Below are 71,876 nucleotides of genomic sequence, written 5' to 3'. Positions count from 1 at the left end.
TCACACTATACAACTGCTAGGACTATACCCATCCCTTATTATTGTCCCATTTACAAAGGAACAACAGGCTTGGTTATGGCGTACTGATACCATGTGGCAAAATGCATTGGCAAACTTTACAAGACAACTTGGAGAACATTTGACTTCCTCTAAACGTCTTAACTTTGCTTCTCAACATGCTTTTATATTTTTCCTCACAATATCTGAGAGGATCCCATGCCTCAGGCTCTTGTGATTTTTACTGATGCTTCAGGTTCTGGAAACGCTGCTTACTTTTCCTCTCAAGGACAAAAGGTTGTACAAACAGGTTTTTCCACTGCTCAGTGTGCTGAGCTTCAGGCAGTTATATTGGCTTGTCAGGACTTTGCTCATGTTCCTTTTAATTTGTATACAGATAGTTCATATGTTTATGGTGTACTTAAGACTACTGAAACTGCTTAATAGGACCTACTAATGATGAACAGCTTTTTCTTTTTTTTTTATTTTATTATTCATATGTGCATACAAGGCTTGGGTCATTTCTCCCCCCTGCCCCCACCCCCTCCCTTACCACCCACTCTGCCCCCTCCCTCTCCCCCCCACCCCCTCAATACCCAGCAGAAACTATTTTGCCCTTATTTCTAATTTTGTTGTAGAGAGAGTATAAGCAATAATAGAAAGGAACAAGGGTTTTTGCTGGTTGAGATAAGGATAGCTATACAGGGAGTTGACTCACATTAATTTCCTGTGCATGTGTGTTACCTTCTAGGTTAATTCTTTTTGATCTACCCTTTTCTCTAGTTTCTGGTCCCCTTTTCCTATTGGCCTCAGTTGCTTTTAAGGTATCTGCTTTAGTTTCTCTGCATTAAGGGCAACAAATGCTAGCTAATATTTTTAGGTGTCTTACCTATCCTCACCCCTCCCTTGTGTGCTCTCGCTTTTACCATGTGCTCAAAGTCCAATCCCTACTGCAAGTCTACCCACAGGAGTTCTTTGGCAGACTCGGAGTACTAGAGTGGCTACATTTGCCCTTGATCTAACGTCCACATGTGAGGGAGAACATAAGATTTTTGGTCTTTTGGGCCAGGCTAACCTCACTCTGAATGATGTTCTCCAATTCCATCCATTTACCAGCGAATGATAACATTTCGTTCTTCTTCATGGCTGCATAAAATTCCATTGTGTATAAATACCACATTTTCTTAATCCATTCATCAGTAGTGGGGCATCTTGGCTGTTTCCATAACTTGGCTATTGTGAATAGTGCTGCAATAAACATGGGTGGGCAGGTGCCTCTGGAGTAACCTGTGTCACAGTCTTTTGGGTATATCCCCAAGAGTGGTATTGCTGGATCATATGGTAGATCAATGTTTAGCTGTTTAAGTAGCCACCAAATTTTTTCCAGAGTGGTTGTACTAGTTTACATTCCCACCAGCAGTGTAAGAGGGTTCCTTTTCCCCGCATCCTCGCCAACACCTGTTGTTCATGGTGTTGTTAATGATGGCTATTCTAACAGGGGTGAGGTGGAATCTTAGTGTGATTTTAATTTGCATTTCCTTTATTGCAAGAGATGGTGAGCATTTTTTCATGTGTTTTTTGGCCATTTGAATTTCTTCTTTTGAGAAAGTTCTGTTTAGTTCACTTGCCCATTTCTTTATTGGTTCATTAGTTTTGGGAGAATTTAGTTTTGTAAGTTCCCTATATATTCTGGTTATCAGTCCTTTGTCTGATGTGTAGCTGGCAAATATTTTCTCCCACTCTGTGGGTGTCCTCTTCAGTGTATAGACCATTTCTTTTGTTGAGCAGAAGCTTTTTAGTTTTATGAAGTCCCATTTATCTATGCTATCTCTTAGTTGCTGTGCTGCTGGGGTTCCATTGAGAAAGTTCTTGCCTATACCTACTAACTCCGGAGTATTTCCTACTCTTTCTTGTATCAACTTTAGAGTTTGTGGTCTGATATTAAGATCCTTGACCCATTTTGAGTTAATATTGGTATAGGGTGATATACATGGATCTAGTTTCAGTTTTTTGCAGACAGCTAACCAGTTTTCCCACCAGTTTTTGTTGAAGAGGCTATTTCTCCATCATATATTTTTAGCTCCTTTGTCAAAGACAAGTTGGTTATAGTTGTCTGGCTTCATATCTGGGTCCTCTATTCTGTTCCACTGGTTTTCATATCTGTTTTTGTGCCAGTACCATGCTGTTTTTGTTGCTATTGCTTTGTAATATAGTTTGAAGTCAGGTATTGTGATACCTCCAGCATTGTTCTTTTGACTGAGTATTGTCTTGGCTATTCGTGGCCTCTTGTGTTTCCATATAAATTTAACAGTAGATTTTTCAATCTCTTTAATGAATGTCATTGGAATTTTGATGGGAATTGCATTAAACATGTGGATTACTTTGGGAGTATAAACATTTTTACTATGTTGATTCTACCAATCCATGAGCATGGGAGATCTCTCCACTTTCTATAGTCTTCCTCAATCTCTTTCTTCAGAAGTTTATAGTTTTCCTTGAAGAGGTTGTTCACATCTTTTGTTAGGTTTACCCCTAGGTATTTGATTTTTTTTTTTGAGGCTATTGTAAATGGAATTGTTTTCATACATTCTTTTTCAGTTTGCTCATTGTTAGTGTATAGAAATGCTAATGATTTTTCTATGTTGATTTTATACCCTGCTACCTTGCTATAGCTATTGATGATGTCCAGAAGCTTCTGAGTAGAGTTTTTTGGGTCTTTAAGGTATAGGATCATGTCATCTGCAAATAGGGATATTTTGACAGTTTCTTTACCTTTTTGTATTCCTTTTATTCCTTCTTCTTGTCTAATTGCTCTGGCTAGGAATTCCAGTACTATGTTGAATAGGAGTGGAGATAGCGGGCATCCTTGTCTGGTTCCGAACAGCTTTTTCATCTCATCCATGAGTTAAGGGCTTTATTACAACAATGCCAACATCCCTATTTTGTGGGCCATCTCCGGTCTGACACTGGCCTTCCTGGGCCATTGGCAGAGGGCAATTGCCTGGCCAATGCCTTGGTTTATCCATTAATTTTACAGGTGGATAACTCATCACCAGTAAACCAGGCCATACAAAGTCATTCTCAATTCCACCATAACTCCAGAACTCTTCGTAAACATTTTCATATCACCCGAGAACAAGCTCATCAGATTGATAAGTCATGTTCAAAATGTGCACCTCATTTGCCTGTGCCTGCTGAGGGAGTTAACACTTGTCTTCATTCTCTAACATTATGGCAGATGGGTGTTACTCACATTCCATCTTTTGGACAACAGCGTATGTCCATGTTTTTATTTATACTTACTCTGGTTTTGTTTTTGCCTCTCCAAGATCAGCAGCCCAGGGATGCTAAACCAGTGACAAGGAGATGAAAATACTGCCCTCTGAATCCTGGACGAGCCCCGAGAAATATTGCAGGTCATCTCAGACAGAGAGATGGGGCACCAAAGCTTTCAGGAAGCAAGTTTATTAAGCAGGCTGGTAGCAACTCAGTAGATTCATATCCAAAGGTTGAGCCCCAAGAACAAAGGGGTTTTCCTTATATACCATTTAGAGCAGGTTACAGAAATGGGGGTACAGCTTGTCCCATACATGGTCACACACTATTTCATTGGCTATTTTAACCTCTGGGATGAGGTGACCCTTCTCAGGTCTTGCCCCAGGTGCTACGTGACATTCTTCAAATCCTTTTTTTTTTCTTTTGTTTCACTGTTGCACTCATTATCTCTCATTATCTCCCTTCCCCGCCCTGCTTTTCTGCCACAGATATTCATATTTGTTATCTTGAAAACTGAAGTCACTGGCCTCAGTGTTTCGTGATTGGCATAGGTCACACTCTAATCATGTTTAATTACACCAGGAAACCATTACCTAAAAGCAATTTATCATTTTTATTTTGATGATTACTGTCCTGCCTCTTTTCCTTTGGTTGCACAAACTTACTCACACTTGGAAGAGTTCAGGTTTTTGACCATCAGTAATAAAGAAGTGTGTGGTTTGGGTGTAGTGATGTCATTCTTAGGAAAGAAATTGCCCAAGGTGTGTCTGTGCACTCAGCTATGTGGCAGAAGTTTGAATCTATAGGAACAGAGAGAAAAAGATCAAGATTACCTAACCAGCATCTCTTACTAAGAAAATTCTCCACCCACTTGCAAGAGAAATTGTCAGTGCTAGTTATTTCAACAACTCCCTAAACTCCTTCAAGTCCTTTCAGGTTTATTAATGTACTAAGGATTCTTGCCCTCTAAATTGTCACCTCATTGGCCAAGGTTGGTGCCCTATGGTCCAGGTTCCAGGATCAAGCCAATATCTCTAGCATATGGAATAAAGACTGATACAAGCAGAAGCTGCAATTTTGCATTTACCAATAGCCACTGTTGAGTCAGGCTAAGAAATAGGGAAAGAAGCCATGGGACTTTCAGGTACCATGTCACTTTTCCCAGTGCATTTCATGTTAAAGCCCTCCTCTCAACTCAATGCTATCATTCACAGTTGTAAATTTCTTTTTAATTGTAAAAATTTAGCAGTTGCAGAGCTCTTTTCTTTTATTTTTAAAAAATTTTTATTTTATTCATATGTGCATACAACGTTTGGGTCATTTCTCCTCCCCTTCCCCCAGCCCCTCTATTACCCCCCACCCCCTCCCTCTCCCCCTCTACCCCCTCGCTACCCAGCAGAAACTATTTTGCCCTTATCTCTAATTTTGTTGAAGAGACAGTATAAGCAATAATAGGAAGGAACAAGGGTTTTTGCCGGTTGAGATAAGGATAGCTATACAGGGAGTAGACTCACATTGATTTCCTGTGCGTGTGTGTTACCTTCTAAGTTAATTCTTCTTGAACTAACCTTTTCTCTAGTTCCTGGTCCCCTTCTCCTTTTGGCCTCAGTTGCTTTAAAGTATCTGCTTTAGTTTCTCTGCGTTGAGGGTAACAAATGTTATCTAGTTTTTTAGGTGTCTTACCTATCCCCATACCTCCCTAGTGTGCTCTGCTTTATCATGTGCTCAAAGTCCAATCCCTTTGTTGTGTTTGCCCTTGATCTAATGTCCACATATGAGGGAGAACTTATGATTTTTGGTCTTTTGGGCCAGGCTAACCTCACTCTGAATGATGTTCTCCAATTCCATCCATTTACCAGCAAATGATAACGTTTCATTCTTCTTCATGGCTGCATAAAATTCCATTGTGTATAAATACCACATTTTCTTAATCCATTCATCAGTAGTGGGGTATCTTGGCTGTTTCCATAACTTGGCTATTGTGAATAGTGCTGCAATAAACATGGGTGGGCAGGTGCCTCTGGAGTAACCTGTGTCACAGTCTTTTGGGTATATCCCCAAGAGTGGTATTGCTGGATCATATGGTAGATCAATGTTTAGCTTTTTAAGTAGCCTCTAAATTTTTTTCCAGAGTGGTTGTACTAGTTTACATTCCAACCAGCAGTGTAAGAGGGTTCCTTTTTCCTTGCATCCTCACCAACACCTGTTGTTAGTGGTGTTGCTAATGATGGCTATTCTAACAGGGGTGAGGTGGAATCTTAGTGTGATTTTAATTTGCATTTCCTTTATTGCAAGAGATGGTGAGCATTTTTTCATGTGTTTTTTGGCCATTTGAATTTCTTCTTTTGAGAAAGTTCTGTTTAGTTCACTTGCCCATTTCTTTATTGGTTCATTAGTTTTGGGAGAATTTAGTTTTGTAAGTTCCCTATATATTCTGGTTATCAGTCCTTTGTCTGATGTATAGCTGGCAAATATTTTCTCCCACTCTGTGGGTGTCCTCTTCAGTTTAGAGACCATTTCTTTTGATGAACAGAAGCTTTTTAGTTTTATGAGGTCCCATTTATCTATGCTATCTCTTAGTTGCTACGCTGCTGGGATTTTGTTGAGAAAGTTCTTACCTATACCTACTAACTCCAGAGTATTTCCTACTCTTTCCTGTATCAACTTTAGAGTTTGTGGACTGATATTAAGATCCTTGATCCATTTTGAGTTAATCTTGGTATAGGGTGATATACATGGATCTAGTTTCAGTTTTTTGCAGACTGCTAACCAGTTTTCCCAGCAGTTTTTGTTAAAGAGGCTGTCTTTTCTCCATCGTATATTTTTAGCTCCTTTGTCAAAGACAAGTTGGTTTTAGTTGTGTGGCTTCATATCCGAGTCCTCATGTCTGTTTTTGTGCCAGTACCATGCTGTTTTTATTGTTATTGCTTTGTAATATAGTTTGAAGTCAGGTATTGTGATACCTCCTGCATTGTTCTTTTGACTGAGTATTGCCTTGGCTATTCGTGGCCTCTTGTGTTTCCATATAAGTTTAATGGTAGATTTTTCAATCTCTTTGTTGAATGTCATTGGAATTTTGATGGGAATTGCATTAAACATGTAGATTACTTTTGGGAGTATAAACATTTTTACTATGTTGATTCTACCAATTCATGAGCATGGGAGATCTCTCCATTTTCTATAGTCTTCCTCAATCTCTTTCTTCAGAAGTTTATAGTTTTCCTTGTAGAGATCATTCACATCCTTTGTTAGGTTTACCCCTAGGTATTTGATTTTTTTTTGAGGCTATTGTAAATGGAATTGTTTTCATATATTCTTTCTCAGTTTGCTCATTATTAGTGTATAGAAATGCTAAGGATTTTTCTATGTTGATTTTATATCCTGCTACCTTGCTATAGCTGTTGATGGTGTCTAGGAGCTTCTGAGTAGAGTTTTTTGGGGCTTTAAGGTATAGGATCATATCGTCTGCAAATATGCAGAGCCCTTTTCAATTGTAAATCCCCTGTGGTTGCAAGACAGGAGCCTAGAAGAAATCCTGCCCTGCCCTCAATCAACTCTCAGGTAAAAGCCCTTTGCTAAAACTTGAATGTTGATCACACTTTATACATGTAATTAATATCTGAGAGCTAGCTTAAGTGCATGCACAGAGTGCTCCATGTTGTATGACAAGACCTTGTCAATCAAACCCATCAACTACCCTAGCCCATCCTGCAAAGACTGCCCAGATTTTTTCCCACTGTTTGCCCTTTCAATTTATAAAGGTCCTTTGAACAAAGACTGGCTCATGTACTTCTATCCACTTGGTCAGGGGCCACCACTGCTGTGGGTGGTAACCTTCCCTCATTTTCAATAAACTTTATTAGATTTTCATGTCTTGCCTGGATTCTTCTCACACAAAAAGAAAGTGCTGAGGAGTCTTCTGACCAGAACGTTTAGAGATCACCCATCCGGCAACACTATGATTCAGATACCTGCACGTGGCTGGTGTGGAGGGTATTAGCATCTCTCTAGCTAGTGTGGTAGGGAAACAGATAGCGGTATCCCCAACTCTCCCAGGATCCTTAATAAAGGGAGAAGAGGACGCTGGAAAAAAACAAGCAGAAGATTTTCTACATCTACTCCAGATGTATAAATGGGGCTTCTCTGTTTCCTCCCTCTCATTACTCTCCAGAGACAAAATGATTCTCCACTCTGCTACTTATAGACAGATTCAGGAGGCAGAAGGACTTTTGTGTCACAGAGGTAGCCACAGGGCTTTGGTCCAAATTATTGTGCTCGTCACAGTTCTACTCTATCCTTTCACAGGGTCTCCTTCCCTCATGATGCCTTATAATTCCTGTCTCTGAGCAGTGCCTTTCTCTACCACACAGTCCAAAGCCCCAATTTTTAAAAAAAATTTTGGTGGGACTGAGGTTTGAACTCAGGGCTTCTTGCTTACAAAGCATGTGCTCTGCCACATGAGCCACACTTCCAGTCCATTTTTCTCTGGTTATTTTGGAGATGGAGTCTCGAGAACTATTTGCCCTGGCTAACCTCAAATCATGATCCTCCTGATATCAGCCTCTCCAAGTAGCTAGGATTACAGGCATGAGGCACAGATGCCTGGCCAAAGCCCCATTCTTTACACACCTTGGCTTGGCAAATGTGATTTGTTTATTCATTCATTCAACAATGCAGGGAAGTCCAAGAGCATGTCTGGCAAGGTTCTTCAGCACTATGTCATCCTATGGCAGAAGGCAGAGGGAAGGGAAAACAAGGGGTGGGGTTGCTGAACTTGCTCTTGTAACAACACACTATCAAAATAAACAACCCACTCTTATGATGTGACAGGAAGGCAGGGAAGGGGAAGGGAGATAATGAGAAATAATGAGTGAAACAGTGAAACAATAAAACAAAAAACAGATGAGGAATGTCAAATAGCACCTGGGGTGAGACCAGAGAAAGGTCACCTTGCCCCAGAGGTTATAATGACCAATGAAATAGTATGTGACTGTGTATGGAACAAGCTATACCCCCATTTCTGTAACCTGCTCTACATGGTATATAAATAAAGCCCCCTTTGTTCTTGGGTTTCAGCCTTTGGACTTGAGTTTAGGACTTAAGTTCACTGAGTCTGTGCCAGCACAATAAAATGTTGCTTCCTGCTGAATTGCCTCTGTGTCCCATGTCTCTGTCCAAGATTCCCACAGCAGTGATACCAACATTAATCCATTTATGAATATGAGTCTTAATCTAATTACCTCATTAGGCCCCAGCTTCTGGGGATTAAGCTTCCAACACATGAACTTTGGAGGATACACTCAAACCATAGCTACCACCTAATGCAAAATAAAAGCCCCCCAAACTTCCCCTCTTACCCTATTTGTGAAGTGTGTGTGCATTTACTATTTGTCTTTCTCACTTGAGGGTAAGCTCCTTGAGTGCAAAACTCACCTTCCAGTACCCAATGCTTACAATTGGTGCCTGATGCACAGTGAATGCTCAGGACCAGAAGCATGAACCAAGTAAGTTTCTGTTCATTATAAGTGATCTGGTCTCAGATATCTTATTATGGCAGCAGAAAATGGACTTAGACAGGTGGTAAAGGTAGAAGCAACCGACACTCAGATATTAACAGACTGAGCAGCACAGGCTGTTAACAACCCAGGGAGGCCTGAGGTGGGAGAGTAATTTATAGCAGGCTATTTGTTGGTGGTGTTTGCATTGCTTATCAGCAGGTGCCTGCAAGCTCCTAACAGCCTCACCATTCCTGGAGGTGACTGCTGAGCTCCTAAGTCCTTACAGGAAAGCAAGTGTGGAGCACAAGTATTTATAAACTCACAGAAGCAAGTCCTGTTGAATTCATTGACTGATTTCTAATAGTTGTGTTTTCTCAAAGGCACAGTTTCCTGTCCTCTCTGCTTAACATTCTCACCCAGCAAGATAGCACTAAGTAAACAAGAGCCTTCTACTCCCTGCACTCTGTTCTTCTTTTCCAGTTTGCTTCTTCTGGAGTCCCCTGTGCCTCAAGGGCCATCAAATATTATGCTGTGTAATAAGAGGCCTGTGGCCTTGGCAGTTAGCACTACTGGGAAGAGAAAGGGAAATGAGTGTGTCAGGCAGCAGTGGCAAATGATTCCACTAGAAACTGTAACCCATAGCTGTGGTTGATTGTGTCATCCTAAAGAACTAAACTTTGAAACAGTGCTTAACTTTAGATGTCCTTTGGAATCATCTGGAAAGCCTATGCCCCACCCCCAAATTGCAATATCATTGATCTGACATGTGGCTTGAGCATTGAGAAATTTAAAAGTTTCCCAGATACTTCAAGAGCAATTTTACATAGCATCTAATACACAACATAGATGTTGACAGGTATATAAATAATTGTTACATAAATATATAAATAAATACGCATAGTTTCAAAGCAAAACAAGGACACAACTGGAAGGAGACACACCCATACTCAGGGTAGGAGATTGTAACATGCTTCACCAGATGCGTGCAGGTAAAAGTAAGAAAAGGCATAGACTTGAACAAAATGGTCAGCAAACATCATCTAGCACATGTGTAGAGAATATTCTACCCAGTGACTGCAGATCCCATCTCAGATGGGCTCATTATAAAAGTTGAAAATAGAAGTCAGAATGTGGTAGCATGTTCCTGGAGTCCCAGTTACTTGGGAGGCTGAAGTAAGAAAATGGCTTGAGACCAGGAGTTCCTGGATAGCTTGGCAAACATAGCAAGATCCCGTCTCAAAAAAAAATGGTGAACGGCTAAGCATGAAGCAAGCCTCAACCAATTTCAGAGGACTGAAACCACAGCAGTATGTTCTCTAACCCATGTACCAATGAACTAAACACCAGTAACAAAAACTGGAAAATAGCTGGGCTTGACATTTCATACCTATAATCCCAACACTTGGGAGACTGAGGCAGGAAGGTCTTAAGTTCAAAGCCAGTCTGAGCTAGATATGGAGACAGTCTCAAAAAGCCAAAATCAAACAAAACTGGAAAATACCCATGTGTTTGTAAATTTTTTAAATGTCCTTTTAAACAACCCATGGGGTAAAGAAATCACACTGCTAAGTAGGACATCCAGAACTGCACTCCGGAAAGGTCAGAGTAACTCTGCTGACAAAACCATGCCATGGGGGCTGCTAGATGGCCAGTCCATTTGTACTGCAGCAATTTCTCTGTGGAAAGGAGCAGCGGTGTTACATCAATACCAAATAAACACAGAAGAGGAATCCTGGAAGTAGGCAAAGATAGTCTTTCCTAGAACCCCCAGAACCACTGTGTTTGTTAATGATTTCTGAGCTATGTTGCAGTCCACACAGAATATAAGTAAGCATCAAAGTAGGTAAGTAGATGGCCTGGTAGTTTTCACGGTGTGTTCATTTTACAGCCCACATATGTGGTTAGAGGGAGGCAGCTTACCCCCCAGACTCTGTTAGTAATGTATCTGGCAATAGAGTTCAGAATCCCACTCCCCTTTTTTTCAGTACAATATGAAATAGGAAAGGTGTCTTCATTTGGGTTGCTATAACAAAATACCATAGAATGGGAGGCTTAAACAATAAACATTTGTTTCTCCAGTTCTGGAGACTAGAAGTCTAAGACCAAGGCACAAGTAGATGTGGTATCTGGTAAAGACTTACATCCTAGTTTGCAGATGTCCATCTTCCTGTTGTGCCCTCACATGTCAGGGAGCAGAGTGTGGAAGCAAGCTCTTTGGTGTCTTTTTATAAGGGCACTAATTCCATTCAGGGTTCCACCCTCATGACCTGATGACCTCCCACATGCTGTACTTCCTAATACCATCATTTTGGGGGCTAGGATTTCAACACAGGAATTTGGGTAGGGGACAAGACACAAACATTCAGTCCATAGCAAAAGTTGTTTCTACCTGTGTTTGATAACATGGAAAAAATGGTGGGGCCGAGGTGCAGCTCAATGGTGGAACAATGCTAAACATATGTGAGGACTTGGGCTCAATCCCTAGCGTTAAAAGAAAAAAAACCCTCATATTTAGACTCAAGAATACTATCTTTATTTGGCTTAATGCTGTTATACAGGAAGTTCCTAAACAAGATGGGGGGTGAATTATATAATTCATATTAGCAGTCACAAAACTCATCGGCATATCTTCTACCAAAAAAAGAAATCATTAAACTCATTGGCATATCTTCTACCAAAAAAAGAAATCACTGTCTCAGGAAGGCATCATCTTGTCTAGATTTAGGCTTTTTTACTCCAAAATAACCAATTTCATAGAGAGCTCCTCAAAGTTTAACAGTAAGATGGGGGCGGGGGGCTGCCATGGTCTCGCCAAAGCTCCCCAGGAAGAGACTGTACATGTGGTTGAGTGTGAGGGTCAAGAGAGCAAAGGTCAGACACACTCCAGCCAAAACCAGCTCTTCTGGGAAGTGGGGAGAACAGTGTCTGCCTGAGGAGGCGGCATGAGGGTGAGACAGGGTCATGAGATCTACAGCCTGTCACAGGGCCTCCTTTGCACACTGTGCTCAATGAAGTTTCTGTCATTGTTCTGATATGGGGTATTGTGAGGATGGGTGTCGCAGCAAATCAGCTCTGGAGAACTCCCACACCTCCAGCTAATCTCTTTATGTTCCATGGCCAATCTGCATCTTCAGAGAGAGAGAGAGAAAACAGTGGGAGCAGAGGGTGGGAAGGAAAAAAGGGAAGGGAAGGGAAGGGGGAAGGGAGGGAAGGGAAGGGGAAAAGAAAGAAGAAGGGAGCCCAGGGAGAGGCAGTCCAGGCAGCTTGTGGGTCCTTCGTTTACCCTCCAGGCCCCATTCCTTCTGGGTGTGTGTCTCTCTCAAGCAGTCCCTCCCTGAGGTGGCCACATCTCAGTGGCCAGCAAGTAGTAGACAGTAGTCCCCTTACCCATGGTGTCTGTGTGTTTCTCAGTGGTCCTAACAATGTCACATGGCCATGCCTTGACCTGTCACTTATACCAGGGAATGTGATGAGCGGGAATGACCATGATAAACCAAGCCTTGCTGCCGGGGTTGGGTCACTAACAAAGTTGAAGGGAATAATAGTCCCCCATAGAAATTAGGGCACCTTTACCAAAAGAGGGGTATAGCTTAACTTCTTGAAATTGCATGTAACCGTCTCATGATGTCTTGCCCAGGAAAAGATGTGTGTCTAGACTATTTATTCTTTTAAGCACAAATTCTACTAAAAACTCCCACAGGATCCAGATGTGCAAAAATGTTTTCTCCCAGTGATTTGCCCTTCTGTGCACTCAACAGTGTACCTCAAATAAGTCTCCCTGAGCCCCATCTCTGAGCCAACTCAGCTCGGCAGCATAAGAAAATATCTCCCTTGGGAGCATCATCCCTAGTTCTTGCTTTGGAGGCAGCAGGTGGTCCAGGCCTTATAGGAGCTGTCTCAGGCCTTCCACATTCCATCTCTTATGGCACCAATTCAGATCAAAAAGATCTACTGTCACATTCAGTATAGGAGGTAGAAAGCCTCACCCACCTACACCTAGAGCTGGACAACACTGAGTGTGGGCTGTGCTTCTCACCTTTGTAGTCTGACACTGTTCCTGGACACCCACAATCTTGCTTGCTTCCTTGTGTCCATCTACTCCCTAGACCAGAACTGCCCACAGCCCCTTGTTGTGACCGAACATTCATGTCTGTGTTCCCCAGTGTGGTAGCTCCTGGTCATGTGTGGCTATTGAACATTTGAAATGAGACTACAATGTATGAGGAAGTGAATTTTTATTCAATTTCATTTAATTTACAGCTAAATAGCCACATGTAGCTAGTGCAATGGACAGCTCAGTAGTCCAGATACAGGTAAATCTGTCAAATAACAGTCTAAGATGAGTGAGGGGTTAGTGTGTATTTCCTCCCTGTAAGAGGATTAGGTTTTTTGAGTTACCTCTTAAATGGACAGGCTCCTTCCAGTTCTGTTATTAGGATTTCATTCAGCAAAAAAGACAAGCATTGAGGGCTGGGGTGTGGTTCAGTGGTAGAGTACCTGCCTCGCATGTGTAAGGTCCTGGTTTCCACCCCCAGCACTAGGGGAGGGGAGAGAATAGCATCAACCAAAAACATCTCCATGAACAGAGAATGAACAAAATAAAGCTTTATTTGAACACTCCTATAGATCATTCTGAGAATTTCTATCAGCAATGAGGAAACCTAAGCCATTTCATAAATGGCGCCATAACTACAGTCCACCAAGTCCAGTGCATAGTCCTTTATTTCTAGTGGTAACAAAAGACTATTACTCAGTATGTGCACATGCCACAGCCGCTGACACCCCCTGGGGACCATGGCATACTCACCTGATCACCTAAGAGGTCAGCATAGCTAAGGCCCATAGTAAGTATGCAGTACCCCAAACACCCCTTGAACACCTACACAGCTACAAGGCACTGAGCGTCAGACAGAGTGACCGTTCCCTGCCCTCAAGAACCCTGCTAAGGGGGCTACCTTCACATGTCACCACACCCTTAGCCCGTACATGCTTCAAACACTTAGCTATGAAATAAGCACTTAGTGACTTCGCGATTTACAACATCTTGCTAACATTCAGAGGACTTAAGGCACATTGAAAAAGAGAGACTTGACTTGGAGCTCCAGGTCTCATCACTAGGCAATAGTGATTCTTATTACCACAGTCACAGAGGAAAGGGTAGGCAGAGTCTCCAGGAACCAAGTACAGACTGAACTAGACCTCTAACAAATCACCTGAGTTTTCACTGGCTTCCAGAAACAACCCCACATATCTGGAGTATGTTGACATCCTACCAAGAGGCATGTAAGGAGAAAGAACATCTTTTCAGATCACATTTTGGTGAAACAAACCCAACTGGAGTAGCTTCATAACTAAAGGTGGGCATAGTCACCTGTTACTTTGGAGTTAGGAGTTAGTTCCATCATAACACAAACCAAGTGCAAGAGAAGCAGCAGGAAAATGGGCCATACTGCAGGCTGGCAAGTTCTCAGGACAGCTATGTTCACAAAGAGGTACAAATATCTCTGATTCAAACTTTCAAAATATGCTGAACAATAATGAAAAGCGTACCCTCTGGTCATCAAATTTCCCTGTCAGTGGAGGCAAAAAGGGAGATTTTTATAGCTGTAAGTTTTACAAAGTGTGTGTACAAGTAAATTATCACATTACATTTGAACATTGTTCTCCCAAATATAAAAGTATAAAAAATAAAATATCTACCTTTAGTATCTAGAAATATCTGGAGAGAACATGATTGCTTCCAGCCCTAATTTGATTAAGCAGACCCCTCTATCAGGCTTCTGACCTCCCTGTCAAGAGGACACAGAGCTCAGAGGACAGTGACTTCAATCCTGGAAACCAAATCCAGGACAATTGGAACAGCCCTATCCACGTGTCCATGTGTAACAGAACCTCTCCACAGGTTACACTTCTGGGTCCCCCCCCCCAGAAGGTTGGAAGGGCTTCAGCCCGACTTCACATTGGGATGGTGTGTGTGGGTGTGTGCAGGGACAGGAGTAAGCCACCTTTGGGGCTCCATGCTGAGAGAACAAGTCAGGGTTCTGAGCGCTCGGTCTTAGTACAAGTGCCCAGGCAGAGGCTGCAGCTTCTCACTTAGCAGCAGCCTGCTTGTCTTTGTGCTTTTGGAAGGCACTCAGGATTTCCGTGACGACACTGGGGTCTTCCAGGGTGGTGGTATCTCCCAGGTCCTGGGCTCTGCTGGTAATGATCCTCTTCAGGAGCCGCCGCATGACTTTTCCAGACCGAGTTTTTGGAAGACGCTTCACCACCTAGCAAGAACAGGTGCAGCATAAGGACCTGGAGTGGCACTCAGCACCCACACCACCATCTGACTGCACTGAGATGAGGGCTTTGCTCAGGGTTGACGCCATCACTGGGACTCAGCAGTGGCTGACTGATGTGTAGGGCCCTCCCCAGAGAACGGGGTCCACATGGGGTCTCTGGCTTTATCCTCCTACTGAAGGTAAAATCAACCCAAAGGGCAGGACCCACTGTGAGTCAGGGCTTTACTGAAGCTTCCACAGGCAGGGCCTGTTGTGCCTGGTTTACCTCACATGACACCTTTGTTTTTGTCCTGTCAGCTACCCACATGAGGGCTCTCAGAAAGCAACAGAGCCAACCACATGCCTGGCACCTCATCCCTGGCTGTAACTTAGTTGCCTTTGTCTTATATAAGAGGCAAAAGCCACTTAACAAAAGAATAGCAATAACCATAGCCATCAATACATTAAGAGCTGTGTTTGGGAATTTGTTTGTTTGGTGCTGAGGATTGAACCCAGGGCCTTCCAAGTGTGAGATCTTTAATAGTGACTCTGTCTTTGGAAATAGTTCACTTCACCTAAACACTCCAGTCACTAAGTAATGCGAATAGATCCTAAGAATCGCTGTGGGGGAAATGTTAATGAAAGAAGGAATAAAAAACCAAAATGGGCTGAAGAGGTGGCCCAGTATCCCCAACTGCATCAGGTGGGCAATCTCTCTGGCTGGCAACCAGAAATGGGTTCAGAATCCCCATGAGGCTGCAGAACTCTGGTACTTCCCACATGTCTATTTAAAATCCATAATTTAGTGTAGTTCAGTGGTAGAGTACTTGCCTAGCATATGCAAGACCCTGAGTCTGATACTACTATAATTTGGATTTTAAATGCTCCCCACAGCCCACGTGCTGAAGGCTTGATTTCCAGCCTGTAGTGCTACTGGGAGGTGGTCAAACCTTTAGGAGGTGGAACTAGTGGGAGGAAGTTAGGTCATTAGGGGCGTGCCTTTAAAGAGGATATTGGGACCCCAGCCCCTTCCTCTCTCTCTCTTTGCTTCCTAACCACAACGAAGTGAGCAGCTTTGTACTCCATGCCATGATGTACTGTGCTGCCACAGGTTTCAAAACAGTAGTCAACCAATTATGGACTGAAACCTCTGAAACTATGAGCCAAAAGAACACTTTTCCTCCTTTTAAGGAGGAACAGAAAGCTAATTCACATAGATTCCCACCACCACAAAAGAAAATTAAAAATAAAACCCCTAGTTCTCTCACCACCCAGTCCTATGCCAGTAGCCAGCCTCCATAAGCCAGAATACAAGAGCACCTAATCAGGAGAGCTATCTCCTACCAGGTGAGTGTGGCAAACTTTAGGTCCCTTATCCCACCATCCTCACCCACTACCCAGGAAAACCATACAGCTAATATTAGTTCTGATAGTGATCAGAAAGAAGCAACATATTTATAAAATATCATCATGGCTTGATAACTAAAGAAGGCAGAGAAGGAGGCTTTAAAAGAATGGTACAATCCCAACTAGAAGGGTCTACTCACAAGAATCTGGTCAGGCACAGCGTATTTGGCAATCTTGGTGGCCACTGCTGACTTGAGTTCATTTACCACCACATCTGCGTCACCTGTGTCATCTTTCAACACGATGAAGGCAAATGCAGCTGGAAGGAAAGCAAAGGGTTAGGAATATTGGTCCAACATTCGTTGTCAGTCACTGCCCAAGGCAGTGTTGTCCACAAAGTGCCATAAATCCAAAGAATTTTTAAATACTATGTTGGTTACACAGTGGCAGTTTGTTCCTTTTATTGCAGCCCTAAAGATACATTTCCACTGAAGGTCAAGTGGCAGCAGTCCCAATGTCTACACAAGCATCCTGGGTGGGGAGTCATGTGGTTGAGAGCTTGGCACCACAGCTCCAGTGCTGATAGCTGTGTGTGATCCAGGACATGTGACTTACACTCTGTTTCCTTAGCTATAAAAGAGCCCATGACGTGGGCTAACAGTTGGTGCACACACCCATCTAATGATCGTCTCTTAGGTGGATGGCCAGCATAACATGGCAGTCATTGACACTGTGGCTATTTAAGTTAAATTAAAAATCCATTTCTTTGTTGCACAGGCCACATTTCAAGTACTAGTCAACACCATGTATGTTAGAGGCTGCTGTGTTAGACAGCACAGACAGGGAACAGTTCTATCAGGGCAGAAAGTTCCACAGGCCAGCCCTGGCCAATCCTTACACCAGCAAACAGTATATGTGTCTATAGCATGGCAAGGTCCAGAAAGGATGCACACTGGATGCCACTGTCATACAAGGATCTAATCTTACTGTTTGCCCTATGAGAAATCATGTCTGACAACCCATCTCTCCCCTTCCCTCACACACTCAGTTTCTTTTATTTGGTAGGACTGAAGTCTGAACTCAGGGCTTCACACTTGCAATGTAGGCAGTCTACTGCTTGAGTCAAACATCTGGCCTGGTTATTTTGGAGATGGGGTCTTGTGAACTATTTGCCTGGGCTGGTCTCAACTGCGATCCTCCTGATCTCAGCCTCCCAAATAGCTAGGACTATGGGCATGAGCTACCAGGCCCCTGCTAAGTTTCTTTATACATATGTGCATTTATTATTCATTTGCCTGTTTACCCCTAAACCAACTCCCTTCATCTAATTCCTTCTTCTCCTAACACATCTTACCTACCTCATGTCTGTTCATGTCTGTCTCTCCCCCTCTATCCCCTGATACAGCATGGTAGCTCCATGAGAAGACAGACTTTGTGTATTTCACAACCACTGCTGTGTTCCTAACATCTAAAACTATGCCTGGAGTATAGAAGGTGCTCAACCAAAGCTTATTAGGATCAATGAATGGTTGTCTCCTGAATAAGCAACGGTCTATAGCGCCCTACAGCTTTTGCCTCAAAATGCCCACCTACACTATAGCCACCTGGCAGACTCCTATTAATCTCTCAGGACCCAGTTCAGTCACTTTACAATCTGTGAAGCCTTTTCTGACTCTGTCCATGAATCTAGTGTGGTCTGTTGGTCCCATCACCCCCACCCCACCAGACTGTGAGTTCTTTGATGGAAAAAAACATATTTTTGGGGTTTTTTGGTGGTTGAGGTAACATTGGAAGTAGGCTGGGACCATTGGTTTCTAAGGCAGAGATAAAAGAAGGAAACCACATGGAATGAGAGTAAGTTAAGAGCCAGACAAATGTGTTCAAGGTCCAGGATGTCAGAGACCAGAAGGACAAGAGCCTGTCAGAGGCTACAAGGGCCGGGTCCTAATCAAACTAGACTCAGGCCTTCTTTCTCTGCTTCCACCCTGAGGTAAGCAGCCTCCTCCTCCACATACTCCTGCCACCATGATGTTCTGCCTTAATACAGGCCCAGAATTAACACAGCCAAGGATTGTAGACTGAGATCTCTGCAACCATGAGTCAGAGGAACTTTGTCACAGTGACAAGAAAAGAAACTAACACAGAAAACTGGCACCATAGAGGGGGTCATTGTCATTGCTGTGGCTAACCCTGACCAGGTGGTTATTAAGCCTTTGGCACAGGTTTCCAGGAGGAACTTGGAAGTTTGGAGATGATGGCTAGAGAAGCCAGCCCTAGGAATGTTATAAGCAGAGCTTAATGAGTCATTCTTGTGGGAGCTTAGAAGACCAGAATGCCAATAGAAATGTGGACAGTAAAGATGGTGTTCATATTTCAGATGGGAACAAGTACTCTGGTGGGAATTGGACTAGGGGCCATTCCTGTTACATTCTGGCAAAGAACCTTGGCTACAATTTGTCTGTGTCCTAAGACTTTGAGAGAGGCTGAGTTTAGAGGTGATGGACTAATCTTGCAAAGGAAATTCCAAGGCATTCTAGCATTCAGGCTGTGGCATGGTTATTGCTAGCTGCTTTTATCCAGGTTACAGTAAGAATTGGGAGCAAAAAAGCAGAGCAGAAAGACTTAAAAATTTCTGCAGTTTGTTCAGAAAAGCCAGTTAAAAGTTGGGGCTCAGGAAGGAAGGGTTTCTGAAGACATTAGCACAATTGAAAAGAAGCCAAGAACTTTGCACAGAGACATTAGGAGATACGTCTTGAGAGCATCTCAGGAATTGGCCAGATCACACTGAAGGGTATGAAAAAGTAAACTCATTTGAAATACCCTTGAGAACAGAGCACCTTCAGGGCACCCTGCTTCTAAGTGGCTTCCTAGGATGTCGTTCCCCCAGGATTCAATTCAACATGCTCACTCAAGCCCTCTGAGGCCAACAGAGATATAGTTCAACAAGGCCCAGCTACTGCTCGAGCAGGCAACAGACCTTGATGTCATCCATCTAATGCTGGTTTTGCAGGCATGTAAAGTGCAAGAGTTACAAGGTCATGGAAGCTTCCACCCTTATGTCAAAGGAAGGGCTGGTAGGTTAGACAATGTGTGACCAGGTCCAAATTCTTGCAGGTAATGCAGAAAGCTGTGACAGTGAAGCCTAAGTTGCAGTGGAAACCCCAAGATGTTGGAATTGCCAGGAATGTGGAACATTGCAGGCAATGAATGGAACTAGCCCTACAGAGAGGCCATGTGGGCTACAAATGGCAGGCCATAGCAGCGGTGGCTGTCCATGCATGTTGGAACTCACATCATAACACCATGTGACCCAAATGTAATACATGGAGCTACAAGGATTTAATGTCCGCTGGGTTTTGTTCTTGCTTTGGTCCCATTCCTCTTTTCTGTGCTCCTATTCCTTCCTTTTGGAATGGGAATGTGCATTCCACCATTGTATCTTGGAAGTATGCATTTGTTTTTGATTCTACAGAGTTCACAGCTAAGCCTCTGAGAAGACTTCTAACTTGGGCTTTTGAACAATGTTGGAACTGGTAAGACTCTAGGTCTTCTTAGAGATGGATTATATGCATTTTGCATTATAAGACATCTATAGCCTTTGGAGGCCAGGGTTAGAATGTTATGGTTTGAATATGAACTGTCCCCCACAGGCTCATGTGTTACACACTTATTCCCCACTTAGTAACACTATTTTGGGAGGTTCTGGAAACTTTAGAGGCAGGGCCAAATTGGAAGAAGATCACGGGTGGGGGTGGTGTTCTTTGGAGATACATCTTGCCCTGACCTCTTCCTGTATTTCATTTCTCTCTGGTTCCTATCTGCCATGAGGGGAATAATCTCCTCATCCTCTACATGCCTGTGCCACCATCATGTTCTGCCTCAACACAGGCCCAGACTCAGTGGAGCTAAGGACTACAGGGTGAAATCTCTGAAACATGAGCCAAAATAAAATCTTACTCCTTTTAAAAAAAAAAAAAAACCCAGACCCACAGGCTCCCCTCACTTAGATCAAGTGCAAAATGGAATGGGGGCAAACACATAAGTTTCAGATAGCTTTAGGACTAACCAAGAACTGTTAATGGGTTACTAATGAATTACAAGTAGACACTCAATTTTGTTAGAAACCAGGAATATGTCTATCACCATATCCATGACATGTAAATTCTCGCCCACAAGCTTCTAGGCATTAAAGGTCTGGCAATACAGACTTGCTTAAGATGAAGAAAATTGTTGAGAGCTGCCAATGGATCAGAAAATGGTCCAAGGGCCCTGAGAGAACCAGGTGCCTAAGTGTTACACAGAAGAGCCCAAAGAAGCTCACACACAGGCAGAACATCCTGGGCAGCATAGCTCCTAGCAAAGCACAACATGATCTACCATACCTAAAGCTGCTCTGCGAAAGGCAGTGACTGTCACTCCCCCTATTTGTTGAAAGTTCACTTTACAGTGGGCCTCAGTTGATCTTGGTCATATTTTTTGGGATTCATCCAGGTACTAGTGGGCCCCCAAGACAGAGTAGAAGATATCTGTGGTTGTAAATCTCTTTTAGCAGTCCCTTGACCTCTCAAAGACCCAGGTTCTGAGCCAGAAGCACTGGCTCAGCCGCAGGACTCAGATGCACTAAGCTCCCATGGATTCCAAACCCTGGGAACACACTAACCACCCCATGAACCCTCAAACTACAGCGTTGTAAAATGCAAGGTTCCCCAAAAGTGGGGTCCAGATGGGACAAAAAGTTACCCCGAGTCATCCATGAGGAATGGTTCCTGTCTCCATCCACTTCCCATACCAGTTATATCCAGACAACCCTTCTGCTGGGTGCTACCCCTAACAGCTCTCTCCTACCCCCCATCTCCATTCACAAAGTCAAAGCTGCCTTATTAAGATATCTGTTTCATGGCAACTGAAAATACTATCTCACCATGTAGCCCAGGCTGTCCTTGAACTTGAGATCTTCCTGCCTCAGCCTCCCAAGGGCTGAGATTACAGGCATGTGACACTACACCTGGCTCCCTATTTTTATGGGAGAGGGAGCAATACTGGGGTTTTGAACTCAGTGCTTGCTAGGCAAGTCCTCTACCACTTGATCCACACCTCCAGTCCTAAAAAATACTGTTTTTAAATGAATTTTAAATTTTACCATGGGTCAATTAAAAGAAAGTATTTGAGGGGCTGGGGCTGTAGCTCACTAGTACAGTGCATGCTTAGTATGCACAAGGCCCTGGCTTCAATCCCCAGCATCCAAAAAATTAAAGAAAGTGTTTGAGTAAATAATGAAAGGGTGGCATACAAATGTGGCACAGACAGGCAGGTGACATTTGAGCAAGTTATCACACAGTTGCGAGAGAGAACACTCAATCCCAGGCCATTGGGCAGGACAGAAGAGTGACCTCCCACAGGGTCAAGGTGTGTCTGGTCACACCAGGCCAAGCCTCTGTGGCAGCTGTGAACCTGATATTACAACACTCAGTGCTCTTGCTCCTTCCCAGACATAGTCACTTATTAGTTGGCTGGCTTTGGAACAAAGTATGTCCTTGGTTAAGAAGACTATTCTAATCATTCATTCTGCCTTCCCCCTGCATGCCACTGTGCAGTGAGAATCGCAGGTCATATTTCTTCAGAGTCCCAGTGCAGCAAACAGTCTGCTCCAGGGCATATCCTGACATGCAGTATTGGTGGCTACAGAGCTGGCACAAGTGCTATAACTGAGCAAGTGAGTGGGGGAGGACATGTGTGGCTGGATGTTTCTTATAAACTGTAATGGGGACTGGACAGTGCCCCAGTCAGATGCTCCAAGGACAGAGGAGAAAACCAACCATGCTCAGCCAGGGGCCAAATAGGTCATGGCTTCTTGTGGATGAAAGTCCTAAGAACAGTGAAGCCTGGACATTTGAGAACTGACCCTAACCTGACATACATGTTATCTGGCTTCCTCACCCAAAATCTCTACTTGAGGGAGAAAAAAAGCAATAGTTTGGCCCATAAGAACCCATATCACCACACTTCCTGAGACTATCCCTTCTATGGAGACACCATGCTGGGCATAAGCCAGGAATCAGAGATGAGGGCCTCCTGTGGACGCTCACCTTCTCCCTTGATGGCATGGGGGTAGCCAATGACAGCAGTTTCCGGCACTGAAGGGTGGTCAGCCTGTGCACAGCAGAGAACAAAAAGGACCCTGAGGTGACTCAGGGTGCACATTCCCACCCCAACTCTAAGGTCAACAGAGGCACTGTGGAGGTGTGGGGCAAAGGAGAGGCCCAGGCTAAGCTCACCATCGCATCCTCAATCTCCGCAGTCCCTAGGCGGTGGCCACTGATGTTGATGACATCGTCCATACGCCCTGTGATCTGATAATAGCCATGTTCAGTTCGGTAAGCCCCATCTCCAGTGAAGTAGTAGCCTGCACCATGTAAGGAGCAAGAGGAATTTAGTATGAGTAAGTTTGAATCGGGCCCCAGCAGGGCTCCTAGCCTTCTATGAGGGACACCATCGGTGCCATGTCCTAACCTCAGTCTACAGACTAACTCTGAAGCTGGCTGGCTGTGTTGCTAGCCTGCTGGCTCTCCCTGAAGCTCCTAAAGCAGACTCTGCTCTAAATGGCGCCCCTGCACTGCGTTCTGGTCGATGAATAGGTAGGGCCAAACCAGCAAAACACTGCTGACATCAAGGCTGCAAATATCCAGGGAGCAGAGCACAGACAAGCAGCACATTCAAGAAGCCTTCACAAAATGAGTCTCAGCTCCAAACTTCAGACTAAAAATTACTGGTTCCAACACACTAGAGTAGATGGCATTCATACAAACTTCCAACTCAATGAGACAAAAGCAAACCAGGAAAGGAAAAAAAAAATCAATGTAAACTGCGAGAAAACTTCTGGTCTTCATGACAGTTTTCCAAGGTGGTTTCTACACGTTTCTTTCCTAATAGAGAACAGGACAGCCACCACAGGCTGGTGCTGTGCTATGGCTGCACCTGTGTGTCCACCCAGCCCCACAGCGGCCCCTGTAGTGGGACTGGCTCTCAGTCAAGATAAGGAAAGTCAGGGCAGAAGAGGAAAGGGGCTGGAGTAAAAACCGAGCCTCCAAAGTGCCTGTTCTACATCACTATGTTGCACTGCACTCAGTTACCATTAACTTTCCCCAGTCTCCAGAAACACGATTCCAGTAATCTATGGGAAAGGCAGAAGGGACCACTAAAGCAACTCACCTGGATACACCCTGAAGTAGGCATCTATGAACCTCTGGTGATCTCCATAGATGGTCCTGGCCATGCCCGGCCAGGCCTGGGAGATGCACAGGGCCCCGGAGACATCGCTGCCCTCCACAATGTTGCCCTGCAGACACAGGGAGGCACACGTGAGAGTGGGCAGGTTCTAGGTGAGAGGCAAAGAGCTGTCAAGCAGCATCGTCCTCCTAACTGCTTGGACTGAGGAATAAAGTGACAAGTAGGGCCCTAATGGACCTGTCCAGAGCTGTCCTCCCAAGAGAAGGAGAGCACAAGCTTGTCCCACACAGTGATGCCATCAGCTGTGTCTCTCTGAGAGGAGGCTGCTGTGAGTGTCTGAAGACCTGGTCTTTCCTCTGACACCAGGCCCTGCATGTACATGATGAGGGAGTGGGCAGGGATGGTGGGAGACTTGCCAAGTGAGCACAGCAAGGCACATGTGCAAGGGACAGCCTCTACAGGGCACCACACACCTTCTCATCCATGAGAGCAGGGACAATGCCAAAAAAGGGCCTCATTGCCATGCCGGGGAGGATCTCCGCTCCTTCTTCTGAGGGCCGAGGTGCAATGCAGATACCACCTGTTTCTGTGGAGAGTACAAGAAGAAAAGCATGGGAGCCAGTGACAGATGTGTCCAGACTGTGTACTCACCCATTGCATCTACCAGAGCGGGGCGTGGGTGGGACCATCCCTGTCTGGGACAAGGAAACAGCCCCTGTGGCATGGCATGGGATCACTTATCCAAGGCCAACTGGGCATGGGTTCTGGTCTTCTCCACTTTGGACACCAAAGGGACCCTAAGGCAGGTTCCAGAAGCTCTGCATTTGGCAGCTGGGTGTAGGTGCCTCCCTTCACTCAGTGTGGTCCTCCTTGTTTGAGGTAGGAAAGGGCAGAGTCCACGCACTCATACAGGATGATGAAGGAAAAGAATTGCTCTGGGCCAGTGCCCACTCAGTGCAGATCCAACAATGAAAGAGATGACCATGAGGACCTGTCTCCCTGTCATTTCTCTGGTACTCACTCTGTCAATCTGTATAGAAATGTGTCATGAGACTCAGCTGTAAAAGTTTCTCTATCCAGTGCCTTCCTGCATGGATAAAGGTGTGCTATTTGGAACATCTTGCTTGCTGGCAACTTGAAGGATAAAACCTTAGATAGCTATATTATTCTATCAGTGATGGTCTCTTACCCCAAATATTCCAGTAACTCAAATACTCAAGAGGGGAAGGGACAAATAAAAACAAGATGCCACAGAAAAACTCCCTTTTCCCCTCTAAAATTCAAATTTTGACTCATTGTCCCTTGACCTATCTTATCAGATACAGCTGTGTTCAGAAAGGGGCTGGAGATTTAACTCAGTGGTAAAGCACTTGCCCAACATGCAGAGGACCTAGGGCTTGATCCCCAGCACTACAAAAAAGTAAATGAAAAACGAAAGAAAGGGGAGGAAAGTTTAGAGGGAAGGAGGGAGAGAGGAGGAAAAGGAGGAAGGGAGGGAGGAAGGAAGGAAGGAAGGAAGGAAGGAAGGGAGGGAGGGAGGGAGGGAGGGAGGGAGGGAGGGAGGGAGGGAGGGAGGAAGGAAGGAAGGAAGGCAGGCTACAGAGAAAAGTGTACCCTGAGAATTTTTACTATACACCAGACCTTGACCACTTGCCTTAGTTGGTGTTACCTTATTTGATCTTTACCCAAGGTTGGAGGGGGTGCCCTCACTTTACAAGCAAGGAAACCAAGAAGTCATTACACATCTTTGTCCAGTTGAAAAATGATGGCCAGGTTGTACCTCTGAGCTCTCTCACTCAGCACCAATGTCCAAAGGTTTGCTGAGAGTTCAAATCTTGGCCTCAGTCTTACATGAGCCCCTCCAGTCTCAGCATTAGGCTAGACACCAGTTCCCAGGCTTGTCCTGACTCCTCCTCAGGGACACGCTCACCTGTCTGCCACCAGGTGTCCACCAGTGTGCATCTGCTGTCCCCCACTACACGGTGGAGCCACTCCCAGGCCTCGTGGTTAATAGGCTCTCCCACTGAAACCACACAAAGAGGAAAAAGAAATTAATAGACCTCAAATAAACCTAAAGCCAAAAGGAACAGATTGTTAGCAGGAAACAACTCCATCATTTCTCTAAAGGACATATGAGGAAAACTGCAGAGGCTGTCAGCTCATCATGCATGGGAGAAATGCAAATTACAACAAGGTACTTTCAACATTGGGAGGTCAAAAGACAAAGCGCTGGCAAGAATGTGGGCAAACAGGATGTCACCACACATTGTAGAAGTATAATTTGGCACAGAAATTTTGAGGGGCAACTGGGACATTTCTCTTAATGTCCCAGTTAATTTAAGAGTGCAGGCTGCAGCCAGGTGCCAGTGGCTCATGCCTGTAATCCTAGCTACTCCGGAGGCAGAGATCAGGAAGATAGCAGATCAAAGCCAGCCCAGGCAAAAGTTCTCAAGACCCTATCTTGGAAAAGAAAAAAAAAAAAAAGCAACCCATAACAAAAAAGGACTGGTGGAGTGGTTCAAGTTGTAGGCCCTGAGTTCAAGCCCGAATATGGCAAAAAAAAAAAAAAAAAAAAAGAAGAGTGTAGGCCAGATGCCAGTGGCTCACATCCATAATCCTAGATACTTGGGAGGCTGAGATCAAGAGGATTGCAGTTCAAGGCCAATCCATGCAAACAGTTCATGAGACTCCATCTCCAAAATAACCAAAGCAAAATAGACTGAAGATGAGGCTCAATTGGTAGGGCACCTGGTTTTCGAGCATGAAGCTCTGAGTTCAAACCTTAGTCCCACAAAAAAAAAAAAGTGCAAAAACTGCATATAACTATTAGAGGCAAAATCCATTAAAGCCAAAGATATGTTTACTCTACCACCTCAAAATTTGACTCCTGACATATGCTCTACAGAACTGATAAAGATGCTTCCCAAAAATGGCCATGAAAAATATGGACCCAAGCAGCTCTGTTCCTAACAGCCAGAAACTACAAACTGCTCCTCAAGAATGAAATGGGTAAGTGATAGGACATTCATGCAATGGAATACCATATTACTACAAAAATAAACCAAAACCACTGCTACCCCAACATGCTGTGCGATCCCATCTACACAAAGTTCAAAACATGCAAATTAACCCACAGTGAGAGGGGTCAAATAGTGATCTCGGCTAGGGACTACTGAAGGAAGCCTTCTATGTTGTAGTCTACATCCATATTCTTTCATTTCTACAGCCTGATCTGGATGGTGGTCATCTCTCTATTACTGAAGAAAGCACTCATGAAACTGAGCACCAACATCTGTGCATTTTACCCTTAACAGAAAGGAAAAGAAGTGCTTTTGCTCTGGGATCCCACCTCTCAGTGTCTATCCTAACAAGAATGCCCCCAAAGCTGGTATGTGACTTGTGCTCACCAGTTTAGACCCACTATGGCTGAAGCAATGAAAACCTCACCTGCTGGCTGCCTCCTGCTCAGAACCACCCCATCAACACTCATCCTGGCAGAGCCCCCAGGTCCACCTGCACAAGCACACCCTCTCCTGCCACAGCGCCGTGCTCACCTGACCCCAGAGTGCGCAGAGAGGAGCGGTCATACTTCTTCACCCAGTCATCACCATACTTCAGCAGCAGCCGGATGGCTGTTGGGGCACCGTAGAACTGACTGATCTTTAACCTCTGCACTGTCTCCCAGTACCGACCTACAACAGGGCCCAAGCCTGTGGTCAGTAAGAGAGCCCACCAAACACCATCTGCTTCACACACATTTGGAGGCAAGCTTAGAGTTACTGAGGGCTGGGTATGTGTATCCATCTGCACGTCATCATAGAAAAGGAGCCCATACTAGTCCTTGATTCAGAAGGGAGCCCCAAGAGGATGGAGTCCCAAAGGCAGCCTTTTCCCAGCGTCCCCCAAATCCAAGTGGGCATGTGTGGGAACAGTCTGCACCTGGCCTTGGATGACTACATCTACACAGGGTACCCCACATGAGCTAGCCAGGAATTAGTTCAAAGGGTATCACTGCAAATTTTTTTTAATGACATAGAACTTTGGCTCAGTCATGATTGAATAGCTTCTAAAGGGATGACTGGTCTTCCCCTGGTAATAGTGCAGCTACTGCTTGTGTGTGGGACAAAGGCCACATGCCCAGCACACACACACACACACACACACACACATCCTTAACTCTGCAAAGTCCCCTAAGTCACCCCATTCACACTTATTAGTGAAGTGACACAAATAAGACCACACCTGAACCTAGCCATCCATCCCTTGCATTGCCCTTACACCCTCTCCCTTGAGTGTACACAGCCTCATTTGGCAGTTGAGAAGAGCAAGGAGGCAGGTAAGGAAGAAGCCTACACACCTGACAGTCAGCACTGTGGAATTCTCAGTCAAGAGCAGGCGGGAAGAGCCACCACTATTTAATTGCATTAAAGCAAATACTTGGGGACACTGTATTGTATAATAGAAGCCAAAGGACCTGACCATGTCCTCAAACTGACCTCAATTTAATAGAGGTGACTCCAGGCCTCACAAGACTCTGGCAGCAGGGCTGGAGTAGGTAGGGAAGGTAGACAGCTGGCCTGGACTTTGATGAAAGGCCAGATCTGGTCAGGTGAGGTGGCTACAGAGGTGAAAGGGCAATGCTAAAGTGATGACCTAAGGAGGCAGCTCAGGTTAGAGGGACAGGAATGCTGGAATGGGTCACTTGGAAGTGAGATGTCTTCTGGCTCCTAATCAACTCCCTCCTACTGCTCATGAGATCATCCTCACACAGCACTGGCTCAATGCCTGGTCTACCCAGCAGGGCTCAATGCCCAGAAGCTCTGGTGTCTAGCTGGCATCTTATCAATAGGACCACAAGAACCACAGCCTCACCAGAGCCTAGTGGCTTGTCCTGCACTCAAGCAGTAGCTGCACTATTACTACGGGAAGACCAATCATCCCTTTAGAGGCTATTCAATCATGACTGAGCCAAAGTCATTAAAAAAAATTTTCAGTGATACCCTTTGAACTAATTCCTGGTTTGCTCATGTGGGGTACCCCATGTAGATGTAGTCATCCAAGGCTATCCTCTACCCTACTGAGGATCTTTTCTCCAGCCTCAAACTCCCTCCTCTGCCACCCCAGTGCAGGTCCCAAACAAGGTCCTCCATTCTCACCAGCATCAGGATAAACTGGGGTGCTCTCAAAAAGAACACTAGTGGCTCCATTGCAGAGGGGACCATATACCACATAGCTGTGACCAGTGATCCAGCCGATATCAGCCACACAGCCAAAGACATCACCAGGCTGGTAGTCAAACACGAGCTGCAGACAAGGAGGGGACAATCAGGAGCTTGTCCTCTCCACACCACCAAGTTCCTGCATATCACTAAGACATGGCCATGTGTGAATAGTGAGCCACAGCCACCATGGCCACCAGCAGCAGGATGAGTGAGTACACTACAGAGACCTCACGCAGCACACAGCAGGGAAGAGGCAGAATTCCTGATTCAGGTAACAGCACTCTGACCCTTGCAGATATAAGTGGGCAAAAGAAGCCAGGTACAAATGAGTGCACACTGCGTAAGTCCCTAGAGAGAAACTCAAAGCCAGACAAAACTGATCTAGGTGATCTGGAGATCACCTGTAGGAACACATGGGAGCCTTCCAAAGCTGGAGATGTCCCATGTCCTGAAACAAATGTGCACCCAGAGGCAAACTCTATCTGGTTGTATACCTGAATTGTTGGTATGACTCAGTGGTAGAGCACATGCTTAGCATGCATGAGGCCCAGGGTTCACTCTCCAGCACCAAAAAGAAGAGGGGAAAATATGGGCACCTTTCTGAATTACTTTATGCGCTACTTTTAATCCTTCAAAAACTTTAAAAAAATAAAAGCCAAAAATTGCATTAAGCATCATCAGCTGCTAAAAGCATAAGAGGAGACATTTCCCTCTTCTTCCTTCTTGCCAAAGGGTCCAACCAAAGCCTGATCTATCTCAGGATCAGACTGCCCATCTGCAGGAGACACAGAACAGAGACCCCAGGGCAAATGGCCAGATACTACAACAAACAAAGTCTAAGGAAATGTAAGGGATGGAGAGGAACTCATAAGTTTAAAAAAAATGTAGTAGACAAAAAACTTGCAATGGGCAAGAGTAAGCTATAGTATCCAGGAATGCACTTTTGGCTCAGATGCAGAACCCAGACTCTTTGCACATGTATGTACACCTGCTCTGCACTCACAGCAGCCTGCTCCTGAATACACCATAAGTAAACATAGGCACTGCACCCCAACGGGCATTATTCTGCCACAGGAAGAGTTCTGGTCCTAACTGTAGCCCCTCCCCATACTTCTCAGAGCCTGCCAGGGGCACACCACCACCCAATCCCTGCCCCTCCGCAGACCCTACCTTGTGTGTCAGGGCAGCATAGAGCAGGTAGCCCGCCTGGGTGTGGACGAGTCCCTTGGGAGACCCAGTGCTCCCTGAGGTATACAGCATGAAGAGCATATCCTCGCTGCCCATGCTCTCTGGGGCGCACACAGGGGCTTCCTTGTCCATCTCCTGAAAGGGAGAAGCATACAGGCTATTCAGAGCATGTAGCCTCTCCCTTTGGCCTCCCTGAGAACATCACTGTCCCAGCTGCTGCAGGACTGTACAGACTAGATTCAGAGTTCACCTTCTCTGGCCTGCCCAGGTTCAACTTCAAATGCAGAAAGCACACAAAATAAAAATATAGATCAGGCTGGCACATAGCCCAGTGGTAGAGCTTGTGCTTAGCATGTGAAAGGTTAAATCCCCAGGGAGAAAAAAAGTGGTAACTACTACCAGGGAACCCTGGACACTCTAAGGAACCCAGATTGAGAACCATAACCCAACAAGACCAGGCCCAGTTAACCTCCTCGAGCTACAGAAAGTGAAGCAAACCCACCTGCTCAAGGTGGACGTCCAGATCCCCCATGTGGACCTTGTTGTCCGTCCTGTGAGCCACCAGGACGTGCTGGATGGTTGGGCAATTCTTTACAGCCTCGTCCACTATTTTCTTCAGCTCCACCACACGCCCTCCCCGGAGTCCTTGGTTGAAGGTGATAACCACCTTGCACTTGGCTGAGGGAGACAACATGGACAAGTCTGATCAGTTTCCTTCCCTCTCTGACTCTCACAGCTGCATTTGCAGCCATTAATTCCAAGCTTAACAGTGAGATAGAGAAAGTCCAATCTTGAGTAAAAGTGAAAAAACAAGAGCTGGTGAAGTGGCTCAAGTGGCAGAGCACCTGCCTAGCAAGCACGAGGCCCTGAGTTCAAATCCCAGTACCACTAAAAAAAAAAAAAAAAAGAGTGCAGGTCTCCCTGCTTTTCGACCTCAGTGTGCCATTCAGAAGTACCAGGACTCTCCCTAACTCTGAGGATGAGCAGAAAGAACCAGGGACAAATCTCCTTGAAGTTCAACTCTTCTGCCTCCGGTGGGTACATGAAGACAGTTTCCTAACTTGACCTTCACTCCTCTCTCTTATCTGTCCCAGGAGCTCTCCACAGATAAACGGCTATTGCAGCATTTGCACCAACTATGATACCAAAGCAACAGCAAAAGACAGACACCAAGCCCCAAAGAGTCCCTCCAGGGTGATAAGTGTAGGCCAAAACACTTCACTGTCCAGCGAATAGAGCCCTCACCCAGGAGGGTGCCCTCACCTTCAGGAACACTCTCCCAGCTCCATACCTGCTCTTCAGTGACCCACCCAGGCTTGGCCAGGCCTGAGACTTTGCTGGGGAACCTGAGCTTCACAACCAAACCAGAGTGAGGGCCAGCACCAGGCATAAGGAACACACACACACACATACACGGCCTGAGCACCACAGGGCAAAGGAATTACCCTCCACACTGTGCCTAGATGTGGGATCACCCAGAAAGTCTCAGCTGTGGTGGGTTATCCAGTCAGCCCCTAAGGAAGAACCTGCAGCACTTGTAGTATTGCCTAGCAGGTCTCACCTACATCCTTGAGGCCTTTTAATCACTCTCTATCAAAGGCCTCTACCAGCACCGGGAGCAAAAGTGCTGGGGACTTGCTCCCACCCCCAGCTGTCCTCAACCAGTGGCTCTCGAGACAATAAATACCTCAACTCCCTGCCTGGCATGTGGGTTCATTCTGATACACAGAGGCTACATTATCATCCACTCTTCTCTATGGATGAAACTGGCCACCCAGTGAATTCCTCATCCTGACCCCACTTTCCACTGCCTGTGCTGCTTCCTAGAATCACTTCACCCACAAGCTGAAGGGAGAGGTTCCTGCTGCAGCCTCAGAGCTGGCCTGAATCTCTAGTTATTCCGAAGTCCTAGGGTTCTGGGAGCTGCCCCCGCACCCGGTTACTAAGTCCCTACATGCTGCAGCCATCTAGATTTACTACTATTGCTTGTCTCAGAGAATCTTAGCAGACACACTTGGTAACTATGGCCACACCAGCAAGAGAGGAAAGGCACAGCCTGTGTGATGCTAAAAGCATGAATACTGGTAGAAAATCTTTTGTTTTCCCACTTACCAGCTGTGTGGCTCTGGGTAAGTCACTTAACCTATCTGTGTCTTATCATTAAAAATGGAATGGTACTCCAAATAAAAGACCAGGACCGGACAGCTTCACTGGTGAGTGAAAAATTAGCATTTATAGAATTAACACAAACCCTTCTCACACTCTTCCAAAAAAAACTGAGGCAGAGGATATTTCCAAACTCATTCTATGAGGTCATCATCACTCTGATACCAAAGCCAGGCAAAGACACTAAAGGAAAAGAAAACTACAGACCAATATCCCTAATAAACAATGATGCAAAAATTCTCAACACAACACTATTAACAGAATTATATCCTAGGACCAAGTGGAATTTTTTCCCAAGAAAGCAAGGTTGGTTGAATATGCAAAACTCAACAATGTAATACTAACAGAGCCATAGAAAAGCCCATATCTCAATTAATGCAGTGTTTGACAAAATTCTACACCTTTCATGATAAAAAACAAAAACACAGTTAACAAACCAGGAACTCCCTCAATCTGATAAAGGGCATCCCTGAAAATCCACAGCCAACATACTCAACAGTGAAAGACCAAAGCCTTCCCTTTAGGATCAGGAAACAGACAAGGATGCCTGCTTACATCACTGCCATTCAGCATTGTAACAGAAGTTCTAGCCAGAGCAATCAGTCAGGAAAAAGAAGTAAAACAACATCCAAAGTGAAAAGGAAGAAATAAAACTATCTCTTCACAGATGGGACAGTTCTACAGGTAAATCTACAAAAACTATTAAAGTTATCAGCAAAGTTAAAGGATACAAGATCAACATGCAAAAATTAGTTGTATTTTCCAGAATTGGTGGGGCATACCTATAATCCCAGCACTCAGAGATGGAAGCAGGAGGAGCAAAAGTTAGAGGGCAGCTTGGACTACACAGTGAGACCCTGTTTCAAAAAACCAGTGGCTGTGGATGTAGCTCAGTGGCCAAACCCTTACCTAATATGCATAAGGCCCTGGGTTAGATTCCTGAGGATCCCCAAAAAAATAAGCTATATTTCTATCTAGCAATGAATAACCTGCAAAGGAAATAAAGAGAACATGAAACATAAGAACTCTTAGGGGATCTCAGAAGCTGGTATCTTCCTTGGGGAGGCAGTTCAAGGGACTGTGAAGGAGAGGGCAGAGATCAGATTGCACAGGCACCAGGCCACCATCCAGACTTTGGGCCACCAGCTAGACAGCAAGAGCAAGGAGACACTGCTGTTCTGATCTTTCCAGAGACTCTGACCCACCTGCAGTCAGAAAGCCTTTAATATACACCACATGCCCCTTCCCCTGCATCCAAGCTTCCAGACACATCCAGCTTTGCTCCTTACACCTGTGGCACCTTCAATACATCTCCAGCCTCATCTGGCCTCCATGCTCTCTCCCGGCCTTGTAGCCCTGCCAGCTCCCTCCTGCACCTCACACAGAATGTGCTCCTCCCACTGTCTAGCCGGTGCCTCTGCTGTTTTCTCTACTTGGAGCTATCTTCCTCATCTGGTCAAATGCAACACACTCAGATTTCAGCTCATGAAACAAATGCTCATTTTGGTCCATGTGCATGTCCCTGGTAGTATCCGTTACTTGTCTATATGACTTTTTATTCGTATCTAGCTCCACTCTAATGTCTCCATCCTGATGGCCAGATCTCCAGGAACAAGAACCTGGAGACTCCCAAGGCCCTCCCCTCCGACTTCTCCTGTGCTCACCATCATTGATTCTCCCAGCCAAGGACTCTGCACTGAATCCAGCAAAGACAACGGTGTGTACAGCTCCAATTCTTGCACAGGCCAGCATTGCTGCCACAGCAAGTGGGGACACGGGCATGTAGATGGCCACACGGTCCCCTCGGTGGACTCCATGCCTCTTCAGCGTGTTGGCCAGGCGACATGTGGTCTCCAGCAATTCCCTGCATCACAGGAAAGAGAAGGACATGAGAACTAGGGAAGGGCTAATGTGCAAAATAGTTTCATAAACTGTAAGTACTGCACACCCAGCTTACTGCAGAAAGGACAGCAGGCACTTGAGAACACGTTACATGGCAAATTGTTTTCCAGAAAGAAATTATTTTAATATTTGTTCATTCACCGCCACATCGCCAAGGCGATAAGACCGTCTCTGCAGATTTCAAGTAATTTCTCAGAGAATACACGTATCTGAAGTATAGATGATATTCCTCAAACTTCTGAAAACATTTGCCTCCAAAAGAAATATTTAATAGGGCATTCAGTGGGGGAAAGGGAGATCCAGTTTTCTGAATTAATACAGGCCGGGGCACCAAGAAACCTTCTTGCCAGCGAAGGACCCAGATCCTGGTAGGACTGACCCCAACTCTGCAGAGACACAGGGATTCAGGAGAGGGAAGGCAACATGCAGATGGCCACTTTGCTTGCAGCCCCAAGGCAGAGTTGGCAGGCAGTGACTGTGCTAGGCCCTGAATGGACACAGGGGACAGAGATGGGCTGTCCTTTCCCTTCATCCATCGTGGTAGGAGTACCCCCCCTCCTTGCTTTATAGCAAGGTTTCATCAGCTAATCAGAACACAGCATTCCAGGACAAGCTGGATTAGCTTTATTGACAAGTGATCCAGCCCAGCCCAGCCCAATCGAAGTCCATGACACCCAACTCTGAGAAAACCAAGAGTGAGTAATCACTGCCCAAGAGTGGGTGGTCAGGCTTAGTGGAGGCTTAGTAGTCAGGCTTAATGGAGAAAAGCTAAGCCGGGAGCAGAAGCAAGCCCATCCATCTCTTCATTATTGTTCCACATCTTATCTTGCTGAACTTGGACTTGGCTATTGCATTAATCAATCATTCTCCCACTTTTACTGTACATTGTTTGATTTAAATTATTTGCAGTAAAAAGAAGTAACACCGGATAGATAGAATAAGAAGGGGAAAACCAAGGTCCCTTCTCTTTGGATTGTGGCTACATTGCCCTATGCATTGCAGCAAGAGGCCACTAGTGGGGCAGCACCAGCTCTGCACAGTTCTCTGTTCAAAAGGATGTCATGGAAAGGGCTCCCAAGAAAGGAGAAGCCCAGGCAACCACAGCAGAATGAAAACAAACAGTCCCCATCTCAGGCAGGAACCTCAAGTAGCCCTTTGTTTCTTCCCAAAACTATCCTGCAAAGGAGACCAGATGAGAACTGATCCCAAGCCCAGACTGCAGTTGGTCCAGCTGGGGCAACTCCTGCCCAAGCTGGCTCCAACGCCTCTGAAGGGATTTTATCTTTTCTCCTTAAAGCTTTCAGAAAGAGAACAAAGGCACCATTCAGCAGCACTCAGCCCACCCCTTGCCTAAATGACAATAAAAGAACACTCCCAATAGCCCCCGACCAAAATCCACAGACTCTAGGGCCCAGAAACACTCCTACTACTGAGAAGAAGGCTGCGAAGGCCCCCTACAGTGCTAAAGAAGCAACTATGGTTGGTAACACAAAAGAGTAAATGGGACCCTTACCACAGGCTCCATTTTCATAGCTTCAGAGCAGTGTTGGGGGAGATGAAGGCTTGAGTGCCCACCAATCAGAGGTATTGAAATTCAGCACTTATTCTGCAACCTGAGTCAGCAGTTTGAAATCAAGGAAGGACCAAGGAAAGTCCATATAGAAAGACCTGGGTTAGCTTTCTTTAGTGGTATATTGGCATGGAAGCTTACAAACGTCAACTTACATGTGATTGTCAGAAAAAGTAAGCTCTATCCATTTTGTGTAACTGTCACAAGTATTAATGAGAAGCAGGACCCTGATGAATGTTCAGGAGGCATTCTCTTTCCCAACAGATGGAAACTCCCAGATTTCTAAATCATTTTCTAAAATGATTTCCTAAGGTGTTAAAAATCCCATTCTAGGCACCCTGAGGATGGTTGAGGGTGTTGGCACTGGACAAAGGAAACAAGAGGGACAGTGTCCCCAGAAGCACAGTTCTGACTCAGGAAATGAAAGCATACCTCTAACATGTGCAGGGCACTCAGCTTCTCAGCTTGGTGGTATAGTCACAGAAGGCAGAGATAGCTTTCAGAACAGTTTGGCTGTAGGGAGGAGGATTGAACCAGAAAGGAATGAGTGGGTTCTCCCTACAGGGGCAAAAGTGGCCCAACCATTAGAGCTGAGCAGCTGAAGTGAAACCCAAGGGAGGGTGTACAGACCAGCTGACGCTGATCGTGTGTTGTCTGGAGGATGGAGAGCCTCAGCATGCACTCAGAGGCTAAGGAAGGATCTAGTGAGGACCTCAACATGGGTGTTCCTGGAAAGACCAAGGCCCTTGATATGTGCCCAGGACCCGACTGGGTCTGATGAGTGCCATAATCTTGCTGCTGCATCCAGAGAATGGGCTTCTCATAAATAAATAGATCTAGGTAAATCTCAGATCTCTTCCACTTCCTGTTCATTCCGCCAAGGCCATAAATCTTGGGGTGGAAGGGACCCTTGAAGTTCAGATGTAAGGTAGCAGCCTCCAGCCCACAACAATACAGACTCTAGTGAAACATCAGTCTATCAGAGGTCACTTCACAGGGCTGCCTCTTTCTGTGTCACTTTCACAGGAAATAATCCACCTAAAATTAGACCAAGATTTGCAACTTTTCAAACTCCACTCCTTAGTCCTAGCTCAGCCCTTTAAAGTTGCTCAAAATAAAGCTACATCTGTCATTCAATGACAGTCATTCAAATTCTTAAATACTCCCCACCCCTCAGCCTCCTGAAAGCCTTTCCTCGCCCAGGTTCTCTCCTCCAGTCCTCCATGACCCAGCTTACTCTTTCTGGACACCCAGATTGCCAAATGTACCTTCATGTTTCCATAGTTTCGGCTCAGAGCCGAATATGGTTACCCAGACCCTTGACCTCAACTCTGTATCTAATCATGTAAATTAAGAACACATTAATTTTTGCTATACTAGGGATAGAATCCAGGGCCTCATGTACGCTAAGCACATGCTGTGCCACTGAGTTATACTCCCAGCTCAAAACAATGATTTTTTACTCTCTGACACATAAAGTCACCAACCTGCACCCTCCCACTCCTAACATACATGGCAGATACTCTTTAACCAGGACTTCTTTTTGCAGCAGACCTTTAATTTATCTCTATCTAATTCTACCTCAGTTTCTACTTATGTTTACATCTTTTTAAACCAGAACTTTTCATTTTCAACTTGCATTTTTCATCAGCAATCTTCTCCAACTTATATGACTGGAAAATACGGTCAGCAAACCTAGGTCTTGAAATCATTGAAAAATGAATGTTGTCCAAGCAATCTTCTCATTCTAAGTACTCAGAAACTGCTCAAAAGCATGAAGTTGGATATTCGTGATTTCTCAAGACTTGACCATGCTGTTCCTTCTATATTAAAAGATAATGTAGGGAGTCAGGCACACAGGCTCATGCCTGTAATCCTAGCTACTTGGGAGATCACAGCTCCAGGCCAGCCTGGGCAAATACTTCATAAGAACCTATCTCCAAAATAGTCAAAGCAACATGGATTGGAGGTATGGCTCAAAGAGTGCCTGCCTTGCAAGTGCAAAGCCCTGAATTCAAACTCCACTCCCACCAAAAAAAAAAAATGATAGTACAGGAGCAGGCCATGGCTCATGCCTATAACCCCAGCACTCAGGAGGCAGAGGCAAGAGGATTGTGAGTTCAAGGTCAGCCTGGGCTACATAGCAAGACCCTGTCTCAAAAATAACGTTAGAGAAACTAAAATAAAACAACAAAATGATAATGAAGGGCTGAGACTGTAGCTCAGTGGTAGAGTATTTGATCACCAGTAAGGAAAAAAGTAAAAAAAGATAATGCAGCTACACGGCTGCATTTGGGCCACAGCTACAGGAAACATTGGGCTTCCTCACTGCTTGCCAGATACTCTATTTTGTACCCAGGGCACATTCCAAGGCATAGCAACATGCAACTTTCTAAGAAATGATTCCAGTAAATGAGTTAGAATTTAAGTACAGACAGCAATATAACAGTTGTTCCGGTACTGAGCAGGATATATAAGTTTGTTTGCAACATAGGTTATTCATGGTTCAGTCTTCAGTGTAGACATAGGCAAATGATGCTGCATGAATACAGAAATTTGGCCTTGAGGTACTGGTGGACTTGAGTTCACAGTCACTTCTGTCTAGTGACAGAAACATGTTGCTGACTGGCCTTGGGGAAAGGAAGAAGACCTTTTTCAGACAACTCAGAACATCTCCAGGAATAACTTGTGTTCAGTGCTAAAGACATAATCTAACAGACTCCTGCTTGAAGTCAGACAGTACAAATGCACTCCTGCCCCCAGCCTCAGAATCTAAGATTAGCCCAAAACAGGAAACAGCTGGAAAAAGAGTTCAGCGGAAAGAGAAGAAACACACTGGTATTTATGTATTCATCTATCTTCCAGTCAAAGCTGGGTTTTTTTTTCACAGTTAATATTTGTAAGTGTCTTTCTCTCCTGGCCACTTCCTGATGCCAGCCCAGGGAAGAAAGATGTCTGTGTGTTTTGTATTTAAGAAATAAACAAATTGAGCAAGGCGATAGTGACTCACCCCTGCAATCCTAGCTACTCAGTAGCAGGAGGAACATGGTTCGAAGCCAACCCAGGCAAAGAGTTCTTGTGACCCTATCTCAAAAAAATACCCAACCAAGAAATGGCTGGCAGAATGACCCATGTGGTAGAGCACCTGCCTAGCAAGCATGAAGCCCTGAGTTCAAACCCTGGTACTACCTCAAAAAAAATTTTTTTAAAGAAAAGAACAAATTGAGAATGCATGGTTTGTTCATTTCCTACAATTACTCTGGCTCGTGAAATAAACACTAGCTGCAGACTTATCTTCTTTATTGTCCATCTGTCCCACCACAGTACAAGGTCTACTTGTACGGAGTTTCATTCATTGCCTTTTTCCCAGTATTTAGAACAAAGCCTAGCTCATAAAAGATGCTTGATAAATATTTGTTAAACAAAAGGGCACAGGTGAGCACGACACAAGAGCCCAGCAGGCCCAAGCTGAGCTCACCTGTATCTTCTTGCACTTACACTAAGCAGGAAGCACTTTCATGGTCACAGCCACTTCTGTCCTCTAAGTCACAAGAAGACCAACTCCATAGTCTAGATGCAGAACTTGAAAGGATTCTCCTACGCTGTCTGTCTCTAATTTAACTTTTTTTCAGTGTGCTGCTTCTGGAAGATATTGGTGACAAGAGAAGATAGGATGGGCTTTTGGGGAATGGGAACATGGCGAAACAGTCCTCTTCTCTTCCAGTGAGGAGCTGGTAACTACTGAATTGTGTCTCACAGAACCAGCTCTAGGGAGAAAACACCTTCCCTCCTGGTAGACTCCTCTGTTACTGGAGCCACAAAGTCTGATATAATGGTGATGAAATTTGCTCACTCTGAGAGAAAAGAAGCTCAGGAAATTGACTGAATAGGCTCACAAACCAAGTCTGAAACATCTAGCATGTCATTATTTGATTTTGCAGAGAGAAGCTGCCCTGAAAATATAAAGCAGGAGCCACACTTAAACGTGAAAAGATTCCCAAAGCTGCTGTTTGTCAAGGAAGTCCAAGACAGTTGGGTTTCCCAGGAGACAAGAGCTAAGTTGCTAATGGTGACGCCAGATCAACCAGTCAACTTGTGATCGCTAAGCTGTGTTTCCTAAATTTCTCACAGAAAATAGATATGTTTTCCTTGAGGTTTTGCAACACTCTGTGGAAAGTACTGAATTCAGAAAGTTCATCCCCTAAGAAGGTGTCTCACTGGAAGCTAAGAAATGCCTCAACACATACCCCAGCTCCCCACAGCCCTGGGGCCTCAACTGTTCTCATCTGTAAAATGCCTGATAATAGAACCCACTACACCAAGGGGATTGTGAGGTCCAAATATGAAGTCTCAGACACCTTTAAAGGCACCTCATATACAGCAGCTATAATCACTGCAGAGAATGACAGGCTAAGAATGAGAGTTGGGAGCTCTACAGCAGAGATGGCAGGTTATATGCCTCTGCCCCAGGAAAATGTTTGTTTTACATAAGTCACAGCACAGAGTGTGACACAATGTGTGCAGAGGCCTTGCATGCAGCAATCACCTGCACAGCCTGCCTGCTCTGTGCCTGGTGGCCAGTGCCAACAACAGGAATGGATATGAGGAGGACATAGGGTCCCCACAGGCAGAGCTGCTGCCAGCCTGGGGGAGCCTGGGGTTCAGAGAGCCAAGGGGAAGGCAGCTCCACTCTGAACACTGGTCACATGTAATGTGCCACCCGACCTTCTTTGCACTTGCCTCTCACTGGGAGCACAAGGAACCTTCTCTCTACAATAGCCAAGGCCACCTTTGACCCATTATATCTGATCTCCTCAGCCCCAAGGGTCTGATTCTCTCCCAAGGTCTCTCCTCCTGCTTTCCTTCACTCCATCCCCAGTTTCCAGTTCCCTCCCCTGGCATGACAACGGTAACAGAGCAAGTATCCTGTACCCAGGACTATTACAGATCCTTCACATGGAAAAAGCCATTTGTGTCAGCCAGCTTTCTATAGCTATGACAAAATACCTTAGATAATCAACTTAACAAAGGAAAAGTGTTTATTCTGGCTCATAGTTTCAGAAGTTTCAGTCCATGGTTGCTTGGTCCTACTGTTTGGGGCCTGTGGTGGCCAAAAACACTATGAGTACCTCACAGTGGGAGTATGTGGTAGAGGAGTCTGCTTACCTCATGGTAGCCAAGATTCAAGAGACATACACCATGAGAAAGAACCAGAGTCCCAATATCTCCTTCAGGGGCATGCCCCCAATACCCTAAAGAACTTAGCTCTTAAAAGTACCATAACCTCCCACAGGCTGGTCACCAAGCCTCAAACTCATGGGCCTTTGGGGAACACTCCACACAATAGCACCATTCAACTATTAAGCAGCCTATGGGATCTGAGCTTCCTTTCCTCTCCTTTTTTTTCATGTGAGGAAACTGAGGCACAGAAAAATTAAGCCACTTTCTCAAACCTATTCAACTGAATGAGTTAAGGCAAGATTCAAATCCAGATATATTAAAAAGACTGAAAGATCCCAAATCAATGACCTAATGATACATCTCAAACTCCTAGAAAAACAAGAACAAGCAAATCCCAAAACAAAGAGAAGGAGAGAAATAATAAAAATAAGGGCTGAAATCAATGAAATAGAAACCAAAAAAAACCATACAAAGAATTAATGAAACAAAAAGTTGGTTCTTTGAAAAAATAAACAAGATCAACAGACCCCTGGCAAACCTGACTAAAATGAGGAGAGAAAGAACCCAAATTAGTAGAATCAGGAATGCAAAAAGGGGAGATAACAACAAACACCATGGAAGTCCAGGAAATCATCAGAGACTACTTTGAGAACATATATTCAAATAAATTTGAAAATCTTAAAGAAATGGACAGATTTCTAGATACATATGATCATCCAAAATTGAACCAAGAGGATATTAATCACCTGAATAGATCTATAACACAAAATGAAATTGAAGCAGCAATCAAGAGTCTCCCCAAAAAAAGGAACCCTCTTACACTGTTGGTGGGAATGTAAGCTAGTACAACCACTCTGGAAAAAAATATGGAGGCTACTTAAAAAGCTAAGCATTGATCTACCATTTGATCCAGCAGTACCACTCTTGGGGATATACCCAAAAGACTGTGACACAGGTTACTCCAGAGGCACCTGCACACCCATGTTTATTGCAGCACTATTCACAGTAGCCAAGTTATGGAAACAGCCAAGATGCACCACTACTGATGAATGGATCAAGAAAATGTGGTATCTATACACAATGGAATTTTATGCAGCTATGAAGAAGAACGAAATGTTATCATTCACTGGTAAATGGATGGAATTGGAGAACATCATTCTGAGTGAGGTTAGCCTGGCCCAAAAGACCAAAAATCATATGTTCTCCCTCATATGCGGACATTAGATCAAGGGCAAACACAACAAGGGGATTGGACTTTGAGCACATGATAAAGCGAGAGCACACAAGGGAGGGGTGAGGCTAGGTAAGACACCTAAAAAACTAGATAGCATTTGTTGCCCTCAACACAGAGAAACTAAAGCAGATACCTTAAAAGCAACTGAGGCCAATAGGAAAAGGGGACCAGGAACTAGAGAAAAGGTTAGATCAAAAAGAATTAACCTAGAAGGTAACACACACGCATAGGAAATCAATGTGAGTCAACTCCCTGTATAGCTATCCTTAGCTCAACTAGCAAAAACCCTTGGTCCCTCCTATTATTGCTTATATTCTCTCTTCAACAAATTTAGAGATAAGGGAAGAATAGTAGCGAGGGGGGGACGGGGTAAGGGGAACGGGGGAGAAATTACCCAAACATTGTATGCACATATGAATAAAAAAAAAAGATTCAAATCCAGGCCTGGGCTCCAAGGACCTTGCTCTTACCCAGTTATCATAAACCTCAATGTTGGGACAACTTGCTTTCCATTGTCAAGCTTCTCAGACTTTCTGATTTTTGCCATCTGCAAATGCTTTTGCTATTTATTAGCATTTGTCCTTGGGTTGGTTACTTTTTGTTTGTTTGTTTTGCTTTGTTTTCCACTCACCTCACCCCGTGGTGTACTTTTTGCTATAAATTTTAAGGATGAACTACACTAAGAGTATATTTCCGTGATAGCACATGCACAAGGTTCTGGGTTCAATCCTCAGCACCAAAAAAAAAAAGATTTTTTTTTTTAAAGAGCCTAAGGCTGACCCTTGTTCAAAAAAGGAAATTAGCAAAAGAATTACTAAAAGCCCACTTATTTATGAGGGTTAAGTTGAGCCTTTCTTCTTGTCATCAGAATGTGTGTGTGGTGGGGGGTGACCATGGGGCTCCACACTCAAGACCCCATGCTCCAGAGTGTCTTCCAGATATGCACAGGTCAAATCTCACATCCTACATTTTTCTGTTCTCTAACCAGAGCCCAGCATGCCTTCAGCCACTAAAGACACCCTGTGGAATGGAAGTAACCAGCAGACTCAGAAAGAGCTCTGTGCTCATTAATGCCTGATTTCCTTTTAGAACTGAGCACTTGGCTTTGGCTGGAGTCTTGCCTCCAGAAAAGAACTTCTTTTCCTTCCAGTCACAAAGTGCAGCTCCCATCACTGCGAGAGCCAGGTGCCAACACATTAAGAACTCCAGAGCCTAGAAGCCAGCCCTGAAAGCAGCTGGGCCCTGGCAGAACATTCACCCCTGGCTGAACAGACTTGTTTATCTCCCAAAAGCCACACAAGCCAAGTTCTCTCCTTGGTGGGATTTGGAAATGGATGTAGTTTTGAACTTTCTAAAAGCATTCACTTTTCCCTGTGGTTGAAAATAAATAAGCCACAGTATGTTTGCCAAGCCCTACTCCAGGTTTCTGTGTCCCCTGTGCCACCAGTTTGGTGTCTCTAAGGTCATTCTGAGTAAATCCATTAGGCTGCAACAGCAAGGGCAAAACATGGGGAAATTCATGCAGGAAGTTCTGACCAAGGCGTAAGTCAGGAGTCATTCTGTGTCTAGGTTTTACTGTGAGTCCACAGGACATTCCAAATTAACACCTGCAGGAAAATGGGCAGGGAAAGGTTTGCTCTAGAAGACACAGTCACCCAGGTGACATCCAGAGGACATCAAAGGCTGGTGCAACTGCTCTCCTTGCGTCAATAGCAGCTTGGAGAAGCATGTGATTATTTTCAAAAGCAGGAGGTTCAGGTAACCCAGCGTGATGTTGGCAAATATTCAACAGTTTTCTCAGGGGAAATGGGTATGTTTACTCCTGGTGCAAATGAGGAGGCTTTGTGGAATTGCAGTTAGAAGGGTACATGGCCTGGTGTGGGTCCCAGTGTTCTTTGGTTAGTGTCTCTGTGCAAGAATGAGTTGCGTGACCACGCAGTAGCTTTGGTGATACCCAAGGAGAATAGGTGAGTATGCTTTCTGCCCTCAACCCTGTGCCCAGGAGTGCAGAAGAGCCTGGAAGTCCTACATCTGAGCTCATGCAGAACAGTGCCATCAGAGACTCATGGCAGAGGAACTGCGGCCTGGATGTGAACTGCAATAAAAAAAGGATTGCAGTTGCTTTTCCTCTTCCTTTCAAATTCACAATTTAAATTTGTATTAGCAATATTTATTAAATGAGTAAATTAGTAAGTAAAAGGAGTGAATTAAAAATTATTAACTCTCATTGTTATTATTATTATTATTACCATTGCTATTTTTCAGACAGGGAATTGAACCCAGGGCTTCACAAGCACTCTACAACTTGAATCACACTTCCAGCCCCCCTTTTTTTTGAGATAAGGTCTTGCTAATTTTGTCTAGACTTTCCTTGAACTTCCTCCTTTCTCGGACTCCCAAGTTGCTATGTGGCACCACCATGCTTGGCTATGAATACTGTCTTTATGAAGAAAAAATTAGTTTAAGTGAACTTTAAGGATAGTTTCAGGGGGATCTAAGGGGAGGGCCTCAGGCATTCTTTGTGGTATGGCTGTTAGGAGAAGGCAGAAGAGGGGAGGTGGTTCCTGAGGCTCATGGGGTCAGTGGCATTGAGTGGGCTCCTCAGTCATACTATCTTCCCAGCACCTCCTTCAGTGAGTTGCAGTAGTAGTTCAAAGTCAGCCATGGTGGAAGTATTTATACCATAATTGGCAAGTGCTACAATTTAGGGCTTTTTTTTTCTTTTTTTCCCCTGAGAAAACTGTTGAATATTTGCCAACATCACACTGGGTTACCTGAACCTACTGCTTTTGAAAATAATCACATGCTTCTCCAAGCTGCTATTGACGCAAGGAGAGCAGTTGCACCAGCCTTTGATGTCCTCTGGATGTCACCTGGGTGACTGTGTCTGCTAGAGCAAACCTTTCCCTGCCCATTTTCCTGCAGGTGTTAATTTGGAATGTCCTGTGGACTCACAGTAAAACCTAGACACAGAATGACTCCTGACTTACACCTTGGTCAGAACTTCCTGCATGAATTTCCCCATGTTTTGCCCTTGCTGTTGCAGCCTAATGGATTTACTCAGAATGACCTTAGAGACACCAAACTGGTGGCACAGGGGATACAGAAACCTGGAGTAGGGCTTGACAAACATACTGTGGCTTATTTATTTTCAACCACAGGGAAAAGTGAATGCTTTTAGAAAGTTCAAAACTACATCCATTTCCAAATCCCACCAAGTCAGACAAGTTACTCATAAAGCCCAGAAAACTAATTAGTTTGTGATGTCAAAATAGAAGACTATCATTTTTGAAAACAGGCAGCATGACATGGCTGGCCTGCCATGAATCCATGTCTGAGGAGCCCATACTGGATGGAATTTGGAAGTTCTAAAGATCAGAGCCTATTAACTACAGCCAACTTCAACAGCTTGTGGTGGCAGAAGGTCTTTGCACAGAGGAATGATTCTGAGTGGCCTGGGACCAGGAAAGCCACAGATGGGGTCCTCACTCTCTACCAGTCACCCATACAGGCATCAACAAGGATCAGGTTCCACAATCCCTCATCCTCCCCTGCCTGCTAGACTCTACCTGCCCATGGTCACCATGGCATTTTTGTCTCAGCATCCATTCCAGCTTTCCCAGGACACATCCTCTTATGAAGCCCTTGCATCAGGAGCTCTGCAACTAAACCAAGCTGAGGCAGGTAGCTGCACTTAGAGGGCTGCAAGTTGTACTGCTTTTCTGGAGTCTCATGGACTCTGAGGGTGCCAAGAGGCAGCAGAAGCTGCAGCAACAGTGGCTTTCTGGCCCTTGGACCAAACACAGCAGCACCTATGGGGTTTCCTGAGTTCCTTCAGATTTACCAGAAGTAGGGGCTGAATATCTGTCTGGAGTCTACTCCTTCCCTTCCCAGTGACTTGGTGAGCACCCTGTGGAGACTCCCTTTCTGCTTAAAAGAGCTGCAGTGATTCCTCCTTCTGCAGCTAATTATGACAGATACAAATCCCAAGGGACACTCAGCAGCACTACTTCCTCAGTTCCACTGATTTCACAGGGCCTAAGAAAACTTCTAGGGGCCTCTGAGACAGCTTGTGTCTGTCTTTTTTTTTTTTTCTGTCAGTATTGGGGTTTGAACTCAGGGCCTCATACTTGCTAGGCAGGTCCTCCACCACTTGAGCCACCCCACCAGCCCTCAGCCTATATCTGAAAACCACTGCTTTGTATTTTGTGAGGCTGGGAGGGGCAGGGTGGAGTTTTTCACTGTTTTGTTTTTGTGCAATGCTCAGGACCCAACTCCGGACCTCAGGCATGCTGGGCAAGTGCTCTACCACTGAGTCACACGCCACCCTGACATCACTACTTTAATCCCTACTAGAGTGAGTGTCACTAAATCCCAAGCCCACATTACCTCCTACCTTGGTCAAGGCTTTTATCACTCAAAGCCTGTTCAAGCAGAATGAGAAGGGACGATGGAACTGTGTTGATCCAAACAGGAAGCAAATGAATCCTCTACCACATTTGCCAGCTCCCCAGAAACCCTTCTCCAGGCTTCTCAGAGAGAACTTGATGAGGAATTCTCAAGCCCCTTACCCATCCCAACCCACTCTAGCCACCAAGTTCAGATGGGGTGTAGACAGCGATGGGAGAGTGAAGAAAAGGAACAAAGGTGAGGCAGTGCCAGGAGGTAGCCCATTTTGAGGAGCCAGCACCTGAACCCGAGCCCTCCCCTGGCACCACCAGCTCTCTGATCCTCCCAGACAGCAAGCAACCCTGTCACACTCTCCCACAACTCCACAGCCTTTGGCCCAACTTCTCCTACAGCTAGCTCTCTGTCCCTTCACAGTGGGCCCAGAGCTCCCTGGCACCAGCTCCTCCCCAGCTGGTGGCAGTGCCTCCTGTGTGCTGCCAGTCCTCCAGGGCCCACAACCATCTGAAGATGTCCTTTCGGTGAGAAGACGCATTGTCTGCACGCATCACTAAGACCCATGTTCCCTGAAAGGTCTGTGGAGATAAGGAAGGCCTGGATACAGAGCTATACTGGCCACATGTAGCTTTACCTGACTGCACAGGACCTGAGACTCCAATTTCTCCACGCATCTGCCAGAGCCAAAACTGAGCTCAAATCCCAATTCTGAACTTTCCAGCTATATGAACACCTCACCCCAGTTCCTGATGCTCTCTGGGAGTCAGGGCAGTAAACAGGAATATGAACCAAATTCATCCATGTCAGCTCCTGCTCACATGAAGCAGGGAGCATGGCTCTGATGGGGTACAAGGCAGCAGAATGAGGGTGACAAAGCCAGAGATGTAACACACAGAAGATGCCAACTGATTTCAGGAGGTCAGAGGTCTGGAGGGGGCAGAGACCCTTATGATCCATATTTACCTTCCCAAGGGACTGCAATGGGTACCTCACTGCACTGGGCATGTTGTGTCCCCCTAGAGAGAAGACATGGAGGGGAGCAAGGGCAAGGGAATAAAAATGTGGCCCCTGACAGGAGACAGGGCCATGAGCCAGGGGGAGGGTGTGCATTTCCAGGCAGGAAAGAAGGTTCAACCTTCTGACCTCTGTGTGCCTGCCACTCTGTCTTAATGAGGACTGGATTCCTCACAGGGCTGCAGGTAGCCACAGCACAGCCTATAGAAAAGTTGAGTCAGGCAAACCCCAAACTCTGCAGACTAGAGCCCACGGAAGCAGGAAGAGAAACAAAACAGGAACAATGAGGCTCTGACCTTCTCACAAGTTCATAGAGCAGCCCAGTCAGAGGCGGTGCCCCTCCCCTAGGGAGCCCAAGCTCCACCTTTTCCTCATTCCCTGCCTGGGTCAGCACCCCTTCACTTCCCACAATCTGGATACCCAAACAGCCCCTGCATGGCAGGAGGAGGTTCACAAAGGCGGGCATCCAGCTATAAGGAAGGCGTTTGCTTGTGTGTGCACTCCTCAAATTGAATCTCTGCCAGGATCTGCCCAGAGAATTCTCAGGAAGGCCCCCCTCAGTGGTTTCCTGTGACATAAAAACACTGTCACTCATTATTGCTGCATTCCAAAGATCCGTCCACTCTAAAATAGAAAATTCCAAAAACTGCAGTTATAAATGAGAAAATTCAAAACATTTCTCAGCTTCAACATCTGGATCCAAACTCTTAAGAAAAAGTGTTAGAGTCATGTGTTCCAAGTAACACGGGTTTCTATTAGATTGAAGAAATGGATTCCAGAACAAGTTTCTCAACCGAAGTTACTCAGAGGTAACTCTGAGTGCCCAGGATACCACCTCCCGCAGATGGAGAAGCCAGGTCTGTGCATCGCATGCAAGGCAGGAGCTGCCAGCCCCTCATCCCCGCCTGGGGTTCTCTGGACACACCAGCTCTGCCCTGCAGGACAGCAGACTCTTGTATTACTCATGGGTCATCACGCACAGCACTCCACTCACCAACCTCAGTCAGTTAATGAGCCTCCTTCAACTGCCCCATGTCTTAATAGGGGAGTTCCCTCACTAAAGTAATCACAGTGGGGGGTGGGGGGGCAAGGTGCATGGGTCAGGATAGTGAGACAGGTGCTGCCTTTTAGATGACACACTGGTTCTCATGAGGCAAAGTCCCACTACATGTCCTCACCCCTGAAAATAGCCCCCCACCCCACAGGCCCTACCATTCCTGGACTCTGGAATCCGCTGCTGACCTGCTTTCAACTGACCTGTCTTTCAATGACCTTTCCTTTCCCAGACACCAATCTGGATGTCCTACTCAATAGTCAAAGAAGTGTGATTCCATTTTGCAAATGAGAAAACTGAGGGTCAGAGAGATGACTGGCTCTGGGTCACACACAGCCAGGGGAGAGTGGACATGGAGCACAAGCTCTATCGTCTGGTTCTTACCCTGGCCACATGCTCACCTTTCCTGGCCCCTTCACCCTTCCTAGCCTTCACCCTCATGCTACCTTCCTCTGCCTCTCAAAACTCAAGCTTCCCCAAAAGCCTTCTCCAGCCAGATGTTGTCCTAAGTGTGACTTCCTGCTTCCTACCACTTGAACCCAAAGGAACATGCCCCTTGTGCAACCTTCCTAAGTGGCCACATTTGAAGACACCCAGGACCCAGGATAGAAGAAAGGTCTCAGAGACATAGTTCCAAGCTGTAGGTCCCCCTACCCCTATCTCCACCCCAGCTGCAGCAAGTGGTGTATGGCAGCCCCCTCTCCCCCCACAGGCCAGACCCCATCTTGTACTTCCCCTAAGACCCTCCATGTTAACACCCAATGCCCAGCCCATCACGCCAGGGTGAAAGCCATCCCTCTAGATTCCCACTGAGGATTTTCAGGCAGGCACAGTTGGGGATCCTGATGTCCCTTCTGCTCCTCTGGACAGAGCTTTTCACTGTGCATAACTCCCCACCTGATAGGAAAAAAAAAGCCCAGATGGAACAACCATAGAAATTATTAGTAAAAGCTACTCAGCCCATGGCACAGGCACTCTATGCCACTTTGCTTCATGATGCTGGGCCACGTCCACCACAGTTGAATGCACTGGTGTCATCTAAACCCTCATTTTACAGATGAGAACGCTGAGGTCCAGAGGGATGGGCCCCAAGGCCACAGAGCTAGCCAGAGAGGGATAAAATCTGGTCTAATGGCTTAAAATGCTTTCTTTGGACTCAAGCTGAGACCTTCCTGAGTGAGCCTCAGAGGAGACATGTGCTGGTTCAGAGGCTTGGTAAACACCCTCAGCCTGGCATCTACAACCTGCTCTCTCCTGTTTCAGGGAACACCACACAGGCTGAGAGGACCTGAGAGCAGCTGCAGGGCCTGGGTCAGCTATCCAGACCCCAAGTCCATTCCAGCTTGGAAATTCCAGGCCCAGATTTCCAGGCTCAACAGTGAGAGTGAACACCAGTCAAGCAGGCAGTGATCTTGAAAGCTGATCAAGATACCAGACCCACATAACCTTCCTACATGGAAGGCACTGGGGTTTCTCCACAAGTGCAGCCCCAAGGGTCTCTAGGATCTGCCCTCCTGAGGTAAGATATGAAGGACTGTCTTCCGAAAGAGGGACATGAAGATCCTGGGAAGGAGCAGCTGTTCCTGGCCACCCTGCCTGGGGAGCAGCTGCTGCCCTGGGATGTGGGGCTCTGGCAGAGAAAAGCTACAAAGGGGTTGGTTCAAGCTCAGGTCACATAGTCCTCTTCCTGGGAGGTGGGCACAGACAATCCAGGCTGAGCCCCAGCCTCACAGTGCCCTTGGGCACGGTGTGCTTGGGAGCAGCAGCTACTAATGCTGTGGATTTACAACTGCAGAGGCAAGGCCAAGTGAAGCGGTTTTAGATGCCAGGACACAGAATAGCTCGCACCTGAAAGCCACAGGAATGTCTGCCCACAGGCAATGGTTTAGAAACTCAGTGCGCAGCTATCACAGGAGGTGACACAGTCCTCATAGAGCAGGAGAAGAGCTGTACCCATACTGTGGGAGCAAGTTTTAAAGGTGTGTGGGTCGGGGAGGTGGGGGACAGGGTGCATGTCCATGTCTGCCTACACATATGGCAAATGGCGGTGATTCTTGTGGGTTTCCAGGATAGAGGTGTTTTTAAGAGCCAGGCCCTATAGTATTGGGCAAAGGAATTGTCGTTTCACCACACAAAATTCTTCAGAAATGTTTAGCAGACCCAGGAGTGAGAGGCCCTGAGCACCTGAGGAAGGACACACATTAGTGACCATCCCTAATGAGCTAAATCCCAGAAGATGCGGATGTGGCCCATTTTGAAGGGCTCTACCCCAGAATCCATCAATCCCAGCACTGCCTGCTGAGGTGGCCCATTCATGTGATGATTCCATAACATGTGATGTGGGTTCATGGCTCTGATCTTACTGACGTAGCGCTAAGCCATGGCTCCCCCTGACACCAAGCATTTGTCCCTGGACAAACCATTCCACCTCTCTGAGTCTGTCTTCTTATCTGTAAGACCGGATTAAAAACAATACATATTCAGAAAAAAGTTAGATCAGCAGTTGCTTGGAGGGAGTGGTGATTAAATGAGAAGGACCACAGAACTTTCTGGTGCAATGATGGATTGTATTATACACACAGGTGTACGTATTGGTCAAAACCCAGCAAAGGCACATTTGTGCACTTCATGCAGGTAAATAAACACATACTAGTCTCCGGTTAAGCACGTGCAATGCTCTAGTACTTAGGAGAAGTGAACTGGTATCTGCAACTTACTTTGAGATGCACCAAAACCTTGGTGGGATAGATAGACAGATGGATTGAAACACCACACAGTAAAACCAGCACTGTTAAGTGTAGGTGATGGATAGATGGAACAGGCACTGTTTCAATTTTTTCATTAAAAAATGTTGGAAATAATAATAATTAACAATATTATTCTTACCTAACCAAATTATAGTCCTTCAATTAAAAAGTTCAGTCATGGTACTTAAACAGTACTGGACCATTGTAAGTGCTCACTGAAGAATACTATCATAATCCTCACTAATTACTTGATAGTATTTGTGCTTCAACACATTCACTCATCTCCTTGTATGACATGGAAGAGTCATTTCAGTTGTAATTCCTGCCCCCACTTTACAAATGCAAATGTCATGGCCAGAGAGGAGCCATCAGCCAGCAGACATGGCTCTGGAACAAAAGGTGCGTCTTTTTGCTGTTCCCAACCCATGAGGACTGGAGAAAACACAGGCTCCAAATTCCTCTATAATTCAGCTGCAACGAAGAATGAAATGATGTCATTGGCAGGAAAATGGATGGAATTGAAGATCATCAGGTTGAACGAGGTAAGTCAAGCTCAAAAAGCCAAATATTGAGTTGACAGAGTGGCTCAAGTGTTAGGGCACCTGCCTAGCAAGTGTTAGGCCCTGAGTTCAAACCCCAGTGCCAATAACAACAAAAATATGCCAAATAGCACATGTTTTTGCTCATATGTAGAATCTAGACAAATGATAGTAATTATAATAATAATAATAATAATAATAATAATAATAATAATAATGGGACATGAGTGATCCAGTGGTGAGGGGGAAAAGAGAAAGTGCTTGATAAAGAGAACTTTATCAAGTACATTTTACATACATATTTGTAGATAGTATAACAAAACATAAAACCCACTAAATGCTGTTTGAAGAGGAGGAGAGAGGTAAGGAACGCTAAGAGTATAATAGAGGTTACAAACTTAATCTAAGTACATTGTACACATCTGTGGAAATCACAGCGAAATCTCCTTGTACAATTAATCATACTAATAAAAATTTAAAAATTAAAAATAAATTCCTCCAGGGCAAAGGTTACTGGTGTTTGTCCCAGGGTGTCTGTAGGTGCTGAAGGTCTGTGCCTGAGGTCACAGCAAAGAGGTGGGGGATTATTTCTCTAGGTCACCTGGGACTCTCCCTGGGGCCTTTAAGCATGGCAGATTTCCAGGCCACCTGCAAGCTTCCTGATACCAGGAAACTAACTGCACTACTGACATCCTAGCCCATGAAAGCCAAAGCACAATGGAATTTGACTGATTTTTGGTGTGTGTGTGTGTGTGTGTATGTGTGTGTGTGTGTGTGTGTGTGTGTGTGTGTGTGTGTTGTGTGTGTGTGTGTGTGTGTTTGTGTGTGTATGGTGCTGGGGATCCAATCCAGCACCTGGTACATGCTAGGCTCTACTTCTAAGCTACAGCCCCAGCTTCCCCCCCCGCCACAGGGTCTTGCAGACTCCCTTGAACTTAAGATCCTCTTGCTTCTGCAGAATGCAGGCATATACCTGGCTTCTCAGGGTTTCTTTAAAAGGCCAGTAGGCTAGGGGTATAGGCTCAGTGGTAGAGTACTTGCCTGACATGAACAAGTTCAATCCCCAGCACACAAAAAAATAAATAAATTTAAAAGGCCAGGCTGAGAGCTTGGAACTTGATTTTAAACACATAAGAACTGTGACCATCCTGAGGCAATTTGGGTGCCACCACACAAGGCATTCTTCATTTTGGTGGCTCTATGTGTGTGTGTGTGTGTGTGTGTATTGACAGGACAACCAGCAGCAAGTGAGGGTGAGGGGGCCAGAGACAGGAGAAAGAAAATCTCGTGTGTAATACCTAAAATGGCTAGGAAAATGGTTAACTGGAGTCCTTCAAATATTTGCTGCAATAACAGATACTGTATGTACACTTTTTACTCTAACAGTACTAAGCCTGGTTAAGGTCCTCAAAACCATATTGCACTAAGTCTGCTTAGTTTCAGAGGGACAGAATAATAAATACTTTGCTTGTACTTATAAATATGTCTCTGGCCCAGGGCTGTTAGCTTCAAGATGCTGGCTGCAGTCCTGAACATTCCCACATGGTTTACGTTTAACCACACATCTCAGCAGGCCAGTGAGCCCAGCTCACAGACTGCCAAAAGACTGCTGAGTCCACCCACCCATGGAGCCCAGACAGTGATGGGGGTGATACGTCCTCCAGGGAGTGCCAGGGCTGGACCTGCTTGCTCCAGGCTGGATCTCTAAGCATACAATTAATGCCTCTGCCCCACCCCCACCCCAATAAAGTTTTCATCTTTTACAGAGACACAATTCCTAAGGCAGCTGCCTCAAGTCCCCTTTTAAAAGGAAATTTGTTCATGCACAAATGGAGCTGGACTGATGCCAGGTATGGTGGCTTATGCCTGTAATTCCAGGTTGGGAGACAGGGACAGAAGATTTGAAGCCAGCCCAGATAAAAGTTAGCATACTCTATCTTAAAAACAATGTGGAACTGGGCATGGTGGCACAAATTTGTAACCCCAGCTACTTGGGAAACAGAGGTCAGAGGATCACAGTCCAAGACCAGCCTGGGAAAAAGTGAAAGACCCTATCTGAAAAACACACTAAAAGCAAAAGGACTGGGGATGTGGCTCAAGTGAGGCCCTGAGTTCAGAAGCAGTTGAATCAGCACCTTTATCTGAGCAACTTTCCAGACTTCCCTGTGCACAGGCTGCCTGGGGGTCTGTTCAGTGGTCTGGTGGAACCTCAGGCTCCTGGCAACAAGATGCTGCTGGCCTGTGGGCCACACAGAGTCTACAGCCACCGACCAGAGATCAGCAACTAACACAGGCCTGAATTCAGCACGATGGAGTAGGTAAGCCAGCAAAGGAGCTCAGGACCCACAGTTGCAGTGATGAGGGCTACTGGGGTTGTAAGGCCAAACAGGCCAGTGTCCACCAAGAACTGCAGCAGATCAACGAATGTCATCCTGCTGCATGCAAAAGTCAACTTGAGCAAGTTTTTACTTAGTCTGGAATAAAAAAGGAATTCCAGAAACAAATGGGAAAGGAGTATCCAACTGCCTGCAAGTTGCCTGAGTGGGAGTAATTGCTGCGCTCAGACCCCTATGCTGGACCTGTTTCTCTGAACACTACTTCTATGTTCCCCAAGTTCCCAGGTCTCCACCACGTGCACCTTCTTTCTGCTCCCAGGACACCTTATTCCCTTTACCAATTGGACCTCAGCCTTAAATATCCTCAGAGAAGACTTCTCTGACTATTTAATCAAAAGTGGCCACTTAAGCCAGGCATGGTGGCTCAAGCCAGCACTCAGGAGATGGAGGCAAGAGGCTCATGGGTTTGAGGTCAGCATGAGCTACATAGTGAGTTCCAGCCCAGCCTGGGCTGCATAGTGAATCCTTGTCTTAAAATAAATAAATACATAAATAACTAAATAAGTCAGTAACCACTCTGCTATGCATTTGGGGATTGTTTGTTATTACAATGTACTCTAGCTTGTCCTGACTAATATAAAGATACTCAGGAGAATAATCACACAAACAGACCCAAAGAGGGAGGTGTGGGGAAAATGGACACAAAGACTAGATATACAGCAGTTCTGAGACATTGTTGTAAAGGTAAATTGTGCCTTGAGTTAAAGAGGCTTTTATTCATTAAAACATTATTTGTTTGTTTATTTATAAGTGCTGGGGATGGAGCCCAGGGCCTCGTGCGTGCTAGGCAAGCTCTATACCACTGGGTCACATCCCCAGCCTGAGCCAACGGGGCTTTAATGGACAGCCAATGTCCTGACCACAAGCCTTTGAGCAAGGCAGCCCCAGAGGAAGTAGCTTGAGGGAGGCTGGTTATAAAAGGGCTCAACCTAACCCCCTCATGCACATGTGCTCAGCACACAGGATATACAAGAATGCACTTAAGGAATCAAAGAATAAAAATACCAGGTTTAAAAAAAACTCTTTCAGAGACTGTTATTTATTGTCACAGTATAAGTAATGGTGCAGGGAGCAAGAGGTGGAGTATGTAGCATTTATGACACTGGTGTATATTTTATTCAGCTGTGTCCATGTCTTGTTTTCCTAGGACAAGAACATTTCCAAAGCTGAAACATGTTCCTCTCCCCCAGAGCCAGATACAGCAGCAGGACTGGGCCAGATGCCCTCCTACATCTTGAATATCCATGCGTTTGTTTCAAAAGGTTCAATAACTATGAAAATCTAAAGGCATTCAAGATTGCCAAAGTGATCAGAAAGGTCAGCCCCCTTCTAAGCTGAGGAGTCCTTCAACTATTAATGGCCTTGGCAGAGTGTTAATGCCAGCAGTCATTCATCTACCCCAAAGCTGCAGGAAGACCAAGGTTACACTGCTGGATGCTGAGATCCACCAGGGACACGCAATACCTGTAGGTGATTCTCACTTCAGTTCCAGGCTCATCACGCTCCCAGATCAAAGCAACACTCTCGGGGGACTTCTGAACATGCTGATCCAAGCAGTTGACTGTACAAAAACAGGTTTTGCACACATTAATCTTGATGCCTTTAGAGTGAGAAAGGGGGGGGGTGAACCCTGCCCTAATCCAAGGTGAGATTCTACCTCCCTGTAACGAGGTAACTGTCAGAGCTGCAAAAACAAAGATGGCGACCACACAAGCATGATCTCCAAGGTGCAAGACTTCCCACAAAGCAGCCATGTCACACCAGTGGTACCAACCCTGGTTGCATTTTGGCCTTACCATCCCTGGACTCCCTACCTATAGGCTCTGGGCTGGATTCCCTAGATGGCTTTTAATGCAAGAGGACTCCCTCGTTGTCAGTGTCCTCATGTAATCTCTCTTGTCTCCAGTGTTGATCTGGTCCCCGTGGGGTGGATCTAAAGGATGAGGATCTAAACCCATTCCCAGTTACCTAACCAGCACTCTATAAATCTGCCTCTGCTGCAAGAAGGGACTGAAGGGTAGGGAAATGCCATGCTGATTTTCCAGAAAGCTCTGACCCTCCCCCTCTATTACACAATCTCAAATCACATGACTTGCCCACAAAACAGAAGGTCAGTGTGCTGGTTTACAAAAAACTGAGGATTAGTACAATCAGTTCGTTTGCTGACATCCTGTTCACTAATCATTTAATTTCAAAGGTGAGTTTAATTCAGCCCTTTCCAACCAGCCCTCAAAGGTGCCTCCTCATTACTCACTTTCCCACCAATGGCCCCAGGTATTTGAAGGAAATCAGTACTCTAAATAGCTTTGTAGGGCACAGGCTGAACTCTCAAGGTCAACTCAGAGTCCCATTTGTAAAATATACCTCAACAATTTTAACAAATTCAGATGAAGAGAAAACATTACTAATACTAATTGGCATACACTCATTTTCACTGAGCAGAGAAAACCACTAATCCTCTGTGAAGCACTCCCTACCCCACTGGTTCTGGTGTTACTCAGCCAAAACCCTGGAGTGTCCAGTAGTCTCAAGCACTGAGACCCCAGCTGACGTCCAACAGGCTGCAGGGTGTCTCTGTTTCAGCACAAAATGGTTTAGGATATTAAAAACCCCAGAATTCCCATTCCACCCCTTGGAAGCCTCCCCACTTTCCACAAATGTTTCTCTGTACAGGGGTCTTTTAGGAGCAAGGATAGGAGAAAAGCATATAAAACCTGAGATGGTTCAATTCAACCAGCCTCCAGAGCACCAATTCTGATCCAGGCACCATGCTGAGTGCAGAAGGAAATACAGGGACAGATACACTCAACACCAGCCATGCAGACAAGTAACAGATATAAACCCAAGAAACATTTGAAAGTAGCCAAAACCCCATGGTGGACTGTGGCCTAAACAGAACAAAGGAGCTGAATTTACCCAGACCAGGCAAACCCACAGAAGCTAAGAGCAGCCCGGAATTGAAACAGTAACAGCAAGAGCTTCCACATAGACAGTACCCCCATGTCCCAGAAGGAGGGACTACCAGTATCATTACCAATGGGAAACAGGGGCACAGAGAGCTTAAGTAGCCTGCTCAAGGTCACACAGTACCAGAGCTGGATTTGAAGCAAGCAGATTAGCTCCAGACTTCATCCTGCTACCCTGTCCTCCAATGTCACCTTGTAATAGTCCAATTGGGCAGCAAAGAACTGCTCTGTGCAACAGGTGGGAGAAAGGTGAGCCCAGCTTGCAGGAGGAAGGAAGAGAAGCTGTGAAGGGGCAGGATCTTACAGACAGGTAAGCCTTAAAATAGTCAAGACAGCAAGGCAATTCAAGTAGGCAGAGCATGTGAACCCTGAAGTAGATGGAAGAAAAAGGCTGTTAAGGGAAAAAATAGTGAACTAGTTTGGCACATATTAGCCAACTATGACTATGCCCACAGGCTGAGTCTAGCTTACAAATGTGCTGTGTGTGTGTGTGTGTGTGTGTGTGTGTGTGTGTGTGTGTATCTGGTCCAAAAATCAAGAGGTTTCACACTAAAACCATGGAATTCTAGTTTCTGAGCAATCAGCAAAAAGGTCACCCTGGCATGGAGTCCTGTCCTCTATTGCCTGGCTCTGAAGGTAAGGCTGACCTGAGGATCGATGTTGCTGAAAGGCCCAGAGAAAAGCCAAAATCAGACTGCGTGAGGCAGACTGAGAAGGCAGCCCAGCAGATGAGGGCACTGCCCACATTGGATGTGGGTTTCCATTAGCCCTGGGCTGCTGCAGCCACCACATGAGAACTGGTGACAAGTGCAAGTTCTTCCTCCACCCAGACTGCTAAGAAGCCCCCAGGAGATGTGTGCCCACATTGTTATCTGGGAAGCTCTGCTCTGACACACTCTGATCCTTGGGCATCTTGAGCATGGCCTGGCCAGCTGCAGATAGGAAACAGCCTCAGAGTGATCCCAGTGACCTGCTTCAGCCCCCAGCCAGGAAGCATTGGGAAGGGCAAAGACTGCATTTGACACCTTGCCTGTGTTCATCTCACCACATTGCCTGCTCCCACAATAGTCAGGTTGTCCCCCATGCCCAGGGAAGGAAATAGACCTCTTCTTATCTTTGTGACTGTCCCTCACAATAGGTCTCTTTTCTGGCTAGAATTGGTGCTTTTCACCCTTGAGTGGGGTTAGAATCCCCCCAAGAGCTTGTTAGCACAGGGGTGGCCTGGCCCTAGGTGGGCCACCCTAACCCCTAAGTGATCATATGCTAGATGATCCTAGTGCTGCCCAGGGCTACATGGTGACATGGGTCTATATAAATCTACTTTATATGTGAATTCCAGATTCTTTTTCCTTTTGGGAATAGAGCAGATAAACACACTTGCCAGCCCTGTGAGACACCAGGCCAAGCCTCACTGACTGGCTGCCTGGAGTCACACCTGAAAACCCTCAGTTAAGTATGGCACCTGGCCAGCCACCCACTAACCATGGACCATGTCCTTGAAGTGTCAGCTTCCTAATCTGTAGGGTAGTGTAATGACCCCTGACTCTGGTGTGACTAAGAATTAGGCTCTTTGAGTGTTTCCCAAGGGAAACACAATCAGAATAAACCCCTCTGCTCACAGCCACTACAGTGCGGAGCATTGCGTGGGGGGCAGGGGAGAAACAGTGGGCCTAAAGTACCACGTACATGCTGGATCTTAGCACATATTTCACATATTTATGGTTCCTGCTACTGTCTCAATTCCCGGGAGGAAAAGAAGGAAAGAAGAGAGAGGAAGGAGGCAGGGAGAGAAGGGAAAGAAGGAAGAACAGAAGGGAGAAAGGAAGGGAGGGAGGAAATTCTTACATTTCCCCATTGAAAACAGCAACAACAACAACACGACACACACACACACACACACACACATCTCAATCTAAGGAACTAGGCAGTGGGACAAGAAAATTCCATTTCCAAGAAGAGTTGGGCCAGGGCCCAGCACAATTTAAGGCGTATCTCAAACCCCACCTTCTATTTCAAGCCGTCCAAATCTCCCAGCACACAACGATCTGTCCTCCCAGTTAGCCTACATCATGTAACACTTCTTTATTCTGCTCAGTTGTCCCCATTCTGGATCACAAGGGCTCTGAGGACAGGGACCCTAAGGCTCCTTTATCATGGGAACTGGGGTAGAGTTTATATCACAATTCTCCCCCTAGCAGCTGTAAAAATCTTGAACAACTGTCCCAGTATGGATTTGTTCATTTACTGTATTAAGATCACAGGAGGTTATTGCTTTGGTCTGCGTTCTTACATAGACCAGACCAAAAATCAAAACAGAGTCACTCACATTAAAGTTCATGTCACCAAGCTGAAACTAAGCTGTTTGACCTTCAGAGAAATCAGGATTAGAGAGAGAACAGTCAAATCTCCCAAACAGGCTAGCTTCAAAGAACATGGAGAAGTTTCCTCTGCCTCTGTGTCATTTTTTCTTTTTTCCTTCCTTCTTGTCTCCCTCTCTTTCTCCCTCCCTCCCTCCCTCCTTCCTTCCTTCCTTCCTTTCTTTTTTTGAGACAGGATCTTACTATGTAGTGCAGGCTGGCCTCAAACTCCCAATTTTCCTGCCTCAGCCTCCTGAGTGCTGGGATTGTAGGTGTATACCATACCTACTTGCCTTGATCTTTGCAAACACACAAAAAAAAAGGTAACCTGAAGGAACCTGTTGTGAACCATTAGTTATTTCTCTACTGTTCTATCTCCCTGCTCCCACCTTACAAGGAAAATAATTCTGAAATGACCAACCCAATTTTTGTTTTTGTTTCTGCTTTCTGTAGCCCTTCTCTGCCTACAAAACCAACACCTTCTGCTCAGCCCATGGGAACAGGTGATCTATTTTATGGAATGAAATGTTACTCAGTTCTAGAGAGGAGATGAGAGGGAGCCAACTGCTATTGTTAAACTAAATTGTAATTTTCTCCTTTGACAACTGATTTAGAATGTACATGCTGTGGCACTGAGTATTTTCTTGATTACTCATCACTGTATAGAGACTTGCCTAGCCCTTATTTCTACATCTATACAGTGGGACCACCAAGCACTCCACATTGGTGTCATAAGGCTGGGATGAGGCCCCCTGAGAGCAGAGTACCGGCCCATCCTTGGTGTTCACTGGAGCACAGTCCCATCTCCAACTCCCTGCCCCCTACCCTCAGCCTAACACACCCTTAACAGTAAGCAAGTCAGCCAAGCACCAATGGCTCATACCTGTAATCCTAGCTACTTGGGAGACTGAAATCAGGAGGATCATAGTTCAAGTCCAGCCAACCAAATAGTTCAAGAGACCCCATCTCCAAAATAACCAGAGCAAAATAGATTGGAGGTATGGTTTAAGCAGTAGAGACTCTGCTTTGCAAGCATGAAGCCCTGAGTTCAAACCCCAGTACCACCAAAAGAAGTAAGCAAGTAAGCTAATGCCTGTTGATGGGTCATGAGTTTTAAGTTTCATTAACAACAACAACAACCAAAAAAAAAACCCAGAATAATGCTGCAGGTGGTGACAGAAGCCTGTAATCCCAGCTGCTCCCAGGTGGAGGCAGAATAATCACTAGATTACAAATTCCAAGCTAGCCTAGGCAAAATTAGCAAATTTGTCTATCTCAAAACAGACAAAATACAAAAAAAAAAAAAAAGAGCTGGGAGTCATGGCTCAAGTGATACAGTACTTGCTTAGCATGTGTGAGGTCCTGGAGTCAATCCCAAGTATGTGTGGTGGGGAGGGGGGCAGCTATTACTTCCTTTATGAAGATGACACATATTAATGTAAGAATTTTCAAAAACTTTTTTTTCTCTTTGAAGTGTCAGGGATGGAACTCAGGGCCTCCCACATGCTAGGCAAGCGTTCTACCACCAAGCTGCACCCTGAGCCCACAAGTGCTGATTGGTTAGTTAAATATATGCCTCTCATACACAACCCAACTTTAAGTGAACCCAGCACACAAAACTACAACCCTAATCCAAAGAAACAAGGGAGTTAATATTCGCCAAAGGATTCACAATGGTTGTCTTTAAATAGCAAACTTCCCTGGCACACTGTGAGATATTGCATCACTCACAAAAATTCTATTTGCCAACTTTCCAGAAGCATCTGCTATTTAAAGTAAGCCATATCTCTGACAACTGTGAAGAACTCTGAGGCTGTTCCAGAGGATCTGCCTCCTAAGATTGGGTTTTCATTTTCATTTAGAGTTCATTAAAAACCTTTCACAAGCTTTTGTTTGTTTGGCTGTTTGGTCTTTTGGTTTTTGGTGGTACTGGGGTTTGAACTCAGTGTCTCATGCTTACCAGGCAGGCACTCTACAGGCTAGCTTCAAAGGATATGGAGAGGAAAGCTTTTTAACCACTCAACAGAAAATGAAGCACAGGCATACAGTATGTACCATTATCACTGCATCTGACTCTGAGTTGCAGGGACACGGCACAAAGGAGACAGTGTCAGTAACATAATTTTTATTTATTAATGTTGCAAAAAGCAAATCAGTGGGAGGGTACTTGCCTAGAGTGTGTCATGCCCTGGTTTCCATTCCCATCACTGCAAGAAAAGAAAAAGATAAAAAGCCCCCAAGAAACATTTCAGTGCTCAGTAGTTAAGAATACACATGCTTTTAGCCAGGCACCTAGTGGCTCACGCCTATAATCCTAGCTACTCAGGAGGAAGAGATCAAGAGGATCGAGGTTCCAAGCTAGCTCAAGCAAATAGTTCGTGAGATCCTATCTCTAAAAAAAAATCCATCACAAAAAAGGACTGGTAGAGTGGCTGAAGAGTTCAAACCCAAGTACTCCAAAATAAGTAAATAAAAACAAATAAGTAAATAAATAAAAAGAATACACACTTTAAAAATAAGTCAGATTCAAAATTTGGGGTTTTTAAAACAGTTTAGTTGTATGTTTTGAAAGCACACACAATCACTGCCCTCTGGTTCTGCATTTGCCACCTTCTGACATCTTGAGCTTATATGGCACAAGGTAAAAATATCTGCAGCGCCCTATGAAGAACAGAGCCAAATTTCAAAGGCTGGAAAGAATTCTTTTTGGAATCTGGCTTTCCAAAGAACCTTCCACAAAGCTGTGTCACATAAAGTCAACAACGGCAAGGGAGATGAGACTCTGCCTGCCCTCCCAAGGACCTCTGACACCATCACCCCACCTGGCTATCAGAGCTTGGAGTGGGCAGAGTGCCTACTCTGTATGGAGAGCCATTTCAGGACCTGTGCATCTTTCAAAGCCTGCTTCCTACCCATCCCAGACTGATCAGTGGCAAATCCAAGGCAGCACTCAGCAGCATTGCTGCAGGCCAAACTCAAGGTCAAGGCCTACCCGTATGCTTCATTAATAATTAACACTGTCAGTCACTGGGGCTATTACATGCTAAGGATAGTTGAGTGCTTTAGAAGTCTTATCTCATCTAATCCTAAAAGAGCCCTGAGCTGGGTGTGCTGATAACTACATCTGATAAGGAGACCAGGTAACCCTTCCCAGCTCAAATAGGCTGGTCAGAAAAAGCCTAACAATTTCTGCATTTATCTCACAGGCCTCTGGACACAGGGCATTCCCTGAGCCAAGCCATCATGCTGTGTAAAACTCTGTATAGTTTTGGGGCCAAATTTAGCTGGGCCCCAAAAGTCATCCAACTGTATTTGTCCATTTTCTATCAATATAACAAAACACAGGAGGCTGGAAATCTTTACAAAGAAAAGAGATCAAGTACATTGTATGACAAAATCCTAATGAAATCCACTTTTTAAACCTGCAAGAAAGTTTTTGTTTGGAGGAGTACTGGAGTTTGAATTCAGGTCTCATGCTTACTAAGCAGGTATTCCAATCACTTGAGCCATGCCTCCAGCCACAAGAAAGATTTTTTAAAGGGGGAGTTGGGGGAATAAGGAAGGGTAATAGAGGAGGTGAATATGAACAATGTATATTATATGAATGTATGGAAATATCACAACAACCCCATACACACATCGTACAATTAATATTCACTAACAAAGGAAAATGTGGGGAAAAAAAAAAGGTTCATTTAACTCACGGTTCTAGCAGGTCAAGGGCCCGCATCTGGCGATGGCCTTCTTGATGTCAGAGTCCAAGGTGGTGCCTGGCACCACATGACAGGAGACTGGGAGCATGTGGGTGTGGGTGTGTGTCTCCTGCTCTCTCTCCCTTATTATAAAGCCACCAGTATTCAATCTGTGGCTTTCACCCTGATGATCTTATCAAATCCTAATCATCTCCTAAATATCCCATCTCTAAACACCATAGTCAAATTAAGGTTCCACCCTATTACTACCTCACAGTAGGGATTAAACTCCTGCACAAGCTTTGGGATACAAGCCATATTCTAACCATAGTACCAACCCAGGCCCCAGACACTCCAGGTCCAGACTTCAGGAACAGAAGTAAGCCAGCCTCATCAGGCCCTGTCCAGAGTCCTGACCCACAGGATCTGTAAGAATAATAAAATGCTGGTGGTCTTGAGCTTCTAAGCTCAGAGTGATTTGGTATACAACAATGGTAATAACAACAGAATTCAGCCACACTCTCCTTATTCTACAGATAAGGAAAAATGCAAAGCACAGTAAAGGGAAAGCAACAATTGAAACATGGAAGTGACTCAAAAGACACAGATGAAACCACTAAACTATACTGTACCTCCCATGTACCATTGTGTGTGTGTTTGTCAACGCCATCTCTGTCACATTAATCACAATACTGCCTGTTTTAGGAGGGCCTTCTTTGGCCTTGTTTGGGGCATACAAGACAGTGGTTCTCAGACCTGAAAGCACATCCAATCTCCTGTAGGACTTGTTAATCACAGATGGCAGGTCCCCAACCCCTAGGTTTCTAAATCTGACAGTGGGCCCCAGACTTTGCATTTCTGAAAAGTTCTCAGGTAATGCTGCTGACCCAGGAACAACTTTGAAAATCAACAGTCTAGCTACTCCTGAATGGGGTGATAGAAGTTTCCAAAGTGATGCTTTTTTGGAAAAACTGTTGTCATACTGGCTTCATCACACAAGACAAGTGGATCAAAGCAAAACATTTCCACCACTTCCACAGCTTTCTAGGTGTCTCCCAGGACAGCCGTGAATGCCTCATCACCAGTCTAGTTTGGAGACACTGACAAAGGGCAGTTGTAACAGATATGCAGATAGATTTAATCATTCAGGGTAAGAAAGCTTCAGAAAAGCTATTTTTCTAAAAGTCAAGTTTTAGGAAGCTCAGCATCTGCCTTCCGTAGCTATAAAGGCCACATCTTCAGGGGCAATACCTGAAGGAAAAGGGGAGCAGAAGAATTCTTTGTTGACCACACCTGCCTCTGGCTCAGGATGAGGTCTTCACTGTCATCCCTGAGGCCTTATCAGCTGTAACTGCAGGAGCCAACCATGGACTTCCCCTATGACCTTGGCTTCCTGAGTCCAGGGGCGGTTTCCTAATGAGCTGCACTTGCCCTTCTGCAAATCACTTTCTCCCTTCAAGGGCACATTCCATCAACTCTGCAAACCTCAGGGTTTCTTTTCATTCCCCCATTTAGTTGAAGAATACTTGCTGACTCAATCTTAAAGAAAACATTTATCTAGTAAGTGACTCATTTTGATTAAACCCACAAAGTAAAATGCGATAGGAAGGGGGAAAGCTGGTCCAAAGTTCCTTTAAGATTCTGAGTTTGAAAAATAGACATGACCTGTAATATCATGGCTATTCCCGGATATAATAAATCAAAATTGCTACTTCTAATTGATCAACAATAAGTACTGTGTCTATTCCATGCCTTCCAGCCCTCTGTTCCCACAGACAGCCTAACAGGTGAGCATTACTGCCCCATTTTACAAATGAGGCGACAACTCTCAGAAATAGAACTGGGATGGTGGAATTAGGGAGACACCAGCTCCCACCTCTAAGTTTGGGCCTGGTGCAAGGCACAACCTTGCCATGGAGACCTGCAGTTCATTTCTTAAACATCCTCCAGACCCCATTATCCCCACCGGCAGGACAGCAGCCACTCTGGCCACCCCACCAGCTACCAGCCTCTCCTCATCCGGGCCTACGTGTCTAGCAGGGGCAAGTAGCTCCTAAGCCTTCTCCCCTTTCTGCCTTCTCAGTGTTTCAGGTGATTAAGGTGAGGGGGCAGCTCCCAGATCTTAGACCAACAGTAGGGGATCCGGGCTGGACAGAAATCAGACTACCTGTTGGTGGCGTTGGTTTCTGGGCTGTCCAGCTCCACCAAGTCACCAAGTCTAAGGCAGGAAGTGTGTCTTTGCCGCGCAGTTCTTTGAGGCTGAGAACTTCCCGCCCACACTCCTCAGAGCAATTTGATAACCAGCCGCTGGGCCACCCCCACAGCTCTGTTTACGCTTCAGGGTTTGCCCCCAGGGAAGTCGCGGGTGCGGCAGCTGGTGGTGACAACCACCCACCTTTTGGTTTATACTGCCAGTCACGGGACAGGTGCAGGGAAGGCCAGGCTCCAGGTGCACCGCTCTCTGCACCCCATCCTGGCCTGGGTGTCACCACTGCTCCCTGCAGACTTGCGCCCCGCGGCCTGTGAACCCCAGTAATTAAATCTAGAGAGAGCCCATCGGGAAGCTGCTCTGAGGTGAGGCCAATCTAACAGCTGGCCGAGTCTCTACCGACACTGGCCAGAGCAGGAAAAGCGGATTCAGGGCGCTCAGCTGGCGCGTCCGGGTGCTGAAGTCTCTGGCCCCGGGTGGAATGCGGGACCTGGGTGATGTGGCTCAGAGCTTAGAGTTGGGTGGGGCAGAATATCGGGAAGGGGCTCCCGTAAGGTGCCAACACCAAATGCAATTCTCAAGGATCGTGGGGCTCCTTGAGTCTCCTCGGGAAGTCTGAGTTGGGGGCGTCCCGGATCCCTGCAGCCAACTCACCGGACACATTTAACTGGCCTCCCAGGAACCAGCCAATCTTGCCCGTGCTGAAGTCACAATCCCAGACGGTGTGGTAGGGAGTGTCCCACACAAGCGTGTCGCGCGCCAGCGGCCCCCAGAAGGCGGCGGGCTCGTGGGCCGCCTGCGCGCTCAGCGCGGGGTACGAGCCGGGCGGCGTGGTGGCTGCGGCGGCGGTGGGGGCGCTGCCCGAGGGCCCGGAGGCCGCCCGGAGCTGAGCGCTCACCGAACACTGTGGCCACCCCAGCTGCCCCCAGCGCCCGCGCAGACTGCCCAGCAGCCGTCCGACGCCGCGGCCCAGGCTGCGCACCGCCATCTCGTTCGACACCCTACTGCGGGTGCCGGGGGCCCGGGGCACCGCTTGGAGTCTCCGCGGGCCCCGCCCCGGCTCCGCCCTCCGGCCGCCACCCACTCCTCGCTGGTCTGAAGCTGCTTCCTTGAGCCCGCCGGGGAACAGGGGCCTGCGAGGGAAAAGGGGAGCAGCCTGGAGAAGGGACGCAAGGGAGAGCCGGACGGAGCAGGGACCCTGAGCCCGGCTGATCCGCGATGCGCGGGGCTGCTCTGCGCTCTAGACGCCTGGGCGTCGGGCTGTTTGGGTTTCTGCGCGCCAAAAACAGCCAGCTTCTCCACGCGGGGCAACAGCAGAGAGGCAGGTGCGTCGGGCGCAGGCTCCCGACCCGGAGTGGGAAAGAGAGGGAATGGAATAATAAACGGATGGAGCGATGGGCGCTCACAGATGGGTCTGAAGACCACAGGTCGATCAGTTTAACATCACGGAGGCTGACGCTAAAGTTTTATTTCTTTGACGCTCCCTTGAGAGTGAACCCCTTCCCTGGCAGTCCTGGCCTGTACCCCATCCCGACGCACACCTAAGTTACCTGCCTGCGGCTGTAAGCTAATGGTCTGAATGAGCTGGCGAAGGTGGGAGGTTCAAGCCAGGGAGCTGTGCAGGCCTGAGTTTCTGGTCCAAGGCCTGATGTTCATGTCAACCACCTGCTGACCTTGGCCCTGGCAGGGTCATTCCTGCCCAGGGAAAAAGTGTAACAGGGAAACTAAGGCTCTTGCTAAACCTTGGCTGATTCGGGGGCGGGGTGGGGGGGCGATAAGGGTTTTTCTCTGCTCCAGCGTCTGTGGCTTGGGTCCCAACTCTGGCATTTCTAGTTCTGTGACCTTGGGCATATTCCTTAACTTCTGTGTGCCTCATTTTCCTTTTCTGGAAAACTGGAGTACTCTCTCTCTTGTAGGCTGTGGTAAGGAATAAATTAGATGTCTGTGAAATGTCTGCCTCTGGTTGGCATGGTGCATAGTAAGCGCCATGGTGAAGAAGGTGTTTTTGTTGATGAGAAGCCAAGAAAGGTAGGGAAAAAACTTGTCTCTACCGGGTTCTTAAATATTTCAACACCCAAGAAGTAAACACATAATAATGAAGAGAATGGGGGGAGGGGTGGATAACTGGTTTGTTGGGTTCTTTGGGCTGATAGAGTCCTTGCTCTTAGAAGTGAAAACTGTAGAGGGAAAGAGTCTGCCCACGTGAGGGTCTGCGATGGGGTCAGCTGCCAGCCCCTATGTGGGGAATGCTGCTTCCTGCCAGAGGATAGAAAGCTGTAAGGCAGTGGCAATAGCTAACACAACACAAGCTCCGGCTTGACCTGCATTTTCTACTTAGCTTAAAAGTTATTTAAACTGTGCACACCTATAGTCCCGGCTACTCAGGAGACTAAGGCAGAAGGATCACTGGAGCCCACCGGTTTTAGTCTGGGTAACATAGCAAGACCTCATCTCAACAAACAAAACTAAGCCAAATAAAACAAAAGTCTGGCTAGGGCCCAAACTGGCAAGTCTCAACAGAAAAAGGAAAACAAAAAGTTATCTAGTGCTATCAAATGATCATCATCCCCCTAGTGGAACAAATAAAGAGACAGTCCAAACAAATAAAAAGACTTACTAAAGAGGACATGGTTGGCTAATGGAAGAGGAAAGCCGGCACCCCAATTATACCACTAAATTCCCCTCTTACCATATGGATAGAATTAGAAATAGAGAAAGATCATAATGGAACACACCTTCCTCCCTCTTGTGTACTTGATGGCTTGCTGCTCATTGAGACCATGATGGGCTGGGGGTGTGACTTAGTGATAGGGTACATGTTTAGCGTGCACAGGTCTTGGATTTAATCCTCAGCCCTTTCCCTGTTAAAAGATGAGGAGCCTGGTTTCCTCCCCTTGAGTCTGGGTGAGCCTCCACTTGCTTTGATCATAAAGACCTGGCAGAGTGATGTTCTGACCTTGACCCAGAGAGGCCCCACAGTTCCAGCTCCTGTTTTGGCTCCCAGCTGCCATGCTGTGGTCTCCTTTCTGGAGGCAGAGACCCCGTGAAGAGAACAGACTGCAGCCCACAGCCTGGACCAATCCCCATCCAACTCATGAGTCCACCTTGGATGGTGAAGCTCACCAAGGCATGGGAGCTTCATCCTTGGTACAAAAGAGTCTCCCAGTCAATTCAGAGGACTGAGACGTAATTTATGGTTGCCTTAAATCATTAAATGTGGGAGTGCTTTGTTTCCCAGCCAGAGATAGCTGATACAACCGCAACCAAAAATGCATGACTCTTAATCTCCTCACCTTCAAAGTGTTAGGGGGAGGGGAGGTCCCAGAGTTAAGTTCCCGCCCTTCCTGCTTCCCTCCTGCCTTTGAGTCAGAGGCCAGCTCTATTCTCTGTCTCTCCTATGGCCAGGACCTATGCGCCAAATTTCAGTCCCACATTCAAATGTCTAATTAACATCCCAAGCACATCATATCCTGTGAATTATTTCTTCAAACACTGATCTTCCAGGTCAGGGAATGGAAAACATATTTTCTTTTGTTCAAGTGTATACCCTTGTAGGCAACCCCTGGGTGGGGAAGACTGGCCTTCAGAATATTCCCCATCACCCTTTCCTCCTCCATCCAAACCACACCCTTCTCTTTTTTGGATTATTCAGTCGGCTGCTAATTGCTTCCATCCTTGACCACTGTAGTCTAACCAGCAGCTGGTACAATTCCTTTGAAACAAAGGTCAAAGGCTGAGGAGGTAGCTCAGTTGTTGCGCACTTGCCTAGCATGCACAAGGCCCTGGGTTCCATCCCCAGCACCACAAACAAAATAAAGAAAACAAGCATCCGATGAAATTGATCTGCAGCTCAGAACAATCCAAAGACTCCTCAGTTCCCTCAGAGAAAGGCCACATAGTTACCCGGGCCCACAGGGCTGCATCCTTGCCACTCAAAGGGTGGTCCATGGACCAGCAGCATTGGCATCACCTGGGCACCTGCGAATGCAAAGTGCCAGGCCCATCAGACTTGCTGCAGCAAAATCTGCATTCTAATACATCCCCAGGAGACCTCTGTGCGCATTCAAGTCTGAGAAATACCACCTTGGCCAGGTACAGTTTTATGTGCCTGTAGTCCCAGCTACTCAGGAGCCTGAGGCAGGAGGATCACTTAAGCTCAAGAGTTTGAAGCCAGAATGGACAACATAGCAAGACTCCATCTCAAAAAGGGGAAGGAGAAAGAAAAGAAAAAACATTGCCCTGCCTGATCTAGCCTCACCTGTTCCAGGATCCCACCTCCTCCTCTGCCTCATTCACTCAGACTCAGCCACGCTGGCCTCTTCCCATCCCTCCAACCATCAGGCAGTTCCTGCCCCAGGACCCTTGCACATGCTGTCCCTCCTGCTGGGAATGCTTTTCCTCCAGAAGTCCACATAGACCACCACCCCCAACTTCCTTCAGGTCTCTTCACACTTCCATTTGTCCACAAGTTCTTCTCTCTCACCTACATGGGTGATTACCACCTCAACCCTCATGCCCTAGTCTCAACCTCTGACTTCATTTTTTCCATAGTGCACATATATTATCTCGTTGTTTATATTCTCCCTCATCCTAGTAGGAGGGAACTCTATGAGCAGATGCCTATGTGTGCTTGTGGCCATGTCACTAGCACTTAGAACCATCCTGGCTCGGTAGACATTTGTTGAATAAATAAGAAAGAATACACAAAAACACCTATACAATAGCCATGAGATGTGTGGGTGATAGCTCTCTTCCCATCACCTTTGTTTTCTAAATTTCTATACTTTTAGAATGGTAAACATACATAGAATGATTTCTTTCCTCCCTCCTTCCCTTCCTTCCCTTCTTTCCTTCTTTCTTTCTTTCTTTCATTTGTTCTAATCCAGGGTCTCCTGCATGCTAAGTGCATGCTCTACCACCCAGCTACACCCCCAGAACCTAACTCTATTTTAAAATAAAGAAACACTAGGCAGTTACTGTTTCCTCTTCAGACTGGATAAAGAGAAGTAAATATGTGTACATTGAACATTGCAGAACAAACCAAATGATGCAGAATTATACTTTCCGCTGCCCAACTTACCCAACAGGCCATGTGGGGAACTTTCCTTCTGAGTGTCACAGCCTGAAGCCAAGATTGTCCCTGCTGCCTTTCAGCTGGCAGCCAGCAATCAGCTCTCTGAAAACTAGAAGAAAGGTGAGCTCTACCTGGTCCTAAGTCTATACATAGTTGCTTCCCTGGGGACCTCAGTTCTGAGAATGCTGTGAGCAAACTGGACAGTGCTGGTCACACTCTGTCCCCAAGAAGCCTTCTCTTTGACTTTAGCCAGCCCCAGTGCTGGAAGCCATGGGGCACAGGCTGCAGGGGGAGGAGGCTTGGGTCTCTGTGGGAATCCAGGACTCATCACTCAGTACTGTTAACTGTCAGGGATGATTCATGACCTTTGCAAGCCTGGGAGATGGATGCTCTTGTCCTCACTTCACCTGTGTGCAAGCAAACTCAGAAAGGATGGAAACCCCCAGAAACAGGCAGCTGAGCCATAACCCTAGCCTCCAGAGCTTACTGATCAGCATCAATGGGCCAGTCCACCAATACCTCTGCTGTTTACCTTCATAGCACCTACCACCCGCAGTTCTTGGAGAGCTGGAGCACACAGATGCTCCCAAATGTCAAAGGACAAAATCACAACAATTAAAAGCTTTCAATTGTCTTTATTTTCAATTCTAGAACTAAGGAAAACTTCATCCCATAAAGTAGACCAAGTGTTCCTGCGGGCTCAGCAGAGGGGTTGGTTTCAAAAGATAGAGAAGGGCTGAAGAAAGTAGGAACAAAGAGCAGAAAGTGGATTGGTTGTTTCAATGTCACTTTCCTTATAAGGTGGGGGCAGGGAGACAGAACAATAGGAAAATGACTGGTGGCTCCCCTAGGCTCCTCAGGTTTCCTTTTTTGTGTAAAGATGAAAGCAGAGGGAACTTCATCACCAGGCCACCGGAAACTGGCCTGTTTGGGAAGCTTGACTGTTCCCTCTATAATTCTGCTTCCTCTGATAGTCAGATAAACAGCCTAATTTTCAAGAACTTTAGTATGAGTGACTCCATTTTGAATTTTAGTCTGGTCTATTGGGGCCAATGCAAAGCTCAGTCCCAAACAATGGTCCCTGCGATGTTTATTTAACATAAAAAACAATCTTAGTTGATAAGGAATCCCTTGAAGATACATAACCACTCTCCCCACAAATTCCCTCCCATAGCAAGGCCTAGTGTGGAGTCACCAAATCCATTCACTGTGAAGCTAGTGGCCTCTAAAGACTCTACAGAACACCCAGTTCCTCCTCCTTCCTGCATGTCTTCCTGTTCTCTTCATCCCCCTGTTCCCCATCCCCCTACTTCTTTCCAATAACACTGGGGGTGGGGGGGACTCCTGTGCACA

General features: G+C 45.9%; 1 protein-coding gene across 3 annotated transcripts; it reads right to left on the bottom strand.

Moving 5' to 3' along the window:
• Positions 1 to 12,989: 12,989 nt before the first annotated feature.
• On the bottom strand, positions 12,990 to 66,489 carry Acss1 (acyl-CoA synthetase short chain family member 1). Of its 3 annotated transcripts, none has more exons than XM_020171578.2 (14): positions 66,104 to 66,486; positions 55,690 to 55,786; positions 33,849 to 34,048; positions 30,521 to 30,696; positions 30,001 to 30,153; positions 28,765 to 28,912; positions 27,163 to 27,300; positions 25,539 to 25,631; positions 24,082 to 24,194; positions 23,591 to 23,717; positions 22,657 to 22,784; positions 22,468 to 22,531; positions 16,582 to 16,700; positions 12,990 to 15,040 (listed from the first exon to the last, which is right to left on the bottom strand). In XM_020171578.2, exons 1-14 carry the CDS (start codon positions 66,435 to 66,437, stop codon positions 14,861 to 14,863), a joined length of 2,070 nt encoding a protein of 689 aa, XP_020027167.1. In that variant the 5' UTR covers positions 66,438 to 66,486; the 3' UTR covers positions 12,990 to 14,860. The 3 variants fall into 3 exon arrangements, 2 of the variants coding, with proteins under 2 accessions (XP_020027167.1, XP_073930308.1); XM_074074207.1 differs by lacking the exon at positions 66,104 to 66,486 and adding an exon at positions 65,408 to 65,464; XR_012448120.1 differs by lacking the exon at positions 22,468 to 22,531 and having other exon boundaries at positions 14,901 to 15,040; positions 66,104 to 66,489.
• Positions 66,490 to 71,876: the final 5,387 nt, after the last annotated feature.

This window comes from Castor canadensis, chromosome 5 (genome assembly GCF_047511655.1).
Source record: "Castor canadensis chromosome 5, mCasCan1.hap1v2, whole genome shotgun sequence".
NCBI lineage: Eukaryota > Metazoa > Chordata > Mammalia > Rodentia > Castoridae > Castor > Castor canadensis.
Note: the sequence above shows the minus strand (reverse complement) of the source record. Positions and strands in the feature narration are given on the sequence as shown.

Coding starts and splice junctions, on each gene's coding strand:
- Acss1 (XM_020171578.2), bottom strand. CDS start 66,437: ATGGCGGTGCGCAGCCTGGGCCGCGGCGTCGGACGGCTGCTGGGCAGT. Junction 34,049..55,689: donor GAAGTGAGAATCACCTACAG/GTATTGCGTGTC, acceptor CCTGTGATGCAG/GGAATTGCTGGAGACCACAT. Junction 22,532..22,656: donor CGGAGATTGAGGATGCGATG/GTGAGCTTAGCC, acceptor TGCTGTGCACAG/GCTGACCACCCTTCAGTGCC.